The 67360-nt window shown below is 44.4% G+C and overlaps 6 protein-coding genes and 2 long non-coding RNA genes across 11 annotated transcripts in view; 4 read left to right on the plus strand and 4 right to left on the minus strand.

Annotated features, from left to right (window-relative positions):
* Window positions 1-774: 774 nt before the first annotated feature.
* Window positions 775-3241, minus strand: LOC105353788. The gene is made up of 4 exons (XR_908518.2): window positions 3184-3241; window positions 2655-2734; window positions 1838-2119; window positions 775-1755 (listed from the first exon to the last, which is right to left on the minus strand). It is a non-coding gene; the product is annotated as an uncharacterized LOC105353788 (long non-coding RNA).
* A 12425-nt stretch (window positions 3242-15666) lies between these two features.
* On the minus strand, window positions 15667-25432 carry LOC110014864. The gene is made up of 2 exons (XR_002289866.2): window positions 22525-25432; window positions 15667-18791 (listed from the first exon to the last, which is right to left on the minus strand). It is a non-coding gene; the product is annotated as an uncharacterized LOC110014864 (long non-coding RNA).
* On the plus strand, window positions 17797-19228 carry LOC105353787. Its single transcript, XM_011473480.2, has 4 exons — window positions 17797-17907; window positions 18168-18524; window positions 18599-18726; window positions 18798-19228. Exons 1-4 carry the CDS (start codon window positions 17838-17840, stop codon window positions 18936-18938), a joined length of 696 nt encoding a protein of 231 aa, XP_011471782.1. The 5' UTR covers window positions 17797-17837; the 3' UTR covers window positions 18939-19228.
* Window positions 21385-32305, plus strand: fdxr (ferredoxin reductase). Of its 2 annotated transcripts, none has more exons than XM_004086802.4 (12): window positions 21385-21805; window positions 22296-22396; window positions 25511-25606; window positions 27625-27747; window positions 27834-27947; window positions 28037-28138; window positions 28844-28951; window positions 29058-29142; window positions 29664-29863; window positions 29948-30119; window positions 31090-31263; window positions 31786-32305. In XM_004086802.4, exons 1-12 carry the CDS (start codon window positions 21724-21726, stop codon window positions 31914-31916), a joined length of 1488 nt encoding a protein of 495 aa, XP_004086850.1. In that variant the 5' UTR covers window positions 21385-21723; the 3' UTR covers window positions 31917-32305. The 2 variants fall into 2 exon arrangements, with proteins under 2 accessions (XP_004086850.1, XP_011471781.1); XM_011473479.3 differs by lacking the exon at window positions 21385-21805 and adding an exon at window positions 21882-22004.
* A 9582-nt stretch (window positions 32306-41887) lies between these two features.
* Window positions 41888-47348, plus strand: get4 (golgi to ER traffic protein 4). Of its 2 annotated transcripts, none has more exon segments than NM_001104911.1 (9): window positions 41888-42044; window positions 42985-43063; window positions 43224-43305; window positions 43383-43532; window positions 44580-44718; window positions 45086-45226; window positions 45310-45385; window positions 45469-45541; window positions 46563-46665. In NM_001104911.1, coding segments are annotated over 9 exon segments (972 nt in total). In that variant the 5' UTR covers window positions 41888-41904; the 3' UTR covers window positions 46655-46665.
* Window position 47349: 1 nt separating this feature from the next.
* Window positions 47350-55142, minus strand: vps35l (VPS35 endosomal protein sorting factor like). The gene is made up of 30 exons (XM_004086801.4): window positions 55072-55142; window positions 54532-54631; window positions 54275-54460; window positions 54086-54205; window positions 53990-54014; window positions 53565-53644; window positions 53361-53489; window positions 53198-53282; window positions 53066-53122; window positions 52902-52998; window positions 52732-52779; window positions 52566-52659; window positions 51804-52004; window positions 51665-51711; window positions 51333-51444; window positions 51127-51243; window positions 51003-51056; window positions 50849-50929; window positions 50715-50777; window positions 50565-50650; window positions 50419-50499; window positions 50275-50338; window positions 50101-50199; window positions 49950-50027; window positions 49761-49875; window positions 49511-49650; window positions 49269-49434; window positions 49001-49119; window positions 47832-47981; window positions 47350-47568 (listed from the first exon to the last, which is right to left on the minus strand). The coding sequence occupies exons 1-30, from the start codon at window positions 55086-55088 to the stop codon at window positions 47470-47472; spliced, it is 2910 nt and encodes a 969-aa protein (XP_004086849.1). The 5' UTR covers window positions 55089-55142; the 3' UTR covers window positions 47350-47469.
* Window positions 55143-55489: 347 nt separating this feature from the next.
* Window positions 55490-60909, plus strand: LOC101163962 (palmitoyltransferase ZDHHC16B). 2 transcript variants are annotated; one of them, XM_023949837.1, is made up of 10 exons: window positions 55490-55683; window positions 57170-57465; window positions 57539-57733; window positions 58766-58854; window positions 58928-58956; window positions 59030-59163; window positions 59304-59389; window positions 59470-59593; window positions 59723-59793; window positions 59883-60909. In XM_023949837.1, exons 2-10 carry the CDS (start codon window positions 57211-57213, stop codon window positions 59986-59988), a joined length of 1089 nt encoding a protein of 362 aa, XP_023805605.1. In that variant the 5' UTR covers window positions 55490-55683; window positions 57170-57210; the 3' UTR covers window positions 59989-60909. The 2 variants fall into 2 exon arrangements, with proteins under 2 accessions (XP_023805605.1, XP_023805604.1); XM_023949836.1 differs by lacking the exon at window positions 55490-55683 and having other exon boundaries at window positions 56321-57465.
* Window positions 60910-61721: 812 nt separating this feature from the next.
* Window positions 61722-67360, minus strand: part of mms19 (MMS19 homolog, cytosolic iron-sulfur assembly component) — an 11939-nt gene continuing 6300 nt past the window's right edge. Inside the window, exons 14-31 of the mRNA XM_011473477.3 lie at window positions 67019-67173; window positions 66654-66732; window positions 66457-66582; window positions 66304-66385; window positions 66132-66229; window positions 65921-66064; window positions 65408-65557; window positions 65248-65341; window positions 64977-65178; window positions 64771-64897; window positions 64593-64696; window positions 64443-64499; window positions 64185-64371; window positions 64017-64099; window positions 63783-63947; window positions 62606-62665; window positions 62438-62538; window positions 61722-61957 (exon numbers count right to left, since the gene is read on the minus strand). Of these exons, the coding sequence (XP_011471779.1) occupies window positions 61927-61957; window positions 62438-62538; window positions 62606-62665; window positions 63783-63947; window positions 64017-64099; window positions 64185-64371; window positions 64443-64499; window positions 64593-64696; window positions 64771-64897; window positions 64977-65178; window positions 65248-65341; window positions 65408-65557; window positions 65921-66064; window positions 66132-66229; window positions 66304-66385; window positions 66457-66582; window positions 66654-66732; window positions 67019-67173 (2045 nt within the window). The 3' untranslated portion in view covers window positions 61722-61926. The remainder of the gene's footprint in view (window positions 61958-62437; window positions 62539-62605; window positions 62666-63782; window positions 63948-64016; window positions 64100-64184; window positions 64372-64442; window positions 64500-64592; window positions 64697-64770; window positions 64898-64976; window positions 65179-65247; window positions 65342-65407; window positions 65558-65920; window positions 66065-66131; window positions 66230-66303; window positions 66386-66456; window positions 66583-66653; window positions 66733-67018; window positions 67174-67360) is intronic.

The following is a 67360-nucleotide window of genomic DNA, read 5'->3' on the forward strand; positions in this document are numbered from 1 at the left end:
GACACCCTGTAGGTTAACAGCATCGGTGGCGGTCGTTGTTAACCCGGGCCTCGACCGATCCGGTATGTCTAAAGTGTTGTGGATGATTCGCATGGTTATTTTGGCAATTTTTACGCCGGATGCCCTTCCTGACGCAACCCTCTCTATTTATCCGGGCTTGGGACCGGCACAGAAGTTACTGGCTTGCAACCCCTGTGGCTAGATTCCCCTGTGGCTAGATTTATTGTGAACATCTTGTGTATATATCGTAAATGTCTTTTGGGGTTAAGTATATAAAATTTCACTTTCTGCACCATGGCCATTATCTTTGTCTTTGTGTGTTGTTTGGGCCTTCACCTCCCTCCCTGAGACGAACCATAGATCATCTGACACTAGCCTAAACTCAAATATCTCAAAGATCCCAATAAGCATCTGCATTGGGCTATATGTTAAACAAACTTTTGGAGGGCAGCAATGAGGAACTTCCAGTTTACTCTGTCAAATGCTTTTTCAGCATCCAATGAGAGTATGGTCATTTCCTGGTTTATAATAGTGGCAAAGTTTACTATGTTAACAAGTCTGCGGACATTGTCACTGGAGTGACTAACTTCGATTAATCCAGTTTAATCAAGGATGAATTATGTGAGGATAGATTTTTTTCTATTCTCTGTGCTAGTGCTTTGCAAATCATTTTTACATCTGCATTGATTAAAGAAATGGGGCGATAGCTTGAAGGACTTGTGGGATCTTTGTCTGGGTTGAGAAGAAGGATTATGTAGGATTATGTAGGCTGGATTCATGTTATCCACCAATCTTTTCTTGGCCTGACATGTTTTTATTAGAAAACCAGCGGCTGATATACAGAAAACCTTACATGATGTACATAAAAAGATATAACATCAACAAAACATAATACGATTTTTTTGTTTATAAGATTTGAGGTATCAAATCAACGTTTTCAAATAGATTTGCTCATTTTAACTATTTTAAAAAGTCCCTGCAGCTACTGAGATTCACCACTAGAGGGCAGTGAAACCCACTTAATGTCGCCACAAAGCTTGGCCTGCAAATACAAAATTCACTATAAAAACTTTTGAGAATAAAATCTACAGATGGATTAATTTAAAGGGGCGTCACAAAAACACGAATGTACTACACAAAACAGAACCAACCTTATCATAATCAGAATGAAAGAAACCCCTAAATGATATGATCACAGCGTGCTTTTATCATTTGACATTTCAAAAACTGAATTTATACAAATGAGTCACAAAATATATAAAAATAAAAACAAAAAGTTTACTGAAACACTTTTCTTCTTGAATCCATAAATAAAGCTTTGCTCTTTTTGTCTGTGTAGAAAGAATCCTGGAACCATAAAAAATAAAACTTCCAGCAGATGCCGTTTCTTCAGCATCTTCTCCTCGTGTTCTGCAGGAATCTGTCCTGACTTTGGGGACAACCCAACCTGACCTGCCGGGATTTGTCCAACATGTCTGTATGATGCCTTGAGCCCCACTCGTGCATCGGGGCTCCTTCATCTCTTTTTTTTCTTTCAGCTGTCAGGAAACTGTCAGACCGGTTCCATTTCCAGGACTCTCTGATGTTGCTTTGATTTATTTCGATACAAACCAAATCCAACCACTGCAATAATGACTGCAGAGACAGCAGCGAGTGAGATGGGAATCACTTTTTCCCTCACTGATCGCACGGTAGTTGATGCAGTTGTTTGATGGTTTTTTTCGGGGGCTCTGATTGACGGCTCAACTCCAAATTCTACCAAAAAACAAAAAGTTTTACTGAAATGATCTTACATGAGGATTGTAACTCACACTAAATTAAATTGAAATCAACTCACCAGGTTTGATCTTCAGGCTGATACTGACAGAATCCGTGCCGCAATTAGCTCTAATGCTAACGCTGATGTTCTTCTCCTCGATGACATTAAACATTTGTAGTGAGGCAGAGGTTTTGTTTTTTTCACATTTGTTCTTCTCACAGAGGTTTTCTGTTGTGTGGATCCACTTAACTGAAATGTTTTCATACTGGCAATCAGCTTGTTTCCATTCAATGTCACAACTAAGAGTCAGATCCTCTTCATATGTAACTTCCACTGTTCGGGTACAGTTTAGTGACACACCTGTGTGATAAAATAGAAAGAAAAGATGTGGTCACTTCGTGTTTTTTTTGCTAAATAATTGTCACACTTCTTCTTTCTCTCTCGGCTTCTCCCATCAGGGGTCGCCACAGCGAACAAGTCGCATGGTAAACTTGGCAATGTTTTACGCTGGATGCCCTTCCTGACGCAACCTTCACAAAGCAACCGGGCCTGGGACCGGCACAGAGGTAGAGAAGGGGAAAATATTTGTCAGACTTACTTAGAGTATTTTCTTAAATGTGGTCATTTATTTCACATCTTAGAGGTGAGTTTGGAATTCTGCAGAGCAACCAACACATATAAGAACTTGTTTGTTCCATCAGCCATAACACTGCTGAACAAACTGTAAATGGTTTAGAGCAACTGTCTCTGGTTGTTATTTTTGTGGGTGTTGTCTTATTGTGCATGTTTATTCTGTTGTTTTTCTTTATCTTGTAGCTTTGGGCTCCTCGGCCCAGGACAAATTTCCCACAGGGGACAATAAAGTATACATTGATTGATTATTGACTGAACACACCATCATCTGCTGAGAGTCCACGCAGAAGCACAAACATCAGCGTCAAATGTCTGAAGAAGAAGGACATCCTGAAGGTTCAGCTGGAATTCAAACAAAAAAAGAAATTTTTAGTGTTTGCAGGTTTGTGTCTCTGCCTGGTTTCACAAAAATCTCATCTCGTTTTGTATCAAACTGTCATTAAACAAATGAGAGAATAAAAAACAGAGTTAAAAACATTTTTCTCTTTTTAAGCGTAGTCAAATGTTGCAATTATGATTAGTAGACGTGTCACAGCAGGCTGTCAAACCAGTGAAGCTGTGAAAAACACCTGCAGGTTTACGCTTCTGCAACAAATACAGTCTAAAGAAAAGCCAAAAATGTTCAAAATCTTGAAACAAACATTCCTTTCAAACTTATTCCTTTATAATTTTTGGAAAAAAGACTCCATAAAGGTTCTAGTTCAATAACTATTCAGAGCTAGTTTTGAATATAAATAAAAACTTTGAGTCAAATTGAAAATTAAAGAACATCTTTTTGCAAAGTTACTCACTTGATGGAGAAGTTGTGTCTGAGGAGGTCGGGAAATGATTATCAGAAATACAACAGCAGGATGTGCTGATATGAGTAAAAAAAGGGGGTGGAGTCTGATGATCAAACTTCCATTTGCAGAGAAAGTGAAAGTTTTTAGAAACCTGTGGGAAAAGCTGGTCTGCAGGAACAAGGGCACCGACAAAAGCCGGCATTTGTTCACCCCCTGAATAAGGTTGAATTTTTCCTTGATTGAAGTGGACTTGAATTGAAGTAGAAAGTTCATGTTTTACAATAATAGAATGCAGAACTTTTAATCATTAAACAGTTAATCAGGTCACATAAAAGATTCCCGGAAGCTTTAAATTATGAACAAACAATGAAAAAGCCTCTTAAGACAAAAAGAAAACAATTTTTAACCATTACTAAACTCTGATCAACAGATAGTCTTGTAACCTTCATCAGGGATTAAATGAAAAATGGAAACCTCTGCAGTCTGCTTTTACTTTGGCGGTCTATGGAAAGTATTTGCAGCTCAACAGCATTGTGCAACTTTAACGTCTTTGGATGATTTCCAAGATCAGAAAAAAACAAAAACTAAGATGAACTTTTCAGCTAACTGTACAAGAGGACTCACTGTTTTTTCGAAATCCCCAAAAACAGTCAAAGATTAACTGTTTTTGGAGAAAAATCCAGTCAAACTACGACTGGATTTCTATTGCTGCTGGATCTGAGAGCAGACTTTGATACCATAAACTTCACGCTGGCAAGCAGGAAGTGTCTATGAGGTACTTTCCACAGTTCGGATTCATTGTTAATCCTCTAGCACCCAGGTAGGGGCGGAGGGTTTACCGGTACGGGTGGGTTTTTGGGTTGTCCGGGTCATAGAGAGCAGCAGCCACATCTTAAGGGGTGTCTTGCAGTCCCTTTGAGTATTCGTAAGGATATTGAAAGTTTCACACACACTAATGACGTGTCGTACAGCGTCCTTACACCACATTCTAGTCGTGAGTAAGGTGTGAGTAATTCAATTCAATTCAATTCAATTTTATTTGTATAGCCCAAAATCACAACAACAGTCGTCTCGATGGACTTCGAAGTAAAACATGAACTCAAAAGGATCATGAATACAAAGAGTTCAATAGGAAAATACTAAAATGAACTAACAAACTGACTAAGCTATACTGGCATCCCTGCCCTTAGACCCCCCTTTGCGGTAAGGAAAAACTCCTAAAAAACCGGATTCTGGAAAAAACGAAGAAACCTCAGGGGTTTCCACATGAAGGAGGGATCCTCCCCCAGGACGGACAGGCAATTTACCAGAACTCTTAGAGAAGAATTAACTTATCTAACCCTACAACTACATATATAAAAGTCCAGCAGACCAGCTTCATCCAGCCGTGGTTGGGGGGACAGTCGGGGGCGAGAGTCGAGCCGGAGACAGGAACCACAGCCAGGTGTAGGAGCAGAGCTGAGGTACTCGGTCAGGAACTGGAGCACGGATGAGCCAACTGGAGTCTGGAAGCACTCCCACTCCCCAGGAGGGGAGAGGAAAAGAGGGACAATACATGAATCGCACTGTACCAAACAGAGGCATGGAGAACTAAATGATGAATAATGATCAAGAATAGAGGAGAGGAAGGGTAGAAGTAGATGAGGAAAGAGGACAGAACCCCAGAGCACCATAGTTACCCCAGCTTCAACTTCTAGCAGCCTTTTAAAAGAAATAGTTATTAAGTTTAATTTAAACAAATTAACATTAAGTTAAATAATCTCTAAATACTAACTAGTCTGACAATAAGCCTGTCCAAAGAGGAATGTTTTCAGTCTAGCTTTGAATGTAGAAACTGAGTCGACCTCTCTTACATGAGCTGGGAGTTTATTCCATAAAACAGGGGCTTGGTGGCTAAACGCTCTACCTCCAACCGTACTTTTACTAATTCTAGGAACAACAAGCAGTCCTGCGTTTTGCGAGCGAAGTGTTCTCATTGGATGGTAAGGGACTATGAGGTCCTTAATATAGGACGGGGCCATTCCATGTAAGGCCTTATAGGTTAACAGGAGGATCTTGAACTTGATTTTAGAATCCACTGGGATCCAGTGAAGTGAAACTAACACAGGAGTGATGTGATCTCTTCTGCTAGTTCCTGCTACAATCTAGCTGCTGCGTTCTGAACAAGCTGGAGACTTCTTAAGGAACTCTTAGGACACGCTGCTAACAAGGAGTTACAGTAATCCAGCCTCGACGTAACAAATGCATGGATGAGTTTTTCAGCATCACTCTTAGAAAGTATATTTCTGATCTTAGCAATATTCCGCAGGTGAAAAAAGGCAGTTCTACATGCCTGAGATATGTGAGCCTTAAATGATAAATCCTGGTCAAATAAAACCCCAAGGTTTCTAACTGTGGAATTGGGGGCTATACTTATGCCATCCAGGGAGACTATCTGAGCAGACAGAGCATCTCTGAGGTTTTTAGGACCAAGTATAATGACCTCAGTTTTTTCTGGGTTCAAGAGGAGGTAATTAATTGTCATCCAGGTCTTGATGTCACTGATGCAGGCGTTCAGTTTCTCTATCTGGTCATTCTGGTCAGGCTTCATGGATAAATACAACTGCGTATCGTCGGCATAACAATGAAAATTAATGCTGTGTTTCCTGATTATGTTTCCTAGGGGTAGCATATAAAGCGTAAACAGGATCAGTCCCAAGACTGAGCCCTGTGGGACTCCATAGTTGACTCGAGTGCACTGAGAGGAATGGCCATTTACATTAACGAACTGATACCTATCGGACAGATAGGATTTAAACCACTGGAGAGCAGATCCTCTGATCCCTATGTCCTGCTCTAATCTATGGAGTAAAATACCGTGGTCGATAGTGTCAAAGGCTGCACTGAGGTCCAACAGGACCAGAATAGAAAGTAGTCCCTTTTCTGAGGCCAAATAACAAGTCATTAGAGACTCTAACTAGTGCAGTTTCCTTACTGTGGTGGGGTCTAAACCCCGACTGAAAGTCTTCAAAGTGGCTGTTGTCCTGTAGGTGGCGCTAAAGCTGCTTAACTACACCTCTTTCTACGATTTTAGAAATAAAGGGGAGGTTTGATATTGGTCAATAGTTGGCCAACATGCTAGGATCCAAACTGGGTTTTTTCAGAAGAGGTTTAACAACTGCATATTTAAAAGACTGTGGCACGTAACCCGTTTCCAGAGAGGCATTTATCATTGTTAATATGGGATCATTAATTAGGGGAAAAGTTTCTTTAAAAAGTCTAGTGGGAATTGGGTCTAACAGACACGTTGAGGATTTGGAGGACGTAATAACTGATGTTATTTCCGCTTGATCCACAGCAGTGAAGCAGTCCAATGTTACAGAGGTTTCTAAGGATGCCTCCACTTCCACCGCTTCAGCCTGCTCTGGGCTGATAGTAGGAATAACTTGATTTAACTTATGTCTAATATTTGATATTTTACTATCGAAAAATGTAAGAAAATCATCAGAGCTGAGAGAAACAGGAACATGTGGTTCTACTGAGCTCTGACTGCGAGTTAATTTAGCAATAGTGCTAAAAAGAAATCTTGGATTGTTTCCATTCTCTGATATTAAGGTTGAATAGTACTGGCTTCTAGCTCTACGCAGAGCTTTTTTATAATTTAATAGGCTATGTTTCCAGATATCCAGAGACTGCTCTGAACCGGAGCGGCGCCATTCTCTTTCCAACTTACGGGTTTCTTGTTTAAGAGAACGAGTTTCAGCGTTAAACCACGGTGCTACTCGGTTTTGTCTGACGAACTTAGGTTTCAAGGGGGCAACAACATCGAGTGTACTCCTGAGGGCTTGTGAGGCATCATTAACAAAGTGGTCATTTATACTAGGACTGATAATATGGGAGCTGGTCTCAGAGTATTTTCTCAGAATATCACTAAGTACTGGCTGAACTGTGTGTTTAAACTCAGACACAGAACGGTCAGTTAAGGTTCTTCTAAGTTGTTTCTTATTCACTGGGGCAGAAGGATGTTCCAGTGTAAACTGGAAGGTAATCAGAAAGTGATCAGAAATGATGGGGTTAAGAGGAAGGACACTCAGCTGGCTGATCTCTATCCCATGGGTTAGAACAAGGTCCAGGGTGTGCTTATGACAGTGAGTGGGTTCATTCACACTTTGGGTGAAACCAACATCATCTAATAAAGCTGCAAAATCCTTTCCTAGACAGTCACTGGGGTCATCAACATGAATATTAAAATCCCCTAATATTATAGTTTGATCAGAATCTAAGACAATAGTCGATAGGAAGTCGGAAAACTCAGTTAAAAATTCTGAATATGGGCCGGGGAGGCGATAAATAATTATGAGTAAAACAGGTTTTCGAGTTTTCCTGTTTGGGGGACTTAAAGACAATATGATGCTTTCAAATGAATTATAAGCATTTTTAACTTTAGGGCTGAGAAGTAAGCTAGACTGTGATATTACTGCCAAACCACCTCCTTTCCCTGAAATCCTGGATTTCTGATAGTTAGCATAAGTGTGTGTGTGTGGGGGGGGGGTTGCTTCATTCAATCTAACATAGTCATCCTGATGGAGCCAAGTTTCTGTTAAGGCTAAAAGACTAAGGTTTTTATCAGTAATTAACTCGTTGACTAAGAGGGACTTGGAGGAAATGGATCTAATGTTTAATAAACCGTATTTAATTACATCATAATTCTGCTTGTGAGAACTGCTGTCTGTCACTTTAAGGTTTCTATGACGCGCTCCTTTCATTTGTCTTTCAGCACATAAGCTAAAGCTAGGACCTGCTTAACTTTCCCTGCATGGGTTTTGCACCGGCACTAACCCTAAGGGAGGCTCAGAGGAGCGTTTTACACTGCTGCTCTGCGCCCGGGTCTCGTCTCTGGATTGTCAGGTTAACAGACTAAGGCTAGCAGAAATGTTTCTAGAAAGAAGAGCGGCACCGTCCCGGGTGGGATGGACGCCGTCTCTCCGCATGAGACCGGGCTTCCCCCAAAACGCGCTCCAGTTATCCACAAAACCAACGCCGTTTTCTGGGCACCATCTAGAAAGCCAGCGGTTAAATGATGAAAAGCGGCTGTACATTTCATCACTGACTAAGTTCGGCAGGGGACCAGAGAAAATTACAGTGTCGGACATCGTCTTAGCCAGTTTACACACCGAAGTTACGTTTAACTTAACCACCTCTGACTGTCTCCGTCGGGCATCATTACCGCCTGCGTGAATCACGACTCGACGGAACCTGGACTTACTCTGAGCTAACATCCTAAGGTTCCCCTCGATGTCACCAACTCTGGCCCCCGGATAACACCTGACTGTAGCCGCTGGGAGCTCCACGTTTCTAACTTCAGAAGAGCCTATAACCAGAGTTGAGTGTTCTGCGGGTGTGTCGCTGAGGGGGGAGAACCTATTATTAACGTGGAGTCTCGGGTGCTCTAAGTCTTTGCGTTTAGCACTATGTTTCCTCCCAACCGGTGCAAACCCCTGTGTGTTTCCCGGCTGTTGGGAAGGCGCTGGGGTGCTAACTAAGTTAGCCCTGGTAGCGCGGCCCGCGCTACGAGTAACGACCTGGCTAGCCGGCTTAGCTTCCACTGTGCGGAGCCGCGCTTCTAACTGCTCCAGCCTAGCCTCCAAGTCTAACACAAGACTACACTTAACACACCTACCGCTATCTTCACTAAAGGAGGCAGGATCCTCACTAAACATATGGCACATGGGGCAGGAGAGAGGGGGAAAGGCGGAAGGAGTGGTGGCCATGCTAGGTTCTAAGCTAAGGCTAGCGGTGTTTAGGTAAAGAGAAGTGGTCTATTTAGCAAAATGAGAAAGTGAACAGCAAGCGGTTTAACAGTGGTGAATTCGCTAATAAAAGGTACTAGATGTGAATATTAACCCAGATAACCCTTAGAGTAAGCAATAGTAGTCAGGCTAATGCCAAACAAGAGAGCAGCAGTCAAACACGACAAACACTGGAAAACGCTCACCCGGAAATGACTTCACAGGAAGCAGCCCTGATACTGGCTCCTTACCGACCGCACACCACTACGTAAGCGGCCATAGGACGTCCACACAAACTACACAATGATTGTCTAATTTCCTTATTTCTAACACTCAGGCTGCAGCAGGTAGCGCACATGGATCACATGAACATAACTAATGGGGTCCCTGCACAGTCTGCAGGATTTGGGATCCATACGACATGCCTGGGTCTCACCTACCTCCCTCTTACTTACCCTTATGTGTTGCTTTAGTGTCCACTGTCGCCTGCAGCACGCATGTGGAAACATTTACAATAACATTTTGTCTCTACAGGCTCACAGAGCGCTCTAAGACCTTGGTATTTCATGCGGGTCACCTGCGTGCCCCATACAGGTTTGACCATTTTTCGCCCACAGCCTGTTTCCACCCGTAAGGGCAGTTGGGACTAAAGCTTTAGACAGAAGTTCTGCTGATTCTGAGACTTTGTTGGCTTCTTTTTAGGGTCCATTCGTAGAACATTTTTTTGTGTATTTCCTGTGGGTCACACCATCCACACTTAGGTCAGTTTTCATGCAAGTAGAATGTAAAATGATATGCAGATGACGCTGTTACCTAAATAATAAATACCTACACACAAATATAGCACACGTAAATACTTTTAAATACTTATACAGCAAACTTATATAGTCCTAAGTGCTTCACAGTCCCATCCACCCACATATCACCCAGTGAGGGCCCTTGGGCAAGACCCTTAACGCTACTGCCTCCCGAGCACGATTCGGCTGCAGCTCACCCCTCCCCCAGGGCATGAGTCAAATGCGGAGAACAAATTTTCCATTGTGGGATAAATACAGTACAATAAAATAAAAAAATAAATACATTTTCTCACTGATGGCAGCTCACACAGATATTTCAGGAACAACAAGCCCAAGCATGCCCCATTTTCCACTGTGGACCGGTTTTCCCTATGAAATTGTTAGTGTGCGTGCCATCAGATATTAGAATCTGACAAACATATTTTTTCTTTCTTACTGATTGAGAAAGTGGATGACTTGTTTGTACATCACCCTACATGACCAACATGTTTCACAAGCACGAGCAGCGCCTTGCCTGCACTTTGCTGATTAGCCACAATGTATTTAAGAAACACTGTTTATGGGGTTCTGTTATTTAAAAGGTTATTCACATTTGGTATAGAAGCAAAAATCCCTCCAGACCAACGTAAACATGAAATTAGCTAAATGTCTGCTGTTTGGTGGAATCTGCAAGTGAATCACATGTCCACATAAATGAGACATTATAGGAACCATTGACTGTATGTGAGAACTGGACTGAGGAACCCCTCCCCCCTGGCATACCAAACAAAAAGTACCTGACGACGTTTGGCTCCAACATGCCGGCTTTTGTCTCGCAAAAAGCTGAATGGACTTCATTTGGTTGGAACCGGAATCAAACCATTTTTTATGGATGATGTCCCACTCAGTCCAGTCGTCAGATACAGTCAATGGGTCATACGTGTGACAGAGACTCCATGATGGATGGAACCGTCTCAAGGAAGGGTCTGTAATAATTAGAATTGATGGTAACGCATGAATCAAGCATGCTATGTTATCACTCAGAGGTTTACTTTATGGACCAATATGGCAACAATGGAAATGTTTATTTGCATTAAAGTGGAATCTAACACCTCTTTTGGGGATGGAACAGACCGGCGGAGGGAGTGTTATGATATGGCTTTGATCTGGCTGTAAACTGGTGGTTATTGTATCAGATCAGCCATCCCATGCACGAGTGAAAACAGCTGTTTGCTGCTAAAATGTTTTGTCTAAAGAGGCTTTGTGGGAAAAGCACAATCTCTGATTGCATCTGTCAATCAAAAAGACGAGATTCCATCAACTGCCCAACAGGCTTAGTGACAAAGCAGGATCTACCACTGAATGCTTTGACTATTAATATAAAAGCAGAATTTCCCTCACAGCTAAGCCACACCTCTCCGGAATCGTGATATTTGTAGTAAAACGGGGTCTGAGCAGCACAGAAGACACACTTATGAAAACAGCCTGGCTTCATGTGCTGTGCAGCAGCGTTCACAGAAACACCAGAAATCCTCACTTTGACCTTCAGGCGATGTTATGCAATGCTGTCAGTAAAACCTAAAAGAATTAATTTACCAACTGTACTGCACACATCAGCCATTTGACACAGGTTCAAGGAGGTTCTTGTAGCATGTGGTGTTCACACTGGACTGTTGCTACCTGATACCAGCATGTACCTACAGAAGGAGGAGGCTTGACACCAAATGTCAAAGTGGAGCAAATCTGGTGAATCTTTCTCCAGGCCTTTTCCTTACAGCTCTGTTCCGATAAATGAAAGACTTTGTGTCATTGGATTCCAGCCGGGCACAGACTGCAGTTATTCATTTCTACTCCATGATCAATTTTCAAACAGTTGACACTTCCAGGAATGCAAAAGGACACCAGTCATACGTCACTACCAAGTCCCTGATTGGTCAAAGTTCAGCCTGGTTTAACTTTCAACATGTGTTCAATGGCTGTTTTGTATGTAGAGACTGAAAATGGACTTAAAAATGTGTGTAGCGATGCGTGAACATGAGAGTTTTGAACGATAAAGCCTGAAACGCGCATTTCAGTGCATTTAAATAGATTTTCATTGGAAGATTCAGTGGACGCTCAACGCGCACTACAGAGCAGCATCATACACACCTGCACTCCCCTTAAGATGCAGCCACTCCTCTCTACAACTCTCCACTGACACGGACAACTCAAAAACCAGCAGGACCCGTACGGGACGCCCCCCATGGGGTCTGTAAGTAGCTTCATCCTGCAGAAACCCACCAAACTATCCTTAGTCTTTTGACAGATCACCCATTTGAACAATTTGACTGCAGACGTTGTCAGAAAAAGATCATTTTACTTTCATTTCCTGAAATTTTCATGCCGTCCAGATGGATTTAAATGAAAATGTTTTCAGTCAGTTTGTTTAAATTGAACATTGTTTCCTTACAAATAGCTGATTCAAACACACAAACAGCTGATTCAGATAATGTCAGAAACAGATTATTCACAGCTCTCAGGACCAACTGAGGTCATGCAGATGAGAAAAAAACACGCTAACAAAACCAAACCTCAGACACTTTTATTTCCTCTTCTCATCTCTTCTTCTCAGTTTCTGAGGATGATGTCATGTCTACATGTGATTCTGCTTCTCAGGTTTCAGCTCCTCACCAGATATCAGAACCAGAATATTTGCAGTTCAAGCATAGAAAAAATCAAACATTTTCTATTCTTTAGACATTCATCGAGCTCACAGACAGAGAGGAAGTTACCTGGAAACATATAAAAAGGCACAAGTTTTTGTGAAACAAGTCTGATGGAGGTAAGACGACCAAAAATAATACAACAGTCAAAAAACCTGACGGTGCAGGATCCAAACCCAAATGGGTGAATTCCAGCATCTTTACACATGTCTTACTGACAGCTGCATCACCTTTGTTGCATTTTGAGAAGTGGATTAAAAAAATCACTTTCCTGATTCTTGCAACGTATTAAAAATCTGTGCCTCATCATCTTCATCATCATCACACACTGCTGTGATGTTTCGATGTCACTCTGACTTGGAACTCTGGTTACAATTCAAATCATCTTTGTAGGAAAATGGGAACATTTCCTCTTTCACAGGACCGCTTCTTTGTTGTGGGCTCACTTTCGGTCATATGTTAACCAAAATGCTCACAAGGTCATGAATTCATGTCCTTTTTTTCCTTCCAAATTCTGCAGGACAAGCAGAAGCAGTCATGCTGTGTGACATTTCATTAGTTTTTATGAACCACATCATGTCCAAAAATGGGGAAAAAAATCAAAAACAGTTTTTCCAAAACTGCTTCCTGTTTCTTTTAACAAACTTTCTTTAAGCAAGAGAACTTTGTGTCGAGTCCGGTCCGTTCAGTGAAAAATGTGCAGATATTCTTAAGAAATATGTCGTCAGCCGTCAGTAAATCCAATAATAATACTGGGGCAGACTGACAGAGGCGTGGCAGCCAGTTCACGCCCACCCCACCCCGAGAACCGGGACAGTCATGCACATTCACACAGGAGTGGAGCCACACTGGAGGCGGGGAGGGGGGGATCGAACCGCCGACTCTTGTTGGAGCTACACGTCATCAGTAAGCAGTGATTGATCCAAGTCCTACGTTTCTACAGTAACCACTCTCTCCGATCTGGAGTGAGCTTGTTGGGGGGGCCACACACTTACCACTTGAAAGCGGGTCGCACGGAATCTGTCGAATCAGGCTCCACCTACTTTTGTGGAGGCATCTGATTGGTCGGTTTATAACTGCAATAACTTGAACTGAAGACAAAAATATGTTGGAAGAAAGAGGATTATCAAGAAGATGTTAAAAGAAATGCATCAACGTCAGAATGTTTAATCTGACCAATAGCTGTTTATGTCTCTATAGAAGTCTATGGGATTCTTTCTTTTTTTTATTGAACATTTGCAGAGTACAATACAAAAAAAGACATTTATAAGAATTCAACACAGTTCTGCATTTTTTTAAACTGGTGTTCAATAATAACCAAATAAAGCGATCACAGAAGAAAGGTCTGTGGGATTCTGGCTTGTTGGAGCCACTTCCTGTTTTGAAAGCCAGGGGGAGGAGTCACTCAGTCCAGTTCTTAGATGCAGTCAATAGACGAGATGCAGTATCCCCTAGTGGTAAAGGGGTGTCATTGCAGCCAAACCTTTGACTAAACCTACAAAGATTGTGTAGATGTTCAGTATATTAAAATGAAATGTTTGAGTTCTTGATACATAATTTGATACATGGCAGGTGGAGTGCCACTGAGTAAATTGGTTCCCCCTGTGCGCACCAGCTGCTCACCTGGGGGCCCATAGAGGTGGCTTCCCTCTGGTAGTAGAAACATCAGCGTCAGCCTGCTGCTTCCAGGTTGGACTGGCTGAGCCGGCCTCAGGCTGCTCAGCACACTGGTTGTTTTTAGCAGAGTGTAGCCTCAAACGCTCCCCAGCGCTGTGATAGATTTGCTGATTGCAGCCTCAGACTGTTTTTTGGCCCTAATGTGAGCCAGGCGTCTGTGTTTATGCCGCTCGAGTGACACCTTTTGGTCGGCTGCACACGCGTCGCTCTTTGTTTCTGTTTCTGGCGCCCCTGTGTTCTTCTGTAGCGCCATAGTTTCTGTCTGTCCGTCTCCACTTGTGGACGTGACGGAGCAAACTGGACGTTGGGAACCACCTGTCTGCTGCATCTCTGACTCAGACTAATTGGAAACAGAAATTTCACCTATAACTTAGGACGGAAGGACATCAGCCGCTCCCGGTGTATGATGTGGGCGTGGCCAGCGGCCATCAGGCGTCTGTGAGCCTGGGGTCGTGCGCACTGGAACTGTGGGAGGGTTGGGTGACCAGTTATGTTTGGTCTTAGGATTTGGGTGTCTGTGTCTTTTAACAATGGTATTTTGATTATATATTCATAATAATTAAGATTTCTATTTTGTTCAAATACCTTTCTCAGCTTCTGGTGTCAGACAGTGCAGCGCTGATTTAGGTTTCTTAGATTTCTAGTAGCTCCACTCAGCAATATTTAGACTTTTGCTGCTTGTTTTTTCCCATCTTTTCTTTAAACTCCCTGCCAGTGTTTGCCTGTCAGCTCAAACACTACTGACCTCTGATGGAGGGACGTTTATTTGCATTAAAGTTTCTGCGTCAGCTGCTCATTTTTTTGCCTTTAAAAGAAAAAACTAAGTTAAATTTATGCTGGTAGCTGCTTGTTTGCACCCTAAAATTGTGTTGAGACTCAACCAGCTTGGTCCAATGACAAAATAAAGACATTGTTTGAGTGCATACACAAAACACAAAAAACATGCATGTTTTTGTGTTTTGTGTTAGAACCTGAAACAGAAACCAGAGCTTTGTTCCTCAAAGTTTTCTGCTCTGTCATCAGGACATTTTACAGTTTGAAGAAAGTCCCTTTACTTTAAAAATAGTATAAATTTAGGCCACCACAGTTTTTGGACAATTTACAGGCAGTTTTTATGTTACTGAGCTTTGTCATTGCTGTTGTTCTCCAGCTGCTGCATGACCGAACAGTTACAATAACTAAGTGTACGAAGCTTTGGAATGACTGGGATATCTGCATGAATTGAGCTGAAAACGTGTTTTGATGTTTATCTGAGTCCAAGTGATAGAAAAACATTGTCTGCTAATGTTACTATCGCACAATTATGATGTGTTTTTATGTGTTTATTGATTTTAACAAGTTAAATACAAAGAGCCGGGTTGAAAAAAGTAAGGGAACCTTATAATAATATAATAATAATAAATTTTATATGTATAGCGCTTTAAATGGCACACAAAGACGCTTTACAACACATGAGCAAAAACAGTTAATAAGAACAGAGCTAATACAATAAAATATTAATAAAAACATAGAAGACAGATTAAAGATTAAAAGCTATTTTAAAAAGATGAGTTTTAAGTGATTTTTTAAAAACTGGGAGGTCAGTGCAGTCTCTGAGATGTTGGGGCAGAGTGTTCCATAGGGTTGGAGCAGCAATGGAGAAGGCTCTGTCTCCCCTTCAGGCTCAACCTTCAGGCTCAGAACTGCTTGACTGCTTTTGGAACCAAACGTTGATCTGAACACTGAAAGAAGCTCGACCAAGGTCCTGACCTCAGCTGACCTCAACCAAAGTTCTGACCCTGGTTGACATCTCATCTTGCTGACACCTCAGTTAAGTGAAAATCTCTTTTGCTCGTCCAATAAGGCCAAGGATTTGGAACAAATCCACCTGAAAACCGCAGCCCTGCAGGAAACGTCAAACAGGAAGGAATGTCTGCTTTGATTTATTGGTAGACGGTCAAAGAATAGAAACTGAGCAAGCAGGAGTTTGGGGGAACAGGCCAAACAGGTAGAAGGGAAACCACAAGAAGAGACATTGACGAGCACAGATAGGATTGATTATCCATTATGTAAATATCCTGAAAGTGGACGACAGACTGCAGCAAATGGAGCCACACAGTCGAGCTACGTCCACTCCAGCCTCTGCTACGTGTAAACGACCACTTCCAATGAAAAGTCTTAGCAAACACACGTATGTGCACGCTTTGAGCGTCCACATTCAAAACTCTCGCATTCACACGCCATATGTAAGTTTATACGACTGTTTTTGGACTCTATGTACAAAAATGCGGCCATTGAACGCATGTTCTCTCTTCCAACTGTAGGTGGCGAACATGAGCTGGCAAACAGTGGAGAAGCCCCTCCCTGTTTATTCAGTGTGAACACTGTAGGTTTCATGCATGTTCAGGAATGCGTGTTTCGTCCCCGGTGTGAAACAAAGATAAATGAACAGCAGAGTGAAGAAACGTAGCTGGTCCTGCAAGTTCTCTGACTCATATCCTGATAAGAAATCCTTCATCTTCTCACTTCAATTCACAACAACCTCCTCATCTTGTTGTGGTGTGGAAAATGTTAGAACTGGCATGTTTTTGTTTCTCTTACAGAAAAAGATCCCAAAACATAAATTGTTCTGATGCAGGATGTGTGGTCAGAATGAGACTGGAGGCTTCAAGTCCTTATCTCTCTTCTTGTCAGTGAAGACAGCTGAACTTCCAGGATGCTCTGCTGTTTGCGCTCCGTCACAGAATCTTATCAGATTCAGTTTTTTCCTTCCTGCACAGACATTTCAAATGTGTTTTGAAAACGCAACTGTATGTGTTTGTCCATTCAGCAGCGCCACTGCTCTGCAGCCGAGCAGCGAAGTCTTTCCTCCAGCATCACATGGACGAAGAAGGAGGGACGGCATCAAACTAAGATCTGATGCAGATTCCTGTCAAAGGAAATCTATAGACTGTTGTTTTGCTCTCTGTGGCGTTTCCAGCTTCAGCACGGGTTCAGGAGGGTTTGTGACTCATCTTCCAGAGGTTAAACACTGATGCCTCACAGGTTCCGGTCCGAACTCATCAATAAGATGTGAAAGTCAGGTTCTTCCTCTTCATAATGGCTCCTCGTGTCTTTATTGACCGTCTTTGTGCTGCGGTTGCAACACCTGAGCTCAGTTTCATAGCAGGACGAGTGAATTCTTCTAGAAAAACAGTCTAGAGATGTTTAAATGTGAAAAGAGATGCTTTCAGAAAACTATAATGTGACTTTAAAACACAGATCAGGTTAAACGTACACAAAAAAAAGGTTTTCCAGGTGATAATACAGAAACAAGTTAGAAGAAGAAAACAACACAGAGCAGAATGAGACAATGAGACGAAACCAGCAAACAGCAGCTCTGACATTTTTAAAGAGAAAGTTGTATCACAATCGGATTCAAGTCCAAACTTAGAAGCATTTTTTGTTTTTTCCCCACAAAAGATGCATAAATGAATATTTGTTGAATCTTTAAAATGCATTTTTTGTTTTTGCAAGCATTGAAAGTGTTTTGTTTTTCTGGAGATTGTGACTGTCTTGCAGGGTTGAATGTTGGAACATTGCTCACATGAGCAGTAAACTGTTTGACGTCTTTGATAGTTTAGGAGAAACACTCTCACCCACACACAGCTGATGAAGAGACGCTCACACTTCCTTTCTGCAGCGCATTTGAAGCTCTCGGGTCTCGGGCGGGGCGCCTCATCCGTGTCCTGCAGCTCGCCTGCTGCAGACCCAGCTGCAGGATGAAGGCCCACTGGTGGAGCTGCCTGTTCGGACTTCTGTGGGTGAACGCTGAGGGGGCGCGCTGGACAGGTGAGTGAGCTTACCTGAGGGAGAAGCCCTAAAGATGCACAGAAGACTCTTCAAGCCTGTGTCATCATCTTTTCCTGTTTGCTTCGGCTTCCTGCTGTTTGCGAGCAGAAACTGACAGAAAAGGTGCATGCAGAAATGCAGGCTTAGCAGAGAAAAAAATGATTTCAGAGCAGAAACTAACTTTATTCATCAAAAAAAGTATTTCCTGTAAAATCTTGACCTTCAAAATCTGTGCTGAGGTTAAAGTCTGTCCCTCACAGCCTCTCAGCGCCCGGCATCCACGCTGCGGGTGGAGATCAACTCGTCCCTGGAGATCTCCTGCTCCACATCCCTGCCAAACACGCTGGGCTTGACCCTCTACAGGTCTTTCAAGGCCAGCACAAAAATTGTGTACCTGTCCTTGGATAAAAGTGGAATCCTCAAGCAAACTCCTGACACAGACTTCATAGACAGGGTCCGTGTGACCCGTGAGCGTTCAGATTCGGAGTACGAGGTAACACTGCAGCTGTCTAAGCTGAAGGAGGACGACACCGACTTGTACTACTGCACATGGACGTACCTGGACGTCCACAGCGTCAAACATCTGAAAAGCAACGGCACCGTCGTCATCGTCGGAGGTGAAGCAGAATCCATCGGTGTCTGTGGAGCTCTGATCCGATGTTTTCTGACGTCTCTTCCATGTCTGCCTCAGAGAAAAGGCCTGAGGCCCGATGCCAGATCCTGACGCTGGACCTGGTCTTGGTTTGTGGGGGAATCACGGCCTTCGTCCTCATCCTGTGCTTCTCTGCGGTGTCTTTCTGGAGGGGCAGACGAGGACAGGTAACGCTGATCCAGGTGTTGTCCCGGCTGCTTTTTGTGTCAGTGCTGAAGTTGAGTTTCTGTTTCTGCAGATCAAAAGAAGCTTTAGACCCACGGCGCCCCCCAGGCTAGAGAGACCCCACAGACACAGATCATGCAGCTGCAACTCACACCCCCCCCAGATCGAATCTTATTTAGTCACATCTTTACAGTCCGCTTACTTTAACAGGTGATCTGCACCAGCAGCTCAACCTGACTTTTTTTGTGCTTTGCTTCCTATTTTGTTGTATCTACAGAAAAAGTGTGAGCCACCACATCCTGGCCGAGGCGCCGCTCGCCGAAGCGCCGCTCGCCCTGACTTGAAAAGCGAAGATGCACAGCCAGCATTATTTCTGTTCTGCACAGCCACTTTTCTTCTGAAGTGAAAAGATGTTTTTTTTTTTTCTTTCTCCGCTTTGATTTGTAAAGATATTTGAAGTTTTCTTCTGCAACTGTTTCAAAACATTAAATCTGCAAAAACCGTCAGGTTCCTCACAGATTCTTCAACCACTTTTAGACATAAGGAGAACAACTGGACCCAATTAAATTAAAAACAAGCTCAGCGGCTCGCATGAAGCTTTCAAAGCAGGAAAATCCGTTTAGAATTGGATCAAACTTTTGCTTTATGGGAAGAAAAACAGAGAGCCTTGCACCCAAAAAATACAGTAAAACAAGGCGGGACAACTGAAAAAACTGTCCTCCTCAAAACAAGTTCCAACTGTTTTTTGACTGAAAGAGCAGATTTTCAACCAGTATGGGAAGAAAAAACTTTTTGTTCCAGCGCTCGTCAAAATTTCACTCACAGGCCACAACTAACGTTTTGTTGACCTTTGACCTCATGAAGAAGCCGCCATCTTCAATTAAAAATATACGTGGCAGTGTCTGAATTCCCACCCTAACCCCTAACTACTAAAAAAACTATCTAGTCCAGCACTATGTGGTGACCTGGATTTTAAAAGCAATTCGAACACCATGCTCACTACTTTTAAAAAATTTGAATTGTGAATATGACGTTACAGATTTCAAAAAGCAAAAAATCACATTGGTATGAGCATTTTGCAATGACCATTTATAAATCCATTATGCATTGAAGATAAATATGTTTATGTTTTAATAAAAAAATACACTTAAATACATTTTCTTTGGAAAAATTGTTCAAATGCAATGCATTGTGGTCTATATTTGCCGATCTAGTGAGCATCGATGCACGCTGGCCTTTTGCAGAGACTTCTGGGGAAATTTCTAGAGCACTGGGTTTTGGAATTGTACATTGTGACAGCACTACAAAATGATCAACGCACTATGTAGGGAGGGAGTAGTGAAGAAGCTTATAAAGGGGCGTTTCTCTGTTGTTCACAGATTTTTTTATCAGAATATTGTGACAAATTCATAACAAAACTTTGAATGAAACAATATAACATACGTAATGAACATATTAAGAATGTAGTTTACAAAAAACCTCCGTTGTCAAGGAAATCTGAAAGTTTACTTTTGTCAATTCTTATAAAACTTACATAGACCTGATCATCACCCCCAGAGGACCAAATGGAGATAAACCTTCAGAAAAGCCGGGATTTTGAAAAAAAAAGTGTTATTTTTTTTTAATCCATCAATTTGACACAAGCAGCTGTGTGGCTGGGATAAAGGGGGAGAATAAGGCAGACATTACAAGCACTCAGCCAGTGGGGGTAAGGGGGGGAAGTGGTCATATAATTCGACTTGCAGCTTTATTAATTATCAAAATTATTTTATTTAACTTTTATTTATCCAGGCAAGAAAGATGAAGAAGAATTTCTTTATTTTCCAAGAGTGGTCGGGCCAAAGGCTGAATAGAAAATAAAAATAGGTTACAGGAAACAAAGAAAAAACATCAGCAATAGGACAACTAAATGTAAAATCATAAAAAAATCTTTAAGCATTCTTCTTTAAAATGATTATTATTGACTCCAATAAGGAGGAGAGTTTTACAAATCAACCAGTGAATTTTTCATTGAGTGAATAATGACGTTTATAAAGCATAAAGTTTTGTTCTAAATCGAATAGCAGAGAAGGAGATCAGTTCCTTCAACAAATGCTTTAGATGCTGATCTGTAAATGACATCAACATCATCAAACATGGATGGACATTTGGACCAAAGGCAGATGAATGAAAGCGGCCCATTCCATAAAGAAAATCTATTTTTGACTTAACCTTCCACTGCTAATACTTGATGTTTTCTCAGATTCCAAGATGTTTGTACTGATCTGATCTAAACACGTCCCGTCAAGACAGGAAATGCAAACTATTTGATCCTTTCAAAGATTTCAAACTTTGTTTTCAGACATTCAGAATGTTTGAGCAGGTTTGAAGATGTTTTAACTTCCAGACCATTTGATGTTTATCATGTAATTTGAAGAAATTTCAGTCAAAACTGGGCAAAATTAAAGTAACCACACCTGTCCATTTATGTAGTAACTATTTTTGTTTTATTGGGGCTTCTGAATGCACTGAGATGATTTAATACGTTATCTGTAGAAGTTGAGGGAGTAGCATTCATTGACCCTGATTTCCATTTAGTGGATTTTACTTTGCTTATTCAAAGAAGAATGATTACATTTCTGCGTCACTGGCGCGTGTTTGTACCGGAACGGAAACCTGGGGGGACCTTTAGCGTTCGGCTTCGAGTTTTATCCGGAAAGTTGTTACTGTGGCACAATGTGAAACATCTTAATCGGTTTGTATTTATTTCACAGCCGAAATAAAGTGTACATTACATAAATAAATACAAAAAGTAGTGAAGTGAATCCCCGTCGCCTTCTAAAAGGCGTTGGCGGCAGCCACCGGAGGATTAACGGCTTCCGCCTTGGCTTTTGATCCCGGCTCCGTCCAAGCTGGCCGCAGGAGAAGCGACGTCATGAGGACCTGGGTGCCAAACACCCAGCCGGCATTGAAGCTTTAGCGAGCCGCTGAGTCCTCGTCCTGCCCGCCCGTGAGGAACCATGAGCACCTGCAAACGGCTGCTGTCCGACGTGAAGCTGTGGAGCTTCAGGAGGAGCCGGTGGACGAGCCGAACACACGAAGGTGAGCACCGGAAGCAGTGGCCACCTGCGGCGGGAAAACCCCCTCCGAAGTCAGCGGGGAATTCATTCTCTTTTAGTTCTTATGGGGTTTATTCTATATAGTTTGTAATTCTGTTATGTTTATCTTAATCTTCGCACTAATGTCGATTCTCCCTACAATTCGGCTGATAAAGTTTGGTAGTAGATGCTGTTTTTTAAAGGTAAAACCCTTCATCAATTGTGCAAACTTTGTCCTCCTTGGCGCTGCTGGGAAGTCGAATTAAGGGATGCAGTCATTATGGTGTCCTTACAAATTGTAGATTTTTATTTAAATGACAAATGTAGCGCTTTTCTGAAATGCCTTTTTGAGTTTGGTGTTAGTTTTCCAGAGTTAATTGGAACTGAAGCATGATGCTAGTGAGCTAACTTCACCATGACCTTTGACCCTGACATTTAAATTTTGTAGTCCTTATTTCATGGCTGTAGTCTCTGCTTCATCTCTGTCCTTTCAGGCATAGTTGTGCGTGGAAAGGCCCTTCTGTCTACCTGTCCAAAGGTGTGTGTTGTTGGAGGCGGTCCAGCAGGTTTCTACACGGCACAGCACCTCATTAAGGTGTGTAGCTGCTAGTCTAACCTACAGATTAGCAAATAATGACATTATTCTTCTATTTATGGAGCTGTAATGCGGAGCAAAGTTCATGTAAAGTGTGACTGAAGGCTCGGGGGAAGCTTTCTACTCACACGAGCTCCGAGGGTGACACTTTTTTCAGCTGGGACTTTGAAACAGTCGGGGTTCTCCAGGGAGTTTCCACATCCATAAATCCACATTTCATCCAGCTGTTGCTCCTGGCTTTTTTCAACAACCTCTCAGAAATACAAAAGTATGACAGAAACAACAACGGTGATCACACAAAACACACATTTGTGGGGATTTCCTGTTAATCCAGCCTTATTGGAACGACCCGTCTCTAAATAAACAGTTGATTCATCACTTTTTTTTTTTAAAGAGACAGCTTTATTTATAGAGAGAGTTGGATTTGTGCAATTCTAAGTGGAACATGTCTGTGTTTTTGTATGGGAAGAATGTGGCGTCAGGGCCGTGCTGCTGTCGGTTCGATGCCGGTGACCTTCAGGTTATCATCAGTTGACCTCTGTGGTCACTTTGTTGTGTTACTTTTCTAGTCTTGACACGGAGGTCTGCTTGACGTGTGTGTGTTTTTTTTGTTGTATTGACTTTGCTGTGCCTCAGTTTGTCTCTGCAGTCTTCCCTCCTTTTGAGGTGTTTTGATTTCTTGATCCCACCCTGTTTTTTTATTAAATCAATCATCAACGTTTTTATCTTCAGAAGATGGTGGACTCAGAAATAACGTCTCAAATTGCTCATATTAATTAGATTTTAACTACGTGAAATTGATGGCATCATACCAGCCGTTTCAAAAAAAAAAGTAGTAAGAGTGGCGTCCGAAGTGCTTTTAAAGTACCAGGGCTCTAAATATAGTATATAGTTTTTTAGTAGTTGGGGGTTAGGGTGGGATTTCGGTCAGGTTTCATCGAGCTGTTGCCCTTCAGAAAACACGTCCTGACGTCGACCTCTGCTACAGAAATCCACCAGAATCTCCTCATTCCAGCCGTTACATGAGAAAACGAAAGCTGCCTATTTTTAACACTCAGACCTGAAAATCCAGATGATTAACAATGAAAACTGTAAAGAAAACCGAGGATCACGTCTTCGGTTTTTGTGTTTGTAGTTTGGTTTCAGATCGGCTGCTTCCATTTCTGCACCACAGTTTGGAAGTTGATTTTTTTCAGCCCTTTTGTTTTGGTGGTTAAGGGAAATTGTAAGGGAAGATTTATTGAATGGGTCCGACTCAAATCAAGTTTAAAAACTTGTCTTTTACAAAGGATGTAGATTACATCAACAAAATAGTTGCAAAAAAATCATGACAGGCTAATCTATCTTCAAACTCCAGTTTTTATGTTGGCCCTATTTAAATATGATGAATAATGCAGTTTCCCTTAACTTTTCCCTTAACCTGAAAGCAAAAAAAATGCTTTCTAACCTTAAAAGTGGCAAATAAAAACAATATATAAATAAATATAACAACAAAACCTTCATTAAATATAAATTCTGCGCAATTTCAACGTGTATAAAACTTTATTAGTAGCGTCATCTTAACATTAGAATCGCTGGCTTCAGTCTGATTAAATGCATCTTTCTAGTGTAGACTCTTGCATTTTACTTTTATTTTGAAGTCTAATGCTCTCCCTGTCGGAAGACGCTTGTTTTTGTTCACTTTGCTAACTTTGGGGGTGTCGGTTCAGCGCTGATGTTGGCTGACGGAGCAGCTTCTGGATGACTGAAGCCAGACAGATGTGGAGGAGACCATCCAGCAGTTTTTCAAAATAAAACACCCTTCAGGATCATAAAATAAGACACTTTGGTGTCACAGTTTCCTGTGTCAGATCTTTGCTTTTTTATCTGACGGCTGTGGTTTTCGTCTCACTGCAGTCGACGGGTGTTTTCTATCATTTTATTATTGATTCACTTTCATAAAGCAGAACTAATAACCCTTTTATACGAGTACAAAGCGTAGAAAAACAGTGGAAATTGTTGAACTTTCGACTGTTGGAAACATTTTAAAGGCGCGGCAGGACTGGGCCTGTCCCACTTTGTCGTCTTTATGTTCTACATTTGTGGGTTTGAATGCAGGACATGAAAGTGTGCGAGGGCCCCCCCCCACCGGACGTCAAGGCGCTCGCTGGCGCTCTGAGTTTGACAAGAGTTTCTGCTTTTATTGTTCTATAATAAAAAAAAAAAAAGAAAACGTCTCATATAACCTCAAATCTTTTCCTGCTTTTTTTTAATTTTTGGTTCCCTTTAGACCAAAACTACATAAACTCTGAGAACGGCTCCTTTCTCTCTCATGCATCCACGAACAAACAGTGAAACTCTGTTTTAGATGAAAGTTTTCCTCTTTGCTTTAAAGTGGTTTCCTGTCTTCCAGTCTGTGACTCTTCAGAACTTTAGTTGAGTCAGAAACCTTCGTCTTCCCACAAAAAACAGCAGTTTTTCTGTCACAAACTACCTAAAAGGGAACTTCTTGGGCCTTTGTTGCCTTTTTTTGGTAAAGGGTGTAAAGCTTTTAACATTTTAGCTTCTTTTGTCTCTGGATTTACCAGAACAAAGCCCAAAAAGAGTTCATCAGAGATCTTTGAACTGTTTATGAAAATGTTGAGGTTGAATGAAGAGAAAAACCAGCCGGACTGGACCTACTATTGTCCATCATTGGACCGTCACATCTCTGTCAGGGAGAAGATCCCCGCTTTGGCCTGAAGGAGCCATAGACGCACTGCAGTTGTTCCTTCACTCAGACTGACCGCAGAGGAACCAGAACCTCAACCGCTCTTTCAGGACAGGAGAGCTAACGGATGGCAACAGAAAAAGAACGGACGGGTTGTTCTTCTGCGACTCTAAAAACATGAGCTATGATCAAGTCCTGCAGACAACATTCAAAGCTCCTTAAAAAGCTCAGGAGACACTTTGGAGGGTTGATCTTCTGAACATGATACCAGCAAAGAACTGGACCTTCAGTGTCTCAGGCTGCAAACTTAAGTCTGGTCCACAAGCGATTGTTTTTTTTTGGGGGGGGGGGGTCTTTGAGCCTCTGCTCTGCAGGATGAGAAGATCAACCCGCTTGTTGTTAAAGTAAATCTGTTCTCCCTTCAGGCTCGTCAGGACGTCCAGGTGGACGTTTACGAGCGGCTGCCCGTCCCGTTCGGCTTGGTCCGGTTCGGCGTGGCGCCTGATCATCCGGAGGTGAAGGTGTGTGAAACACAACCGCCAACTGCAGAAACACAACCGCGGACTACAGAAACACAACCGCCGACTCGTGAGAAAAGGATTCCAACTTTATGATCTGTTCTGTCAATATGAATAAAGAACGTCAGTCAAATAGTCACAGAAATGAGAATATTTAACATAATAACTTTTCTAATGTCAACTATCATTTTAAGAAGCGTTCTAGCACTACCAGTGGTCAATACTGTATTTTATTATGTATGTCAAGAGTTTTGATAACATTTTTCATCAGTGGAAGACCAGGAAAAGAAATTAAGAAAAAAAGGTCATGCTAAATTTTATAGATATATAAACAAAACAGAAACATAATGGATTTAAAAGGAAATCTGGTGTTTTTCAAAGACAATTTTAAAATATACCAGATTTTCCAGTAATTTCGTTTTTGAACAATAATAAACAGTAATCATGAAAAACAAAGACAAATCTTGGAAAACAAAACAAAAAATGTATAAAAAAATATAAAAAAGATGTTCAAAAAAACACAAAAAAAATTATCTTAATAATAAATGAAGAAACTTGGGGGGGGGGGTTTAAAATCAAATGGGGGAGGGAGGAGATGGGGAAACACATGTGGCTTTCTGTTATAGTAAGAGTTAACATATTTTTAATTAAATAGCATTTATGGTATATCTGTATTAACAGCAACAAGAGTTTGTGGTGTGGTTTCGATTATTCATGTGGAGTTGTGGATTATTCATGTTTTGGTGTAATTTGTTGACGGTCCCTGCCAGTTTCTGCGGCAGTAGGCGGAGTTTATTTCTCTGAGAACTGCGGTTGTGATTCATTTTCTGCATCAATACGAACAAAAATGTAATGTTTTATGCTGGACACGGACATGCAGAGCTTTAGGCCGAATCTAAATGTCTTCAGCTTGTAGGACATTATCTCCATGTCTTCAAAGATCTCAAAAAATTATTTAAAAAAATAATAATAAAAAATAGGAGGGTATTAAAATGTGTGCTACTATGATAAATCTATAAAAAATATTCAGCTGATAAAACAAATGAATCCACAATTGTGTTTTAAGTAAAAATTAAAAGAAAAGACTTGGGTGAATTCTGGTGGTTCTGCTAGCTGACCCGTGACAAAAGGAAGGCGTGTCTTAGAAAAACAAGTAAACTAGCAAAACATTAAAGCACCAAAGCAGCACCAGCAGCTTCTAAAAGATCTTTGTTTGACAGATGAAATATGTGATAAAGCTTCCAAAGAAAAAGACGTCAGACGTAACGCAGCTTTTCCAAGAGCCTCAGGGGTTTCCACACTTTGTCAATGCGAGTTGCTGTAACAGGAGTGCCATTGAGCAATAGTTCATGTTGGTTCAGACTCTCAGATAAAAGACATCAAAGCAAAACGAGCCACTTCTGCGGTATTCCTGTCATTTACCGGCCGTCAGTGACGCCGCGTTTCCTAATAAAAGGATTGTCCAAAGTCCGGTCAAAATGCAGATCAGTCTCTCAAGATCACATGTGGAAATCAACCTGTCGAAGAATCGGATTCTTTAAAAATATTGTTATCCGATTGGTTTTAGAATGTGGAGTTCAATTTTTAAAATAAATTGTAGCGTTTTTCTGAAGATGGAGCTCATTTATGATGAAAATTAGGATTAACATTTCTGAGTGTTTCTTTTTTCAAACCAGGAGCATATAACAAAAATGCGGTTGTAAAAAGATCATATTTGTGACGTTAAAAAATACGCTGGGCGGGGCTACAAGCTCCATGCTCCGCCCCTTTCTGGTCATCCACTGTCAGACAAATGGATCCATGAACGTCTTTGTTCTCCTGGTCTGAGCTGGAATCTGACTGCAGATCTGAATGTTGTCTGGAATTGCATCCCTTTTTAATCTAATGTCCCATAAATGTTGAGATCCTTCAGCCTTATTTTCAAATGTTTCTATGGTTTATTATTATGGGATGTTCTGGTCATGGTTTCAACTTATTATTTAAGTGATTTCCCCCCCGTTAATCTCTTTTTTTCTCCTCAGAATGTCATCAATACTTTCACGCAAACAGCCAAACATTCACGCTGCAGTTTCTATGGCAACGTCAACGTGGGGAAGGACGTGAGCGTCGCTGAACTGCTGCGGTCCTACCACGCCGTCGTCCTCGTAAGCTGATGAGAAAAACGCCGCGGCGTCTCGGCTGACGCTACCGCTCGTCTCTTTAACGGACGTTCTTGTTCGCCGTCCGGCAGAGCTACGGTGCAGAGGGGAACCGGAGCGTGGGGGTGCCGGGGGAACACCTGTCGGGGGTGTACTCCGCCAAAGACTTCGTGGGCTGGTACAACGGGCTGCCCAGCTGCAGAGAGGTACGCCGTTGCCCGTCTCATCGTAATCCCAGCAGCATCGTTCAGATTAGAAATCCCACCGTAGAGTTCTGGCTTTGCTGCTTTTACAGCTGGATCCGGATCTGAGCTGCGACACCGCGGTGGTTCTGGGACAAGGCAACGTGGCTCTGGACGTGGCCAGAATCCTCCTGTCTCCCCTCGACATTCTGAAGGTGAGCGACACCTGAGACGAGGAAACGTCCTGCTGGAACTCAGACGTTTTTACTCACCTAATGAAAACAACCGCTATGCTCTTACCCTCATGCAGGCATTCTGGGTAATCTGGTGGCATCTGTCTAGAACTTTTTACCGTGGGGTACCCCACGGCTCCAATTTGGGGCCATTTTTTTCTTTTTGAAATATGCTAATAGAAGTGCTGCTGAATACAGGTTTTTGGTTTTAAACCCTAAAACATTCTAGGATTTGATTCTTTATATTTTAATGTATTAGAAGTAAACGCTGCACTGACAATTGCAACACCAAAAGCCTTTTAAAAACACAAATCCTTAATTCTGAGCTGTTTTTGCCTCTTTAAGTCTTTTGCAATTCCATAGAAAACAGAATTCATCATTTTCAGTTTGACAATTCAACATCAACACACAAAGTCTGGATATTTTATTCTGAATCTGTTTTTTTTCTTCAACATTTCTAGTCCAAAAACTGTTTTAATCCATTTTGAAGAATCAAAGTTAAATCTGAGACTGAAACAGACAAATCCTTTAACAAGCAGGAGGCTGTGGTTGAAACCGGGTTCTGCTGTACGTTCAGTTGTTGGTTCTTATGTTTGTGTTTAAAGATGAAATGAGCTTTTCTAAAAAACCATCAGCAGAGCTTTGGTCAAAACTTCTCAATATGGTTTTATTTTGTGGTCCCTGCAGAAAACGGACATCACTCAGCCGGCTCTGGATGCTCTGGCAGCCAGTCGGGTGCGCAGCGTTTGGATCGTGGGCAGGAGGGGGCCCATGCAGGTGGCGTGCACCATAAAGGTGCGTCAGACCGGACAAAACGCACAGAGATTTTAGGATTAAACAGACATTTCTGGGGGGGTAAAGAGGCTCTTATTTTGGTAAATCTTCTTCCGTCTTCCTGCAGGAGCTCAGAGAAATGGTGACTCTTCCGGGCACCAGGCCTGAGATGACGCCGAGCGACTTTGAAGGAGTCAAAGACGCCCTCAAAGGTCAGAGGTCAGGCTTCCCTCGGCCTGCTGCTCCTTCACGTTTCTGGGGCTGACCAGGCGCCGCCGTTTGGCCTCGTTGCTCATGATTGTTGATGAGATGATGAAGTTGTCTTGAAATGGAGGTGATTGACAGGAGGAAGGAAGTGGCGTTTTGTGGTTAACAGCTGACGTACAGAAGGCCTTGTAGGTCAGAGGGGGAAGGCTGAGAGGAAAACGCTCGCCGCTCTGCATCGCTGCTGCTGACGTGCAGAAACTGAGCGTTTTCTGAAGGCCAGCAGGGAAAGACAAACCCCCACGGGACACGCAGATGCTGCTCAGCGTGTCAGGGTTGAGGTTGAGGTGAGGTCAAGGCCGAGCGATAACGGCGTGCGTGGAGGACGGGTGTAGATGGCGGTTCACCGTCTTTGCCAGGTTTCTAGTGTGTCTCCGCAGAGCACAGAGAGCGTTCCAGGGAGCTCAGAAAGCTGAGCTGGCTAACGGTTTTTTGGCGCTCCGGTCTGAATGAATCTCTCTGGTGTCAGATCTGCCCCGCCCCCGGAAGCGCCTGACGGAGCTGATGGTGAAGACCGCCCTGGAGCGTCCCGGAGAGAAGGAGCAGGAGAGGTGGAACAGCGCCTCACGGGTCTGGGGTTTCCGGTTCTTCCGGAGCCCGGTTGAAGTTCTGCCCGACGCCGAAGGCAAGAAAGTGGCCGCCGTTCGTCTGGCGGTCAACAGGCTGGAGGTAAACAAAGCTTTTTGATGATTCCTGGTTTGGTTGGAGGTTGAAGCTTCATCATCATGGCTGCTGCTCCTCTTCCTCCTCTAGGGTTCAGGAGAAGGAGCTCAGGCAGTCCGCTCTGGAGACGTGGAGGACGTTCCGTGTGGTCTGGTCATCAGCAGCATTGGCTATAAGAGCCTTCCCATCGACGCCGCCGTGCCGTTCGATTCCCGCAGAGCCATCGTTCCAAACTCCATGGGTCGCGTGCAGCAGGTTTTAGGTACCAACTGCTCCAAGTTTTCAGGGTTTTCTTCTAAAGTCAACTGTTTTTACTCTAACAAAAACAATGACAGGGCTGCACGGTGGTGCAGTGGTTAGCGCTCTTGCCTCACAGCAAGAAGGCCCCCGGTTCAAGTCCCGGCTGGGGGACATGAAAAACACAACATCAATGGGGGACCTTTCTGTGTGGAGTTTGCATGTTCTCCCCGTGCATGCGTGGGTTTTCTCCGGGATCTCCGGCTTCCTCCCACCATCCAAAAACATGCTTCATAGGTTGATTGGCAACTCTAAATTGTCCATAGGTGTGAGTGTGAGAGTGAATGGATGTGTGATTGAGGATATTTTACCCTGCGACAGACTGGCGACCAGTCCAGGGCATCCCTTGCCTACGCCCAAGTGGCCGGGATAGGCTCCGGCAACCCCGTGACCCCGAAAGGGAATAAAACGGTTAAGAAGATGAATGAATGAATGAATGAATGAATGATGAAAAAAAACAATGACATGTATTTTAGCCTGAACCTGAATCTGAATTTCTACTAGAATCTCAATCTACGTTCTAAGATCAAAAGAAATCCTAATTAAGTTAAGCAAATAAGTGAAAAAATGATGAAAATGAAAGATCCAGTTATTTTGGTATAAAAAGAATTTCTATCTTATTACTACAGAAAAATAAACAGACAAATCATTTTTAGGAAAGAAAAAGTATGGGACCTAAAGTATATCCCTGTGGTACTCCAAAATATATATAGCTGAGAAGCACCGAACAAATTCTGTTAAAAACTAATAATACTAATAAATATTTAACTTTAGAAATTCTGTGTATGTTTTGGAAATACATTGAAGGAAATCTAAAACTATTTCTTCAGTTCTGTAAAATGTGATATTTTTAGATTCTGTATTTAATTGAAAACAAAAAAACTTTATTCAAAAAGAACAGAAAATGTGCTCTGAAGGCTGTTTTCCATCTGCAGGTCTGTACTGTAGCGGTTGGTTGAAAACGGGCCCCACCGGCGTGATCGCCACCACCATGAACAACAGCTTCGACACGGCGCGGTCGCTCATGGAGGACATGGACTCGGGGAAGCTGGACGTGTCTGCAGAGAAGCCGGGCTCGCTGAGGATCCGCGCTCTGCTGGAGGAGAAAGGTACCACCCCCCCACCCCTCTGGCGCTGGTTCTCCATCTCACGTGATGATCTGAGATACCTCGCAGGAGCGCCACGACCCGGAGCGCCACGACCAGCATGCTGCTGCGTCGTGGACCAGCCTCCTCAGTCATATGAAATAAAGAAATAAGAAAGATCGACTGAAATGACATCAGAATAAAAACAATAAAACCACGCAGCCTCTGAATGACACACTTATAGATGACAAAAGTAAAAGTGAGTATCATCTGCATAGCATTGGACATGTCGTTTACTAAAGACTGGGCCCGAGCACGGAGCCCTGAGGTACACCGTAATAAAAAGCTTTTTCTACTTTCTCATATTAAGGTCTGACGTCACAGACCCACTCCAGTGAAAAAGGTGTTTTTGTTGCATGTTCCTGTGGCATCATTAAAATGAAAAGAAGAACGCTTTGTAAAGATGATCGGAGTGGAACTTTAAAACGTTTCCATGGAAACTGCAAAGTCTACAGAATCCAACCCGAGTGTCGTTTGTGTCTCCAGGAGTGGAGCCGGTGGTGTTTTCGGACTGGGAGAAGATTGACAGCTTGGAAGTGAGGAGGGGGGAAGCTTGTGGAAAACCGCGGGAGAAACTGCTGAGCGTGGAGGAAATGCTGGCTGTGGCCCGATCCTGAACCTCCAGAGGACAGCAAAGAATGATGGGATGGTGGTCCACAGCCTCAAAGGAAAAGATCAGCACTTTTTTAGAAACGTCACTCAGTGGAAATATCGTAGATTATTCTATTTTTAATCTCTGGGGATAAAAGTTTAGGGAAAGGTTGGGCAGCTTTCCTGTAAATTGACTGAAATACCTTCAGTTCCTGACATTTTTGCAGCTTTTACATCATTTGAATGAAAGAAATATTAACAATCAGCATAAATCTTTGCTGCTTCTGCATAGAACAACAGAGAATTAGAACTGCTGCTGCACTACAACTGTAACTGTACTTGATCTGTGTGTTGAACTCTGCGTTTTTTACATCTACAATTCAGAATTATTAATAAAATATGTATCTTTGCTGAAGAACTTCATCCTCACTTTGTAAGGAAAGCGTGAAGCTGCAGAATCCGAGGACCGTCAGCATCCATCAGCTGTTCTGGTTCAGGAGTTTGAAGTTCGTCTGTTCCGGATTGAAACTGAAGCCTGTAATCTTCATCACAGCAGCCTGTAGTCTACCTCTGCATGTCCAGACTGGTGTTTCCAGTGAATTCGCTGGCAGAGGATTCTGGGTTTCTCACACCTTTCCATGTAAATACAACTCTGTAGAAAAGAGGATCGTCACCTCTTTTACTTCTGGATAAATATTCTGTACGTCATCTTGAACGTGGTTTCTGGTCGCATTTCAGAAAGAGGGTCAAACATGGTGGTGGTAGTATGATGGTATGAGGCTGCTAGCAGCTCCTGGACTTGGATAATTTGTTATAACAGAAGCATAAATACTGACGTCCATTAGAAAATCTTGAAAGAAATTTTTTCTTTTCTATTAATTTATGAACTTAAGATGAAGAAAAATAATAAATCAACATAAAATTGGGTTCGGGGGGGGGGGGGGGGGGGGGTGAGCATGGCCACATCCTGGACCCAAAGGTGTTTTTAACTGTTTTTTCTACATTTCTCCAAAGAGGATCAGAATTCCACCTTTTCAGGTAGAATGTGTTTTATGTCAATCGATGAACCTGAGATTTTGGTCACTTTTGTAGATTTAACTGGTGAAATATTAAAATTATACCATAAAGGATTTGACTTCAGGCTAAAAGACGTTTTTTTAAGATGAGTGGATTATTTCTCAGCTCTGAAGTCACCTTTCCCCGACATCATTCTCATGAGAAGGTAGTAAATACCGATCATAGCTTTGAAGCATGAATGAAAGTCCCTTCCTGACACAATGGCCTTAAAAAAACAACTGAATCTTTGCTCTAAAATTCCTGCAACATTTCTGCTTTTCTTTACAGTGCTTTACAAAAATAAACATATAGTTATTTGCTGGGGATCTTCATTTCCTGTGAACAGAGATGCTCACTAATCCCTCATGTCTTAAAGTTTACAGTTAAAATGAATGAGATTTGTCTCAAATCTTCTTTTTTTAGCCTGTCTGCTAAAAAACGTGCTTAAAAAAATGGATATATTTTTGGATCTGACAACGTGTCCTGGAGCCAAAAAAAAACCTGACAAACATTCTACAAAAAAGGTGTGTCTGCTGAGGTCGACTTTCAAGTCATGTCTCTAGTTTCTGCATGTCAGACATGTCAAGTCAGTGCCTGGGAGTTTCACATCGTCACATTTATAGGTTTGAAGAGAAATAAGTTCCTCTGGGAACAGAAACTGCAAAAATTCCAAGCCTGACTTGTTCTTTTACTGAGCTGGAGCTTGACTTCCTGATAATCTTGCATTTAGTGTTCAAACTACAATCTGAAGTTTTGTTTTATGAATAGAAGTGTGTCGTCTGCGAAACGTTGGATATGTCTGTGTGTGAAAAATGCTCAAACCTGTTCGGGGTCGTGCATGTGGCCTGTGCCAAATATCAAGGAGGTCGACCGTTCAGTGAACCAGTAGAGAGAAAAAGTTCATCTATGGCCGTGCTGCAGGCTACAGGTCATATGAACACGTATACAACACGTATGTGAGACGCAGACGTGTCGTACAGATTTTTCATTTTTTTGTACAAGGAGCCCGTAAGTGCACGTGATACCGTATCACGTGCACACCCTGTGCATGCAGCATTTGTGCACGGTCAGTAAAGAGTCACCTTACGAACAACTAGAGTGCAACAGCATCACCTGTACGTCATATGTGCGAGTAACTTCCATTATCCTTAAAAATAGTTCCAAATGCTCCTACCACACGTAATGGTACGTTCCATTTTCATGATGTACCTTGAGATGGTCAAGATGGTCGTATGAGCCTCAAGGGACCTGCAGACACACCATGCTCCTCTACGACCTTCCACGGACCGGACCACCCAAAAGAACGGGTCAAGCCCCCATACAGGTTTCCACAGTTCCATTCATTTCATTCGCACACAGAAACACATCTCACTTTTTCTAATTGTTTTGTTGGTTGTTTAAAAATACCATCATCTCTTTCCCTTTGTTTAAACAGTTTCTGAAAAGTACGAGGAAATACCATATCAAAGCTTTATAGAGTAGTTTTACTGTGTACAAATGAACTAAATGAAAAATGTGAATCATTTGGAATTAAGAAATATGTTTGGTCACAGTTTCCAGCATTTTGAGTAGCTCTTGCACGTTTATGAAGGCTGAAGAGAGGATGAAGCACCAATTTGTAGTTGTCTTCATACGCTAAGTGCCTCAAGCATGAGATAAAACGTGCCGCGTCGGACAAAAAGCAACGCTTTTGTAAAGAAAAACCTCAGAGAAATCTGGGGGAAGAATTCCACTTAAACCTGAATAAACAGCCAGCAGGTGCACAGGTAGACAAACCACAGGTGTTGAAGGAATGCCTGAAAGTGATGGACAGAGTGACAGGTCGATAAATAAAAAATTAGGTTGCCCTTCCTGAAAAGCAAACAATGCCCTGGAAGATTGTAGTTACACCAGTTCAGCCTGAGGCTCTGCTCAGACGAGCTCAGGACAATTTCGAAACTCAACTTTTTCCATGAAGGAGAAACCAAAAGTTATTTGGTTTAAATAAAGAGTCGAGTTGTAGGGAGAGAAAAAATGTCAGCAAGCATCTCTGACTTTCTGGTCCAGGACAGGACAGGAGAAACAAAAATGAAAGTGCTTTAAGAAAACCAGATTACACGACCAACACTTTCCACTCCAGCTTAGATTCAGCTTTTAAAGTATAAGGAATTTCCTGTAAACTTCATGCATGAGAAAGGGTAAAAACCATAGATATTAAGAAAATTATAGTGATTTGTGAAATATGTCACTGAATCTCTACATTCAGTTGCCATGCAGGAAACTAGTACTAGTTTATTTTGAAAGAGACAAACATCTCTTTGCAAGTTGACCTCAGTAGGCCTTCGGTCCTTTAAAGTCAGTCATATTTTTTAGTTTAAAGAGTGTCACATTTAAAAAAGCAGTTTAAAATCTCCAATCATATAATGAGAATCAGGATTTTTTTGTTACAAGGTTCAGTGTTTGGATCAAATATTTTTCATGTTTCTTTGAATTCTTCGTGGATGTTTAATGACTGTTTTTGCTCTCTGAACACTATAACTTAACAGGGATGGAGAAGCGGTGGTAATATTGAGGCATCACTACCACCTAGAGGCAGAAGAATGTAACTGCAAGAGGTTTTTTCTTCCAAAGAGCCTTTCATTCACCCATTCCCCCTGACTGTTTTACATATTTAGGCTTTTTTGTCTTAATTATTAATATGTGTCTAAGAAGGAGAGGAAATGTCAAGTTTTTACTTAATAATATTCACAATCTAAGTTCAAAGCGGCGGATAAGAAAATGCTGATGACCCAGCATTCTAGCAGCATTTAAACGCATCATTTACACACAAAACCTGGAAACATGGAAATAGTTAAAGGCATTAGACAGAGCCTTTAAATGTCAAAGCAGAAATACAGAAATACTAAAAAAAAGAAGAGGAAAGATTGGCATCCACAACATCCAAAAGAACTTCCTGTTCTCCATCAGGTCCCAGAGGTCCACAGAGGAGGGGAGAAGTCATGACAGAAACAGACCATGAAAGAAAACCAAAAAAGTTCAGGAAGTGCAGCTTTACAATCAGCATTCAGGCTTGAACTTGATGTCACAGTGAGGAAAGTCCAGCTTGGATGCAGAACTTGGCGTCCAGAGGAGATCGGTGGAATTTCCAAACGTGCAGACTGAGCTTTGGCCCAAACACTTCAGCGCTCAGTCCTCAAAGTGGACTTATCAGAAAACTTTTTTATTGGTGGAGAATAAAAGGAGCTGCTCCCACTTCTGACCTTGAACCCCATTGATGATAGAGAGAAGACTGGAACCAGGTGAGCTCACCTTTGACCTGCACCAACACGAGGAGACAGCAGGTTCTGACTGCTTCCTCCTCACAAACCATCCACTTCCTTTTTGGGTCACGGAGTTGCTGGAGCCTAACCTGGCTACCAATGGGCAAAGGCGGGTCCACCGACCGGTCCCCAGCCTGCTGCAGGGCCACACAATCACTCCTAGGGACGATTTAGAGTAACCAATCAACCTCTGAAACATGTTTTTGGACTGTGATAGGAAGTGCAGAGACGCGGGGAGAACGTCCAAACTGCACACAGAAAGGTCCCAGCTGGGATTTGAACCAGGGACTTCTCACTGCGAGGGGTGAAGTCTGACCCTCCACCCTTTAGAAAAATATAACACTGATATGTATTTATGATGTTATTGTTACTATTTTGGTATATACAAACAAATTGTTGGTTTGTTTTTGGCATAATTAAATACAAACATGATGATAAAATAGACTTTTTCTTTTTTAAATGAAATAGTTTGTAACTTTTTACAGAGGGTTACATGACTTCCTTTCAAAATAAGACAACACACCCTGTAGTAAATGTAGTTGTAGGTGGTGAAATAGTAATGATAATTAATAAAAAAATGTATTCTAGCGATTGTGGTGCTTCTCAACCTGAAATTCGTAAATCTAACTAACTCAGATAAATCACAGTTAATGACTGTCTTTTTTGGACCATAAATTGCATTTACGATCCTTCACTTAAAAAGAAGAAATCCACCTTATTTTCCGGCGTACCTCAAGTATGTTCTGTTTACTGACATCAAATACATTTTCTCTGGAACATGACACTCAAAAATCTGTCCAAATGTTTTAGTACGACTTTGGTAAACGACAAATCTGCGTCCATTGATGGATTATTGTGGCATCATGGCCTCGTGGAGGGAAACTGTTTTCCACTTCATCTGCCTTGTCGTCAGAAAGATTCGGTACTGTTAAACATTAAAAACACGTTTTTTCTTTAACCACTTGTGGCTCCGGAGCCTAAGCTTGGATACCCCGGGTCTGACAAGTCGATTACTTAAAAGCCACTTTGTTTTTTTTCCCCCTCTTCTAATTGTAAAATTTGCATCCATTCATTTTCTAAAGTCACTTAATCCCTTTATGGGTCACAGGGTTGCTGGAGCCTATCCCAGGCACTGTTGGGTAAAGGTGGAACGGTTCATTGCTGCATTTCAGGGTCGCATTGACCAAACACCCGGTGGTAAACTCTTTATTCAAGTCCAAGTGAAGTTACAAGTCCCCGTCCACTAGTCCATGCCAAGTTTTTGGTCAGCAGTTTAGGTTTCAAGTCACACATTTGAGTCTTGAACCTGGTTTCACAGGTTCAAGTCTGGTCTAGTCAAAAGTCCAACCTCTAGTGTTTTATCATAAGTTTAAGCCGTACCCAAAGGTTTGGGTCAGAAATGTGAGTCTTTGGTCTGGATTTCTGAGGTCGTTCAGGTCAAATCCTTCATGCTTGAGTTTATTAAAAATTCTATTAAAAATATTCTTCTGTGGGTTTTTTTCTGTTCAAGGTGAGGCTAAATTAGGTGGAGTCCTGATTAAATGGTACGTTGCTGATCAGCTTCCATGGATTGATCTCATTCCTTTCATTCGGTCACCGCCGACACCAGGAAAAAACATCGTACCATCACATTTCTGTTTAGCTGAATCTCCCCCCTCAATGAGCAGACTAGGATTATGGCGGTAAAATCCGACCCATTTTATCTGTGAGCGTCTGTGTGAAAGTTCATGCCTATCAGAGAGTGGAGTTAATGAACAACCAATAAAACAGGTTGATACAGACCAACAACAGCTGTTATGTAACTGAATCCAACAGGATTTCTGTGTGGGTGTTGGAGTGTGAGGATGAGGAGGAGGATGCTTGTTTCCTGTCTAACAGGTTTACACATGAATGAGGTCGTATCTGGTTGTAATTATAAAATTGTTTTCTTTATTTAAGCTCCATGAAAAAAACGCAGGTTGAAAAACCGATGAAAAGTACCTTCATCAGAAAACTCCAAAGACTAGAGATAACTAGCTGGTTGAGTGACCATAAACATTTATTTATTATCCTGACTGTGGAGGAAAAACTCAGAATATAAAGATAAGACATCTATTGCAGCATTTCTCTGGGAAACTGTGTTCTACTTCCTTCTTTTTTGTGTTAGATAGATAGATAGATAGATAGATAGATAGATAGATAGATAGATAGATAGATAGATAGATAGATAGATAGATAGATAGATAGATAGATAGATAGATAGATAGATAGATAGATAGATAGATAGATAGATAGATAGATAGATAGATAGATAGATAGATAGATAGATAGATAGATAGATAGATAGATAGATAGATGACTTTATTAATCCCACAATGGGGAAATTTCATTTATCTGTGGCAGCAACACGACATTCAGAAATAATCTATATAATATAACATCAATAAAGGACATCACAAATTACATTTATATTAGATAATTAAAAATATTACTAAAATTATTATGAAAAATTATTATCAAAAATGAGATTCTTATTAAATAAAGAAATAAATATTAAATAAATACAGCTGCAAAAGTGTAAAAAACATGCGGTCTGCAAAACATGTAAACTGTAAAAAAAAACATTACAAATTTTTTCAAAATACAGAAATAACTAATGAAGTTCACACCAAGAACAAAAACAAACAACTGTTCAGGAACAAAAAACAATTTAAAATTGAAAAACAACAACTACAACAAAAGTAAATGAATCAATGACTAAACAGAAAAACACCCCTGGGACCGTGGAGTGTCACTTTGACACGGTGTTGTACAGTCTGATGGCTGTGGGGAGTTAAAGTCCCTCTTTTTGTTGTCTTTTCAGAATAAAATGACCAAAGCCCCCCTTTTTTCCCCACTTCATAAAACAGCTCAGATTTTTATTTGTTGTCATTTCTGAATTTTTGTCAGACGACTTTAAGTTAGTAAACTTCCTTTTCTGTAAGACTTTTTGTTTGAAAATCTCAAACTTCCTGTCTTCTAAGCCAGCATGGGACATTTGTGAAAGGTTGGATATTTATATTTTTAAAGTTTCTTCAAGTGTTCAAGTCTTTGTGTTCTTTAATTCTTGTATTGATTTCATTGGTTTAAATCAATGTTTTTGTGCTTGAAGAGTCACATTCTGAGTTAAGGAATCCGAGGATTTCAGAAAAAACAGACCTGGGGTCAAACTTCTGCTTTTCCCCCTCAGGGGGGCAGTTTTCATTTCATGTGTGAGTGAAGGATTTCATTATCAGGAGGACAATTACTATTTATGAACAACAAAACAAGCGTAAATACTGTAAGCCTGAAGACAAATGAATTTTCAACATCAGCCTGAAACAACCTTTTTTTAAAGTGTTTGTTCTTGATTTTCTAATTCAGCTTCATGCAAAGCTAACTGGGTGCAATGGCGCCACCTGCAGGAGGAACCTGGTTTAGCCTGATATGGACGCTGCAAGAGAAGCTGCAAACCAAGCTGTGGGAGAAAAAACACCGGAGTAATAAAAAGATAAGATAAAATAAAAAGTTTTTGTGTTGAGCCACTCATTCTGGTTCCTAACGTTCATTTTCATAATCATAAATTAAAGGAGACATGTAAGAGATCAGTGTTCAGTCACTCCACTATCTACAGTTGGGGTTTTATTTTATTTTACTTTAACTGGACAGATTATCAGTTCACACAAATGCTGACAATAGAGCTTGAGTTTTCTCCACGATAGACCTGCTGATCTCCTGTGCACAGATTTAAACCCACGCTTCCTCCAAAACAAGAAAATAAAACAACACAGACTTCAACAGCATTTTTGAAACCATGCAGGGTTTTATTTTGTAACTAACAGGGCTGCATGGTGGTGTAGTGGTTAGCACTCTCACCTCATGGTGAGAAAGTTCTGGTTCAAACCCAGCTGAGACCTTTCTGTGTGGAGTTTGCATGTTCTCCTCACTTGTGTTTGGGTTTTCTTCAACTTCCTGTCCAAAAACGCCATTCATAGCTTAATGGTAATTCTACTTTGCAAATGTGGTTGTACAGCCCTGAAGAACTGTCAAGATCAGGGGTGGGCAATTCCAGGCCTCGAGGGCCGGTGTGTCTGCATGATTTCCAGATAGTCTTGCCCTACTCATGGCTGATTACCTGGTTCAGGTGTGTCCAGCCAATAATCTTGCTGTACTCATGGCTGATTACCTGGTTCAGGTGTGTCCAGCCAATCAGAACATGCCAGAGCAGGGTATGCTGGAAAACATGCAGGAATGCGGCCCTCAGTGCCCACCTCTGGTCAAGATGTTGATGGGATAGGCTCCAGCAACTCCAAGGGGGATTAAGTAGGTTCGGAAGCTGGATGGATGGGTGGATGTCTCCCTCTAGTGGACACTTGAAGAACTTCAACATTTCAAAAACTGTTGGGTCTCAATTTTAAGAAGAAAAACGTGGTATCCATACAAAGCATCAAAAGAGAGAGCATGAACAGAGTCAAAAAAAAAATCAGATGAGCAGCAGCAGATGAGACATACAACTGTGACTACAGAGCACTTTTGACTGAATCACAACATAATCAAAAGGACAGAAATTTCAGTGAATCATCAGTTATTTAGATTATATTCTTCAAATAAATTCCAAGTTTTTATGACCTTCAAATTCTTTGAATTTTTGAGATGTTGAGCCCCAAAATGTATTTTTGAATTTCACAAATGAAAAGAGGTAAAGACAGTTTCATGTGGGTATATTTACATTTATGTAGATCGGATTTGAATAAATTAAAAATTGAGTTAAAAAACTTTGTCCTTTTCTGTTTCTTTGGAGTATTATTTGGATTTTTAATGAGATTACCAAACATTTAGGCATTGCTGACTGCAGATTTACAATTTAATGCACGAATTTACATATAGCTTTGACATTAAGTTAAGGACATATTCATCCTAATACTTTGCAATGTTTACATATCTTTAAAAAATACATAATCACATGAAAAGATCCCTCCACTTTCAACTCTGCCTTTGGAATTCATCAGTGAACAATGATCTGATTTACAAACTGTAATTCTCTTGTTTCCATATGAAGTATTCTAAATTTGCAGTTTCATATTTTGAGTTTCTTTGTGTATTAAGTTTTATTATGAACATAAATTATAGTGCAGATGCACCAGAGATTAATTGAGGTTCCCTTCTCATTGTAAAGTCAAATTTTAAACGTTTTACTGCTACATGGAGGTCTTATAAAGACGAAATGATTTGGTTTTTAGTGTTTTTGAAGTAACCATTCACATTATTATTGAATAAAAGTAAAGGGGAAAAAAGGATTAGATGAATTATGGGGACAAATAAATTATTTCGATGCATTTAAAAGTTTTTTGTTTATATAGTGTGTGGCAACATATTTTAATTCTTAAGGATAGAGTTTAAACTGGAACTTTGTTTTGGATGTGAAACTTAGCAAATGTCAGTTTTAAGAGAAAAACACTCTTTTTTCGCTGTCTTCGATAAAATTTTGATTTGAAATATATTTCTTTAAACGTGTTAAATGATTGTAAGCAAATATGAAATTATATAACAAGAAACACAGAAATAATTAAAAATACTCTAACTTCGCATATCGCTACGGCAAGCAACGAGGGGCAGATTACCCCGCCTTCTGTGGAGCGGCTGCTGCGGAGAAGGATCGACCATGTCGGATCCGGAGTCTCTGAGGTGCTCCAGCGTTAGAAACCGCGGAGGCGTCCAGAGGGTGGAAGGAAAGCTGCGAGCCAGCGTGGAAAGAGGAGATTACTATGAAGCGCATCAAATGTACAGAACTTTATTTTTTAGGTGAGACTTTTCTTTTTAAAACGGCAGTTGTAATTTAGATTCGAGGCCTGTCGGTTCCAGATCATTCGGCTGTCAACCCTGCTTTCAGGAATGCTTATGATTGGTTACGCCACACCAGGGCCCCGCCTTTCTCTGTAGTTCCCCGTATGTGATTGGTCGACGGTCCTGTCAGTCTAACTGTTAGCTAGCGAGGTTCCGAACAGCGCCGCTAGTATTTAGCTCATGACAGAAGATTTTTTGACTAATTTAAGGCAAAAACGCAGTTTAATTTGATTATCTTTTGAGAAATATTAATTGTTTTAAAATTACATTTAAAGCAGCAGCTGCTTTGTTGTAGCAGGATGGTAATTATTTATAAAAGGTTTGCTAAAGCTAGCCAGCTGTGTTAGCATGTTGCTGTAGCACATTTCGTGCTTCTTCACCGGGTTAAAAAAATAAAGCTGTGGTTATTATTTTCGGGTTTGGAACTGTTCCTGTTTGTATCGTCTATTCTATTTAATTTTTTAAAATTGTTTTTAAATGTAAAGTATTAGTGGGGCTGGTTCCGCTTCCCCTGGTAAACAGCCGGCTGTCAATCAGTTTGTCTCAGATTGTGATCTTGAAAGTTTTTGAGTCCTTGGGAAAGACACGCAGCCAGAGTGTCCTGATCTTTATAACTGTAAGTTCGGTTGGATAAAAGTGTTTCCTCAATGTCATCTCTGATAAATTTGTAACTAAAGGCTCTTAAATGCGATTATAAGTTCCCCAGTTTGGTTGTTTATGGTTTATCTTAATTGTAAACAAGCTAACCTTCCTCCTATGTTGCTGTGAAGTTTCATAACTTCTCTGTCCTGCTGATTCTCTTCACTCTGAGCTGACAGGAAGGTTAAAAAAGGTCGCTATACATTCAAACTAAAACCAAACCAACCCTTCATATGTCGTCCCTTCCCTCTCTGATCAGGTACATGTCTCAGGCTAAACATGCTGAGGCGCGGGAGCTGATGTACCGCGGCGCTCTGCTCTTCTTCAGCCACAACCAGGTAAACCGCATTCACTTCTGCCCCGCTTTACATTTCTATTATCTCAGGGAACGCCAGTTCACAGGTTGGTGGGTAACGAACACCCCGCTTACAAAGACATTTGTGTCACTGACAGTTTTATTTTGATACTAAAATCTAGTTTGTGGCGTTTTCTTCTTAGCAAAACAGTGCAGCAGATCTGTCCATGTTGGTGCTGGAGGTTTTGGAGAAGTCAGACGCAAAAGTTGAGGACGAAATATTAGGTAGGTAGAGACCAAAACCGGACCACATAATCAACAAAGAACTCTTGATTTTGACTGTGGATCTTGTGTTGGACCAGAACATTTAGCTAAGCTGTTCAGCCTGATGGACCAGAACTCTCCGGAGAGAGCGGCGTTTGTGTCCAGGGCCTTGAAGTGGTCCACTGGAGGCTCCAGCAAGTTGGGCCATCCCAAGCTGCACCAGCTGCTGGCTCTCACCTTATGGAAAGGTAAGCTGTGGTTCTGTGGTTGTTTGTGAAGAAACTTCACCTGACGGAGCTTTGACACGTCGGAGCTCAGCTGGATTTGTGGAAACGAGTCCGAAAACCTCAGGGGTGGAACCGTTTCTGAGAAAGTCGTGCTGCGACTCATCAGGAAGGCCTGGGGCGACGCCGACTGTTCTCAGTTTGTTTCCACCCGACAGAGCAAAAGGTTCAAAACGAAAAGCTTGTAACAACATCTGTGTTTGTGGAAATACTTAATAGTCTCAGTTGAAGGTTGTTATGATAATCATTGTATAAAGTTTCAGGTGAAGATTTTCACATAATCATTTATAAACCCCTCTGGGTCCAGACGGGCCTCACAGTCAGCCTCAGAACTGGACTCACCTGGAGGGTTCTGTCACATTTCTGATGCCCCCCCCCCCCCCCCACAGGGCATTTCTGCCATTTAACAGTTATTACTGAAATGTAAAAAGAACTCAAAAACATAGTTTATTTTCAGTGGGAGACGGCCCCCCCACTAAGGTCCTTTAAAGACCCGCTCTGACGAAAAGGGTGTTGGAGGACGTGTATGAAGGAAATGGGACCTAAAATTGCCTTTCTGAGTCTTTCTTTATCCAGATCAGTGTGAATCAGGAGCAGGCATAAAGATGCTGTTTGAAACAGATTGTATTTGTGATGTACCTTAATACCCAGGGCGGGGCCACAAACTGCCTTCTCAGCTTAAACAGAGAGCTCTCAGCAAGGAGAAGGGAAAGGGGGGTGGGGTTGCTCTGTACCGACAGTCCTGACCACAACTCAGAGGTGAATTTCTGACGCTCTGCAGAAATTATGTCCTAGAAAACGACACTGGGTTTTGGATTTAGGCTAAAAACGGCGTCGTCATGGTGACAGTCCCTCTGGAAACGCTTTGAAAATGGATCCAAAGAGGATCAGAGCTGGACTTGAACTGGCTTCAGTCTGAGGATCGTATCTGTAAATGATCTGAGGGCTTCTTCACATGAAAGCTCAAGCATTCGTCAGCTTCTGGATCATGGACTCCTCCTGACTTTTCAGAACAAAACTACAGCGAGTCCCGTTATCACTTCCTGCATTCGTCTGACGGGGAGGGCTGTGCTCAGATGCTGGTGGAGTACTCGGCGTCCCGGGGATACCGCAACGAGGTGGACTTGTTTGTGGCGCAGGCCGTCCTACAGTGAGTGAACGCAGACGGATCCATTTGAATGAAACATTCTCACTTGATCTTCTGGAATCAACTGCAGACTTTTGATTGGAGGATTATGCTCCTTTATACATTTACATTGGAAGACTTCATGCGAAATAAAGAAAAAAACAAAATATTTTCTTTATTATCAGCTGATAGTTTAAAAAAAACAAATTCTCTTTCAGTTCTGCTAATTTTGCTCCAAAGGATCTGGATGTGAACGTCACACAATAAATCCTGATTTAACGGAGTATTTGAACGCATCACGCTGACGGCGTTTGTCAGGAAATGCTTGTGAACGTTCAGATCTGCCTTTGTTCTTTATTCTGAGCCCCTCTTCCCTTTTCTTCGTCTGCAGGTTCCTCTGCTTAAAGAACAAGAGCAGCGCGTCTGTGGTGTTCAGCACGTACACAGAGAAACACCCGTCGATACAGAAGGGCCCCCCCTTCGTCCAGCCTCTCCTAAACTTTATCTGGTTCCTGCTGCTGGCGGTGGACGGGTGAGGACCGCCTCCACGCTCATCTTCTAGAAGGTTCTGTTGCAAACCAGACAAACCAGAAGCTGCTGTTTCTTTTCTTTCAGGGGTAAATTAACCGTTTTCACAGTGTTATGTGAACAGTATCAGCCGTCTCTGAAGAGGGATCCCATGTATAACGAGGTGGGGGCTTTCACAGAAGCATCACACTTTATCGTGTTCATTTTTCTGATCTGTCAAAACACCTTTTTCTTTCTGCTCCTCAGTATCTGGACAGAATAGGACAGCTTTTCTTTGGCGTTCCACCCAAACAGTCGCCATCGTACGGCGGCCTTTTAGGTGAGCTGACCTTTTTTTAAACGTTTCCTTAGGATTGAGGTTCCTGCCTGAAGAATACTTCCAGAAAAAAATGGAAATAAAACACCTTTGTTCTCTCCTCATAACAAATCGAACAGCACTTGGTGCTAAATTTAGGTTGTCGTGGAAACGGTTTCCCGTGCTCGCTAGAGTGTCTTTGGTCCAAAATAAGACCCCCCCTCCCCCCCCCAATCACTGCCTCTTCCTCATATACCAAAAACTCAGCAACATCGGATCAAAGTTGAAGAGGAGAGAAGAACCTTCTCCTTTAGATTTAAAGCAGATCTTTAAAGGAACTGGAGCTGAAACCCAGTTTTGGATAATGACGTTTATTTAGCATCCATGTGAGTAGAAGGACCGACACAACCTCCCAGAAGAACCTGGTGGAGAACCGGATCAGAATCAGAACCGGTCTGAGAACACGAGGCTCTGAAAATTCAAATCTCTTGAAATGAATCTTTCAAATAAGTGATGCCGCTAAAACCAGTTTGAGTGACATCAGAAGGCTCTCTGGACCACATGGAGGTTCTGGAGATCCTTCATGTACAGAAAAAACAGAATGGCGGGTATGGGTTACCATCGTGTCACCAGAGTGTCAGTCTTTATTTAAAAGGCAAACGCTGGCCTGGGTTCACCGGGTAAACCTGGTTGAAACTTGGCAACACTCTCTCAATGGCTGCGTGGTTTTCTCGGTCACGACCATTTTCAGTGTGTAGCTACCCGTGAACGCCAGATTCAGGTTTATGTTAATGACATGTGTATACAGACTTTTTCATTAGAAGTGGCAGCTTGAACGCGCGTTGCCGCGGGCGATGGACAGGGTTTCCCCTTAAATCTGACGCTGAAGCATAAAAAGGTTTAGAGGAAGTGACCTCAAGAAGAAAGATGCTCAGCTGTCCAGGTCACTTAGAAGGTCCGGTTGATGCTTGAAGGTGAAACAAAGGTTTGTGTTTGTGGACGGCGCTCAGAGTCCTTCCTCATCACGATGTGTTGAATCCTGCAGGAAATCTGCTGAACAGCCTGATGGGTTCTGGTGAGGATGATGATGGCGTCGAAGAGGCCCAGGAGGACAGCAGCCCCATAGAACTGGACTGACCCAACAGCCGGACGGAGGGCTCAAAGGAAGAAAAAAAAAACAGACTGCCCCCTCCTTCACCTTCACAGCGGGGTCAGGGCGGAGTGCCGTCTCGGGTTTTTACTGGCGTGCTGTTCAAAAGCTCCCATCATCCCCTGCGTCCCGTCAGCGCCGCCTGAACCGAACTGAACCCTGTCCAGCTGAGACACTTCATTTCCCATCATTCTTAGTTCGGGATCTCCAAGCAGGTGTGGCATTCTGAAACTGTTTGAGCGTGATGGCGCCACCCGGTGGTTTTTTTTTCTTTTCTCTTTACAGCAGCTTTTCTTGGTTAGGACTCGTTTCTGTATAACTTATTCCTAGAGAAGGAAAGGCAGCTCTGTAGTTTAAGGGCGCATTTGATTGACAGCGGGGCTCCAAGGGTCAGAAAAGCCTGAACGTCCGCAGGTCTCCCGGCGCGGCGTTCTCTCATGTTCCACGGCCAACGTTACCCCTTTCAGGCCAAACCAGACGATTGTGAAATAAATAAACGATTGACTCATCCGATTTTACTTCATTTGAATGTTTCAGTCCAGTTTACCCCTCCAAGCAGAGCCCCCCCCCCACTGAAACTGATGCTAGTTTTTGGAAAAATGTGCGAAACGCTGCTGACGTCTGAGGAGCGTTTTAGTCTTTTCAACAGTACACTAACGAAATAAAGATCAACTGAGAGGAGTTTGGGTGTCAATCCGCTTGGCCTCTTTTTTATTTTAACGTGAAAACCGCTCCAGGAGACCCCCCACCCCCCCACCCCACGCTTCTTCTTCTCTAGCTTCTTTATTGACACGGGTCCGCTTCAGGTCCGGGTCTGCAGGGTGAGCCTCTGGACTGCCTCGGCCAGGTGAGCCATGTCGGGCCGCTGCGCCTGATGCTTGACGTGCTCCAGGGTCCGAACCTGAGGAGACAAAGGCCACTTCAGGAGGAGGAGCTTCCACTCCGCAGAAAGAGGTCGCAACAACAAACACACAAAAATGCCTCTTCTTTATCGCCTCGTGTCTTTGAGTTGGACCGTCCCAACTGGACTTAAAATGTTCTTCCTTGAAACGTTTTAGGGAAGAACATTTTAAGTCCAGTTGGTCCGATTCACCTGGATGAAGAAGAACGTCTTCCTCATATAGAAAACCTGCATGTGTCGTTCTGGGCGGGCGGTCCACTCACAGACAGGCGGGTGTCGCACAGGCCCTGCTTGTGGCTGAGGTTCCACAGGTTGACGGCGAGCTGACTCAGCTTGTTGTTCCGCAGATCCCCGTGAGCGAGCAGGACGGCGAACAGGGAGAAGGCCAGGGCGCTCTGCCGGCGAGCGCTTTGCTGTGGGCGGATCACCCAAAAAAAAAAAAAAAACGAAGTCAGTTTCCCGTTTTCAGACAGCCTCCTCGCGTCCATCAGCCGGCGCCGCCATCCTGGGCTAAACGACCAGATTGTTTTTCGCTATTCTTTCTTTCTGCACCTTTGAGCAACAATTTAGCCACGCCTCATAATCAAAAATTGCAAAAATTTGGACACACCCAGTTCACGTTTGTTCAAGCGATCCTCAAACTTTCACACACAAAGTTTTGTTGACCTTTGACCTCAGGAAAAGGCTACATAATTAAGAAAATATAATCATCTTTAGTACCAGCTACAGATTTCGATCTGTTGCCTCCAAACTCCAGGAAAGTCAAAGGAAGCTCCTTTGGTATTGAACAGCGTTCGAAAATGGCGTTTCCTCCACTCCTCGCATATTTTTTACCGGGAAATTTTTACCGGGAAATTTTTTACCGGGAAAATGAGTTGATACACGACTCATTGGCTCAAGCTGAACGAAACGATGCATCCTTCAATACGACCATATTAGGGATGTGGGCGTGGTTAATATAATGCCTTGGTTGCTACAGAAATGCAGAAATTTACATTTGCCGACTCTTCTGAAATTCACGTCGACCTGTTCGTCGCACCCAGGCGACCAAAAAATGAAATGGTTGCTATGGAGATGAAGCCAACAGAGAAGCCACCATTTTGAGTAAATTGTATTTTATCAGTTTGTCAGGCTAGGGAGCGGGTCATAGAACACAGCTTGCTTATTTGTTTTTATTTTATTTATCCAGGCAAGACAGATCATTTTCAACTCTGGCGCTTAACGAATGGCATAAAGGGGTTGATTGACTGTTTGAGTCAGAAAAGCAACAAGGAAAATGGACCAAACTAAGACGGACTGGAGTCAAACGTTGAGTTTATTTTTAAAATCCCAACGTTTGCGGAATCTCCAGCATCAAACTAAGACTCTGAGGGAATTAAATGATAAACACTCGTGATCAAACCCAAGAGGTGGCATTTCGGCGTGGACTGACCTCATCACGCGCCAGCGCCTTCAGATGGTCCAAAATCTGTCCGATCAGAGTCTCGGACAGCTTGTTGATCTCTGAAAGAAACTTTGGGTCTCCTCCGTACAGCGTCTCATTTGAATCCACTGAGGGGGGAGGAGGGAGTCACGTTAGGGAGGAGTCGCACAGTACGTGGGTCACAGGGTGTGATTTTGGAGAAAACTCCAGCAGATCCTGATAAATGGACCCATGCCTGCCATTTCAGACTTAAATGCTCTTATTTTGAAAGGCTCACCTTTGGGGATGGAGTACAGGAACGCTTCCTGACTCATGGCGGCCAGCAGGGGGAGGGCGCCGATGTAAACCCGCACCTTGGCGTCGCTGTTCTCCTCCCAGGTGTAGTCCTGCACCATGTTGAGGAGACCTCGCACCAGGTAGAGCACGCCGTGCTCCGGGTGGTCCTGGAGACCCAAACGAGGAGATGACTCATGACTGTGGAGGGGGGAGGGGCCAGGGTTTAGCCGGAGGATGCGTTACCGGGACAACCAGCAGCGTGGCCAAGAAGTTGTTGATGAAGTCGAGCAGAAAGCCTTCAGAGGAGCGAAGCTTCCCCTCAACGCTGATGGAGTGAGGAACCTCTGGAAGGAGACTGACCGCCGCCTTCAGGAACGCGTCGGCTGGAGAAGAGGAAACGGACGAGACGGAAAATGAGACCAAAGACATGGAAGGAAAATGAAAAGATGAGACTGAAGAAACGGCCGGATGAGGAAGGCCAGGAGACGCTCACATTGAGACAGACACTGGTTGGCCAGGGCGACCTGACCGGACAGCAGGTAGAGGTGAAGGCGCGTGAAGATGCTGCCGAGCGACGGGATGGTGATGAAGCTGTAGGCGGCGCACGCCTGCAGAACAGACACCGTCAGTCACTTCCTGGATGTACACTAAAGAAAGGCGGCGGCGCCGGAGTTCTGCTCACTCTGACGAAGGCGGCGGTTTTGCGGGAGTGACTCCCCTGCATCACCCTCCTGGTCTCCATGGCCAGCGTGTTCACCGTCTGACAAACAGAAGCACAGCACACATGGAGACCCCAGCCCGAAGACCCCCAACACCACCTGAGAGACACTGACGTGGACCAGCTGAACCAGAACCGGCTCCAGGTTGCAGAAGGCGGCTCTGGCCTCCACGCAGAAGCTCAGCTGCTGCTCAAAGTCCCGCCCGAAGGACACCTGGGCAGAGAGAAGGTCACGGAACCGTCAGACCTCGGCGTCACGGATGCGGCCGAGACGTTTCCACGGTCTCACCGTCCGCAGGAAGCCGACGATCAGCAGAGCCAGAGATCGTTTCTCGTCCTCCAGAGTCAGAGCGCTGGAGAACAAAGAAGAGCAGCTGACACATGCGAGGAGCTCAAACCCCCTGAACGGCCTCGACCGAACCAAACCACTGACTTGACGGAGTCGTGCATGGTCTTGCAGATGTGCAGCATGGCGTTGAGGATGACGGGGTCTCTGGTGAGCTCCAGCTGATGCCTGCAGACAATCTCAGCATCATTCTGCTCCGAGGCCAGAGGAGCCGGAAAAACTCAGACTCTTACTTGATGAAGACCTCCATGATGGACTTGCAGACCTCCACCCTCACACTGTCCTTCTGGAACATGTCGAGGAACGGCAGGAAGCGCTCCTGAGGAGGACGGAGACAATGAGGAGTTGCTCCGGCGCCCGCGCTTCGCTCCGGCTTCACTCACCATGGAGAAGAGGACGGAGAAGTCGTGGAAGTAGGTGAGGATCCTGCCGATCACCGACTGCAGCTGCAAAGCACAAACCGTCACTGAGGAGCACGCCGAAGGAGGATGCGCGGAAACCGCCGCCGAGAGCGTACCTGAGCGTAGGCGTCCTCGAAGGCTCGGTCGGGCGTCAGGTGTTTGATGATGTCAGCCAGGACCGTGTTCACCTCGCGCTTCTGAAAGGGACAGAGGTCCAGAAGAACCGGCGTTTGATTCAGCTTCTACAGACCAAAGTCCTCCTGAACTCACGGTGAAGTGCCTGCAGGTGAACTCCACCCAGACCTCCGCACAGCCGATGTAATCCTGAGGAGCACAAACCCGGTTAGTGCTCCTGATCCCGGAAGATCGGCCCGAGCAGCGATGGCAGCAGAACCTGAGGACTGCGGACTTTGGTGATGACCTTCCAGGCTTCGTTCAGTATGGTCAGCCTCTCCGACTCGGGCGGATCAGCACAGGCCAGACTGCGACCCAGAGACCCGAACAGCAGGTGCTGCGAAGGAGACCGCCGTCATCCAAAGAGGGGGCGGGGTCTTATTTTCTCAGGAAGACTGGGAGAAAGGCGAGTTTGTGACCTCTGACCTTTGGAAATCCGGATTCGTCGCAGTCTTTGATCATGCCGATGAAGTCTGTGGCTCTGGCTGCGACGAACTCCGGCCTGAACGCCCTCATGATGGAGTTCAGGAGCAAAGCACTGTGGGAAAGACGAGCAGCCACTTCCTGTGAGTGCATGAACCCGCTGCAATAAAAGCTCTAGTAAAAATAATCATAAAATGGGAGAAAGTGAATCCAGAGAACCACAGCTGGATTTTACATTCATGTTAGAATTTCACAGTAAAGTAGAAGTAACTGATCTCCATTTTCAAGTTAAAATCTTTTTTTTTTTCTCCCCATGGCTCTGTGAGGACGCATACTTGTTCGCCATCGTCTTGCACCTGTCCATCATCTCCGTCAGCAGAACCTGAAAGCGTAAAGGTGAGACGGTCCTGAAGGCCGGGCTCAGCTTTTGCCTAAAGCTACTCCCCCGTGGGGGAGGGTGAGGGGGGTGAGGACCTCTGGAGCCCTGTAGGCGATGCACTGCAGGATCCAGTTGATGGCGGGCGAGTACAGGGTCAGGTACTCGGGCACCTCCACCCTCTGGACCACCAGCTGGTTCTGGACGCTCTCGCCGCCGATCTGCCTGAAGGCGGAGAGCAGGTCGAAGAAGTTCCTGTTCAGGCTGTCCTTCAGGTGCGGCGCCACCTCCACGCCCACCTGGACGCCGGAGGAAAAAAAAAGGTGTCAGCAGGAGGAACCTGGAGGTTTCAGGTTCATTTCATCCAATTTGAATGTACCCTCCACAATAAAAGCACAGCTGAAACAAGACGACAGCAGGAAGTCGTCACAGGTAAAAGGGAAACAAATGTTTCGGTACATTTAAACCTAACATTTAAGACCAGTTTTTCAACTTTTATACATTTAGCTTAGTGTGAACAGAGATTAAATGCTTCCAATTTGCTAAAATGCTTGTTCCAAACAAATCTGATGCTTTCTTCCCCCCATAATATAAAATTCTTTTCTAGAAAAGGTCATCTGGGTTTTGTTTACTTAAATATTTTCCACTTTAATTATACATGAGATAAAAAAGTGCTTTATAGAACAATAAAAAACACAAAAGTTGATCAAACCATAACAAACACGGAACAAGCTTTAATTTTGAAATGTCCTATTTGTTTGAATTCCCCACTAATAGAACAAAATATTGTTATTGACAGCATTTGCTGAAAAGCCTTACTTCCTGTCTCAGTTGAATTAACAAAATAAAAGGCCGCTGACCCTGCAGAGGTAGGCTCTGGCGTACGCCGCCACCAGCGGGTCTCCGATGCCTCTGATCATGGCCGTCAGACGGGGCAGGGTCTCCTGAATGCCTCTGTGAGGACAGGAAGGACGTCAGACCCGGAACCCCCAGAACCCCAAACCTGGACCGAACCAACCGACTCACGTCCGGCTGAGGAAGCGGTTGCACTTCAGGATGGCGGCCTCTACGTATCTGAGCGCAGAGGTCAAAGAAGTCGCTTCCATCTTCGGAAAGCTCAACTTTGAGTCCAGACCACAAAGGAAAGACGGAGAGGGGACCCTGGGGGTCTCCAAGTCATGATCTGCAGAGGATACAGTCGGGGCAGCAGCTCTCGGATGGAGGCGATCTTGAAGAACCAGTTCAGACAGGTCTCCTTCGCCGTGTCGTTCACGTCTTCCACCGTGAAGGATTCTGGGACGGCAGAATCGCGTTAATGAAAGTCTGGACCGTTTTCCTGATCGTGTTCAGGTTTCCTCACCTGGGAGGGGTCTCGGGTCGGAACACATGGACCAGATTCTGTCGTAAACCAGACGACCTGGAGGAGGAGAACGCGCTTAAGGAGAGTTCTAACAGCAAGTGAAGGGAAGAAGAAACGTTTTGTCCCGCCCACCGAACGTGTCCAGGATGTCCGTGATGAGGACGAACTTGCTGGGGTAGAACTGGATCACGGCGGTGTCGGACAGCAGCTTGGAGCACTGGAGCGGGGGGGCAGACACGGAGGGCTGAGGTTCTGAACCAAAGGGGGAACTGGGTCTGCGTCGCCGCTGCTTTACCTGGATGACGATCTTCAGGGCTTTGACCTTCTGGTCGGAGGCCCAGGCCTCCTTCAGGGACTGGTTCAGCTCCTCGATGCGGTTGGCGTAATCCTGCTGGGAGAGGTTCAGCAGCTCCTTCTGAGAGCCCTGAAAACATAAAAACCACACAGGTCGGAGCGTCCCACAAAGCAGCAAGAAGTCTGCGAGGTCAAGGCAGCCCACCTCCTCCAGGTCGTCCAGCTCCTCCAGGCGGGTGCGGACTTTCTCCGACACGGCCGAGGAGCCCGGGCCGAGGGCTTTCCCTGAAGAAAACCTCCATAAATGTCAACTTGAACCACAGAAATCCACATTTCATTGGTTTAATCTGAAGATCTGAGCGCGGAACCGCGCTCAGATCTTCAGATTAAACCAATGAAATGTGGATTTCTGCCAGACATTTGATACAAATCAGAGGTGAGGAGATCTAGAAATGTCATATTCTATTCTACTCTGCTCTAAAACATAAATTTGATGTTTTTTCCATCGTGGTTTCTGTTTTTTAAAGAGTTTAGAAGGTCCTCGTTGAAAGACAAGCAGAACTTTTGAAGGAATCCGTAGGTTTGTAGAAAGTTCTGGCCGTTCTCCGATGTTTGTTGGTAGATTCTTACCTTTTTCTGAGCCCATGCAAAGGTTCTGTGGAGACAGGAAGTAAGTGCTGATTCAACGATTCAACTTCCTGTCTGCTGTTCGTTTTAAGGACTCACGATGGAGAGCTTCTCAGTGGTGGTGAACCGGGCCAGGATCTCGCCTCGCTTCATGGCCCACGGCTCGAAATCCGGCCCCACCGCCTCTTCCTCCTTCTCCCTCCTCCTCCTCCCGAGGTCCTGCAGACATTGTCAGGTTTCAGTCTCGGACGGAGAGCTTTCCGAGCGCCGCTCGGGGGCCGGACCCACCCCCGTAGAGCTGCTGTGGGGAACGGCGGGGGGCTGGCCGGCCGACGTGGCGGCGAACATCGAAAGGGGGTCGGTCCCGTCCAGCATGGAGCTGAGAGGGTCTGGAGGTGCAGAGGAGGACGAGGAGGAAGAGGAGGACGAGGTGCTGCCTTTGCGGGTTCCACGCCGGGTCTTTGAGTCGGTCACCTGCAGCAGAGAGGAGAAGCTGAGCGGACGCTCTCGGATCCATGAGGTTGGAGTTCGTGCTTCTCTGATACCATGATGGGCTTCAGGGGGTGGTAGTCCCCAAACTCGATGGGAGCCCCCTCTGGACGGCACCCCTGCCGCTCCGCCTCATAGTTGCGTCCTCGGGAACGCCTGAATGCAGAGCGGAGAAGCCTTGTTCAGAGGATTTGGACAAACATTTCTGCTTTATGAGCTTAGCTGCAGCTGTGAGATCATGGACAACTTAGAATGTGCTGGAAAATGTTTCCTCTCTAAAAAAACAAACAAAAAAAAGTATTTTGACAATATTGTCACGTGACTGTCATTCTAACTCAGAAAACCCCAACGTGAGGAACTCATAAATGCATAAACACGTACGATAAACCCAGATTATGTGATCTAAAATATGCATTTAGAAAAAATATGCTAATAAACTCCATTAAATGCATTTCCATGTGATATGTAGCCTCAGTTAAACGCAACAGTGCATCGCGTAAATACGTTAGGAAACTTTGCACAATCCGAATTATTAAGTATTAAAACAGTTCCGATATTTTTATGGAAGTTTTGACGACAAGAAGGCAGTTTCTTACCACTGCACAGCAGCCATTTTGGGAGTCACATGACAACTCTCCACTTCCTGGTTTGTCCCAAAACAATTTAAAAGCCTTTTCGACCGGAAGTAGGTTAAAAAATGTGTGTGTGTGTGTGTGTGTGTGGGTGTGTGTGTGTGTGTGTGGGGGGGGGGGGGGGGTAACAATTAGAGCTATGAATATCCAATAATTTTAAATCTTTTTATTAATTCATTTTGTTTTTTAACGACGGGACAAATACCTAAACTGCATTTCCCAGGTTACACCGCGTGCCAATTTGATGTGGTGTAATTGCTCAGATGATGATGTGTCACTTTGGGATAATTTTACGAACACGTAACCTTTATAATTGATTATCATATACAACTTTTTTTTGTCCTCTAATATGAATATAATATATATTTATTTTAATATAATAATTTTAAAAAATAAGCTAAATAGGAAAGGAACGTGCAGGTTTTTGTTCACTGAGACATCTTTAAAATATACGATCTCTGCGCTTGACCCCGGTGTGTATTTGTCACGGTTGAGGCGGTTCGACGTAAACTCTTTTACTCGCCGTCTACCGTGACCATGACCTGACGTCAGCTCCTCATCTTGTCTTGAAAGCAGGTAAATTCACATTAATCTGAGTTAGTTTTAGTTTATCGTATTCCAGGTTTAAAGCCGATTGATGTTGAAGCAGCTAGCATGTATGTAGCTAGCTAGTATGAGAGCACGAGCGCCGGCAAGAACCGCTCAAAGATGACATGATGTTATGAGCTGTAAACATAAATCTTTTTCTTTTTTTATTCACTTTCAATAATTACATATGTGTGTTTGTTTTCCTTTAAAATGTTTACGTGCACGCGGGCTGAAATAACAGAATTAAAATGTGTATTATTATTATAATCTCACTTCTGGTTCTGAGGTGTAAGGACACATTGAGGTTGTGACTCTTAGAAAGAGTCAGGTGTGAAAATAAGTCTGGGAACTGTGGACAAAGCAGAAAGACCTGATCTGTCATCTTCAGATCCTGCCTGTTTTTCAGGAGCTTCAACAAAACCTCCAGTTTGCTTCACAGATAATCCCTTCTAGTGATTTTCTTTACTTCCTGACACGACCTTACTAAAGTGCTAAATACCCAAATAAAAGCAGGTTTGGGCAAATTTTTAGCAGATAATTTCACCATTGAAAAATACATTTTTTTAACTCTTATCTTGTTTTAAGGTCTTTAGGTTTCATCATCTAATAGTTATTTTTATTTCGTTTCCAACAACAAAAGAGATAATTAAACAAGGACATGTCTTAAAAATTTGCTAAACTGACTGTGTATTATTTTTTCATTCAAACAAAGATGGTGACATTTTGAATAATAATAATAATAATGTCAATTATCAGGAGAAAGGCAAAACAAGTTTTTTTTAAACTGTAAAAAAAAATCTCCACACCACTAGGGGGCAGCAGAGTTCCTTCGTTTCGAGACTCCTGTGTCCACAGTTTGCAACATCTTCCTCAGAAGATTTTATGCAGATATCTGTTCAGAAGTTCCATCCAGGTGAGATGCTGTGGAGTTTGATTAATTGATGAAGCTCATTTGCATAAAGATGCAGCAGATAAGCAGCTTCTCATTAAGCTTAGCAGATGGCAGGTGCCCCCCCCCATCGAACCTGAACGCTCTTATCACCGTAACCAACACGGGCTTGGATGAAATGATGCTGATGCTGAGGATCAGGTGGCCACTTCATTTCCCTCTTACCGGATTACCGCTCCGCTCGCCGCCTCCCCTCCTCATTTCTTGGAGCTTTTTTTGGCCCCGCGGACCTGGATTTGCTGTAAATTATTAAGGGGGTAGTTTGGAGGGCTGCTGGGCTCCTCATCACCTGATATCTCCTGATGGCATCAGCTGTGAGGGGCAGATGCCCGGGGCGGATGCTGCGCTCCAAAGGCCTCGCCTCCCTCTAGGAAAGGAGCTCCCGTTGAGGCTTCTTCCAGTCCCGGCTGGAGGAGATGGAGAACTCCTGGTTCCTCAGACTCCGTCACGAGGAGCTGCTGTTCCTCGCCGCCTGCGTGTCTAACTGCTGGTGTGTGTGTCTGTGCGTGTGTGTGTGTCTGGAAGGCCGGGTGTTCAGGAGAGGGGGTGGCGGCGGCGGCGTGCGGATGGGCTGCAGCTGGAGGTGGCAGCTCTCCCGGGCGATGCGGCTGTCCCTGCGCTGGTGCCGGCCGCAGAGGGGCGCCCGGGCCGGCGGGGGCAAGGCGGGGGTGGGGGGCAGGCTGTGGGAGCTGTGGACCTACACCAGGCTGCTGCTGCGCTCGCTGTACTTCAACAGCCTCGCCGACTCCGACACGCTGCTGGACTGTGCTTTCGAGCCCATCTACTGGATCGTGGACAACGTGACCCGCTGGTTCGGAGTGGTATGTCCCCCCCCCCCCCCCCCCCTTCATCCCCGTGCACGTTGTCCATCCTCACCCGCCGCTCCTCCCCCAGGTGTTTGTCTGCCTCGTGGTCCTGCTGACGACCTCCGTGGTGGTCATCGTCTACATCTTCGTCCTCCCCACCGTCTTCAGGACTTACTCCGCCTTCTGGACCGTCTGGCACTTTGGCTGCGGTCACTGGCTGCTCGTCATGCTGGCCTTCCACTACTACAAGGCCACCGTCACCCCCCCAGGACACCCACCCAAGGTACCGGACTGAGACGTCCCCCCACGGTCACGGCTGTTTGTGCTGATGTTCCTCTTTTCTTTCTTGAAGAATCAAAAACAGGAATTTGTAGCTTCCAGAGGTTTTAACGTGTTTACTTTGTTATTTAAAAAAGACGTTTTTCTCCTAAAATGATCAAACTACAAACATCTATCTTGTCTTTTCTTTTGTTTTAAAGTCTTGCTTTTGAATGAATGTTCAAGAAACAGCAGCTAATCTTATTTTCTGTCAGGTTTGAGGACAAAAATAAGCTCAATGTTTTCAGCTGCAACAGAAAAACACTTAGAAAAATAATTTTATTTTTATAAATCTCCATAGCAACCATTTCATTTTTCGGTCACCTGATGTTGGCAAACAGATCGATGTCGTTTTTAGAACGATCGGCAAAAGTAAATTTTTGGATTTCTTTGGCAACGGAGGTTTTTTGGTTAACTCCGCCCACATTCCTGATGCGTTCATAATGACTGTTGAATTGTTTTGTTAAAGTTTCCCCAATATTCCTATTAAAAAATCTTTGACCAACAGGGAAACGCCACTTTTGCGAGCTCCATATAACATGGACAAACTTTTAATTCCAACATTTTTTACAAGTAGCTTCCCAACGATATACAAGTTTTTTTTTTTATTTATTTAAGATAGCAGCCTCTTCCCAAGGTCAAAGGTCAGCAAAACTTTGGTTGTAAATGTGAAGTTTTCTCTTCCCGTTTTGTGAGAAATTGCGAAAACTGCCAAATTTCAGACTACCAACCTGTAGGTCCTGTGGCCATCCCATAATATTTTCTTATTTTTTTGAGCCCCGTAACAGATTTGGTTTCATTCCTTTTCTTGGCTGTTTCTCCTGCTGTGATGTCATCATACTTTTGGGGGGAGGGTGGTTTACTATACCCAGAATTCATTTCTGCCGGGTCCTAGGTGTGTGCTGACGTCAGATGCTATTTTAACCGTAAACTGACCTTAAATCAGGCGAAGCACATGACTTCATGACCTCAGGTCGTTCTTTCGTCTGCGTTCCAGAACCAGCAGGGCCTTCCCTCCGTCTCCATCTGTAAGAAATGCATCGTCCCCAAACCTGCACGGACGCACCACTGCAGCATCTGCAACACGTAAGCCCGCTCAGCCCGGCCGGGTCGGCGCGTTCCTTCGCCGTCACCCATGTCTGCTGTTCTTGTGTTCCAGCTGCGTTTTGAAGATGGACCATCACTGCCGTATCCTTTAGAACGCAGACGGAGGTCGCCTCTCCGCCTCTGTCGCTCCTTCCTTAACCGGCTCCGCCCCCAGCCTGGCTGAACAACTGCGTGGGCCACTTCAACCACCGCTACTTCTTCTCCTTCTGCCTCTACATGACGCTGGGCTGCGTCTACTGCAGCGTCAGCAGCAGGAACCTGTTTCTGGAGGCCTACAGCGCCGTGGAGGTAAGGCCGCCGACCTCTGCTGACCTCTGCGGGGCTTTGCTGCAGCTCAGGTGGCAAACGAGAAACCGCAGACATGAAAGCCATCCTCTGCTCTCCAAAGTAAATAACTCAAGTTCCCATGATGCCTCTGTCTGCCTCAGTCCTACTATCAGACGGCGCCGCCAGAGTACAGCTTCAGGGAAAGCTCCGCTCACAAGTGCATCATCTTCCTCTGGGTTCTGACCAGGTGAGCATCACTGACGACGCAGAAAAACCCTCCGACTGTAGCTCTGTGCGAGCCGCCGTTTACCCGCAATCCTCCTGCAGCTCAGTGGCGGTAGCTCTGGGGGGGCTGACGCTGTGGCACGCCACGCTCATCAGCAGAGGGGAGACCAGCGTGGAGCGGCACATCAACCGGAAGGAGACCAAGCGACTGCGGCAACAAGGAAAGGTGAGGTTTCGGTCCTCGGGAAGGGCGGAGCTCCAGTGGTCGCCGTGGAAACGCTGAACCTCGTCTGGATTCAGCTGAAGGAGAGGCAGATGCAGTTCGGGGGAACCTTCATGTTTGTTTTCCGCTCAGGTGTTCAGGAATCCATATCACCACGGCAGAATCGACAACTGGAAGCTGCTGCTGGGCGTGGAAACGCCGAGGTGAGTTCAGCCGGGGTCACCGCAGACCCTTCAGCTGCTTCCGCCACCAAGCGGGATCCGCCTGACCCCGACTCTGCCGCTCTCCTCAGTCACTGGCTCACGCGGGTCCTCCTGCCCTCCAGCCACCCTCCCCGGGGAGACGGGATGGCGTGGGAGTGCGTCTACGGCAGGAGGGAGGAGCTCCTCGCCGTCTGAGCTGCGTCCGCAGAGACTTCGATGCTGCGGGCCGGCATCCGCCCACAAGCGTCTGCTTCCCCATCTGTCTTTTAATGTACGGTAAACGTGAGAGGTCGGCTCCATCCAGGAATTCACACATTAGCAGTGAAACACTTCAGATTACAGATTAAGATAGCTAGGGATGGAGGAGGTTCTTCAAAGAAAACGCAGGTGAATCGATAAGATACCTGACTTCTTCAGTTCTCTTGTTATCAGACACGGTTGTGTTTGTGTCACATACATGACATGTTTCGACGTCCGTCGAAACATGTCATGTATGTGACACAAACACAACCGTGTCTGATAATAGAAGAACCTATGAAAAAGTCACAACAGGACATTTAGAAACCGCTTTCTGATGAAAACAAACGTCAACTACATAGAAAAATCCCTCATTTCTTCATTGATCTCAACCAGAATAAGGTGCATAAAAACAAAGTTTGGGTATTTTTGTGCCGTAAACAACGTCCATCTATTTTGGTAAATAAAGAGCATGAATCTGATCTTTAGGGTATAAAAGTTTCTTATGGGACCGTATTTAAAATAGTGATATTGAAGGACGTGTCCACCTGCTGGCAGTGAAGGGAACTGCAGTGTTTGTTTACATGCTGAGGCCACATGGTGCCGTTTGATGGTTTTGACCTGTTCTTGGTGCCAAAGAGGGACATTTATTTCTAAACCTTTCATCTCTGGAGTTTGGTTTAAAAAAATGTTGGGGAGGGTGTCTAATTGAGTCATTTTTCTAGTTTCATGGCTAACTCTGATTAATAGAACCGGTAAAATAAAATAAAACCTGGTACTGTGAAAAAAAAAAATCATTTGTGGTTGCCATAGCAACAGATGTGACGAATCAGAGCTGCGCTCTTTTCCTTTTTTGGATTAAACTGTTTCTTCTAAATCTGCTTTTGTCTCCATTTTCTGATTGAAAAAACAAAACAAAAACATTCTTTCAGTTTGAACTCAGAGGATAATTTTTTTAATATCTTCAAACGTTAAACACCCGGGCTCAAAAACTGCTCAAGTGACCCCACTTTGACCTCAGGAGGTCAGAAGTCTGAGCAGAAAACGAGGCCAACATCGGCTTCCAACGCGATCGACATCCGTCACAAAAATGCTTCAAGATGCTGAGATGTCCGCCGGGTCCCTGAACGCAACACTCAATACACTCAGACTGCAGCATCCTGACGAGCATCCCTGCAGGTCGTCCACTGAACACGTGTTCAACGCTTATGACATTCCTTCAAAATAAAACAATACTTAAGGTAAATGTTTGCATAAAGCAGGACTTTCCTCCGTTTCAGAAAACTGACTTTTACTCTTCGTAAAAGTTTTTGGTTGGTTCAAAGTTTCACAGTCAAATTTCTGCTGACGCCAAACAAAAATAATGTTCTTATTTCACATTTTTCAAAGTAAAAGTCTCATTCCAAGTACAAATGTCCAGAAAGTGAAACAAAAAAAAAAGGCAGCATATTTGTAAATAAAGTTAATTCAAAAATGCATAGGAAGTGATTCAAAGTTCAGTTTTTGTAACATCAGCCTATAGGAGTTGAAGCCACGCCCACCTTAGGCCATAAAAATACATTTGTCAAACTTTCCTATCTTTGTTCACTGTAAAAAAATTCAGTTTTAATATCTTACTTTTAACCAACTAAGTATTTTATTATTTTTACATTTCATAATAAAAGGAAAATGTTTATACAACCAAAAAAAAAAGTCTTTAAAAACCATCTTTATTCGCGTAAAAGCTTTTGTTTTTGTAAGTCAACGGTGTCACTTCCTGTCTATCAGTTTGGGGTTTTTTGTTTGTCAAAGCAGAAAATAAAAAAACAGGAAAAAATGTAGACGAGGAAGAAGACGGAGCGGCGCTGAGACTTGGTCCTGACGCTCCTTCCGGGTTGGTGCTTCGTCGGTGCAGCATCATCTTCCTCCAGGACTTCCTATGAGGAACCTTTAAGCAGAAAGACAAAGATTCAACAAAAGAAGGAACATCTGCAGGGAGCGTCATGTCCAAAAATAAAGACTTCCTTCACTTCCTCTGAAACGCACCAGCATAATTTGGATATTTTCAAAATAAAAGCAGATCCCATGTCTTATTTCTACTTTAGGTTCAGCGACAAGCTGATAAAATATTTCAGACAAAACATCTAAACAAGAACTGGGATGATAATCTGGATTAGCCTGATGGAGCTCCAGGCTGTTTTCTGGATTTTTATTGGATGTCGGTCCATGAAAAGCGGGATTTTAACAGTACATCTTCATCAGAGGAGGTTTGACATCAACATGTCAGATCAACAAAAGCAGCAGTTTACGCCTAAAGCGTTTGTCTGGAAATATCTCCCAACAGCTCTTCTTCAGAGTTTAATGTTCTGGATCAAAGGAGAATGTGGGCGTGGCTGAGCGGCAGATGTCTCCTCCTCCTCCTCCTCACCATTCTCCTCGCGCCTGGACCGCTTCTCTCCTCACCAGCCGCTTCCTGTCGTCCAGCGGTGGGGCCAGCGCTCGCAGCACCCGCGCCCGAAACGGCAACACCTGAACACAACGACGGCCGTTACACAGTTCTTTAAAGATCCGCGGAGACGCACAGGTGCGCCCGTACCTGGTGGGTCGGGAGGAGCGACAGGGCGCGGACGCATCGCAGGGAAGACATTCGCACTTCCTGCAAAAAAACAAACACAGCTCAAATGTCACCGCCACAAACCCAGAAACTCAAAAAGTGGACATACGATGATGACATCACAGCGGGAGAAACCCTCCAAAAAACAACTGGGGCTACAGAAAACATCCACTATGGAAACCCAAACAGTTTAAACTATTATGGGATGGCCACACAACATACGGGAAATGTGGGAATCTTTACAAAATGTCACCCATGCCACCAGGTTAAGTCTACAGCCATCACCAAAGTTGACCTTTGACCTCAGGAGGAGGTCGCCATCTACAATTAAAAAAAAAAAAAAGACTTTATTTAGGCTCCTCCCAGGTGACTCCTAACTCGTTGGGAAAATTGTTGATTTTAAAAGTTTTAGCGTTTGAACGGCGTTAGCGTGGCGAACTAGCAAACGTGTTGTTTCACTGTTGCTAACATAGTTTTTAAACCAGAATATTGTGAAAATGTAATCCATGAATACTTGGCTCCAGCTGAACAAAGCAATACGTCACACGACATGTGGGCGGGGTTAACATAAAACCTCTGTCGCCAAGGAAATCCAAAAATGTACTTTTGCAGATTCTTCTAGAACTGACGTAGATCTGTTCGCCCCCTTCAGACGATCAAAAAATAAAATGGTTGCTATGGAGACGAAATCAACAGAAAAGGCGCCATTTTGGAAATAGTGTTTTTTTTCTTAGATTTGTCACATGCCTCTCTGAGCGGGGCAGAAGGGTAAAGTGAGGGGCATGTAGCAGCCACTCAGCCAGTACCTTTAATATAACCTTGGTTCTTTACAGATAAACATTTGGTTGTAACCCGGACAGCAGATCCATCCACAGCTTTTATAAATCTGTGATCAATGGAAATCAGTGGAATTGATTTTTAAACCGGCAGCGTCTAGAACATTTGATCGGTTGCAGGTTTCATCTCTTTAAAGGCGCCTGACGTTTCACAGAAACTCTGAGGGTTTTCATGACAGTCCAGAAAACCGTGGTGGCTTCTGGGTAATATCTCTGGCTCCCAGCCATCGTCTTGGATTCTCATGAAGGGTCTGAACCCTAAAAGTGCTTTTTACATGAAAACCAAACCGTCTGCCGAGCAGCCGCTGCAGACGGCGACTGACCATGGCGGGGCTGCAGACGAGGGCCAGCAGGCGGCCCACCACGGCCTCCAGCTGCTGCAGGAGAACCGGGGGGGGGCTGGCGATGACGGGCTCCAGGCAGGACAGGGTGGACAGCTGCACCCCCTGATCGGGACACGTCAGCGCCTCCAGCAGCAGCGACAGTAACTGTGGGGAGGGGGCGGAGTCATTTCCTGCAATCCCTCCTCTTTGGCGGCGTTTGGGGGTAAAACTCACCGCCGGCAGCTCGGCGACCTGGACCTGCTTCGGCAGCTTGTTCACGATGTTGGACAGCGCCTTCAGGTAGTTGGGTTTCTTCTCTGCTCAGGAGGAATAAACACTTTGTTCACAAACACAAACACACACTTTCCTTTTGTTTGGGACCTGCTGGGCGGTCGGCGCCACCTTGAGGAGCGGCGTTGAATCCCTGCACCAGCTTGGCGGAGTTCTCGCTGAAGAAGCGCTGGCGGTACATGAGGCGCACGTCGGCGTGGCAGCCGCGGTTCAGGACGTCTGGGGAGTCGCTCATGAGCAGCAGGAAGGCATCCGCCGCCGGCGCTCCCAGGTCGGCGTCGTCCAGCAGAGAAAAGAGCTGCGGGGCGGCAGAGCGCAGGATGAGACGGCGCCGGGCGCGTGAAAGCCGAACGGTCGGTGGAGCCTCACCTGGTCAGTCAGGGCGGCGGACAGGGGGTGGTACCGCAGCAGCAGAGCCTTGGCAACCTGCGGACAAGAGCATCATCATCAGTCCACCTTAAACTGTTTTCTGAAGTTCAGTTCCTGCAGATCTGCTGCAGGAACACATCTAGGTCCCACCCAGACGAGCAGCGTGAAGGCCTGCATGCGCAGCGGCGAGGAGGAGTCCAGCTCGCCGCAGATCCTCCGCCTCGTCCTCTGGATCAGGCCGTCCAGGGCGTCGCCTGCAGGAGAACATGGCAGCTTTCAGGCCCCCACGCAGAGACGGACTGCAGTCAGGATTTCAGTTCCCACAAACCCTCAGGGCTTTTGTTGACCAGGCCGGCGAAGCATTTAGCCGCCGCCGTGTAGGACGGCGGGTGGCGGCAGGTGCAGCTCATCTCCTCCAGGCGTGACAGCAGCTCCTCTGTGCGTGGAACCTCCACCTGAAACGCAGGCGGCAGCGACTTCAGGACGCAGAGCCGCAGACCGTCAGTGGACGTGTGTGTGGGGGGGGGGACTCACGCCGCGGGGCAGCGAGCAGACGCAGCCCATGAGCAGACAGACCAGCTGAGAGCGCCGCCACGAGACCTCAGGCTGCTTCTGCAGACGTGGATCCTCAACCTGCAGCAGCTGGAGGTGCGACGGGAAGGAGTTCTCCGGCAGGAAGGAGACGTCGCCATCCAGGAAGAGCGAGATCGCCCTGGACGCCGTCCGTGCCGCCAGCCTGAGGAACACGCCGCATTTGACAGAGGAACTCACGAAGAAGCAGACATTCAAACCGGGAGGGACTAACGTCGGCTGGAGTCTGGAGCAGGAAGTACTGATGACAGGAACCACCGCCGACAGGAAGTCCTCCTGCACCAGCGGGCCGCCGGAGGAGCCCTCCTCTGCAGAACACACAGGTCAAAGCGGATCGGAACCCGGACCGCCGGCTATCTGATGACGCAGCTCACCCTGCAGGGCCGCCTTCAGCACCAGCGACAGCAGGCGAGGGATGATGACATCATGGAAGCAAGTTCCCGCCTCCTCGGTGTCCTGGACGCGCTCGGCGATCCTCTGCAGACTGCGGCACGCCAGCACCGCCTCCTCCAGGGAAAACCCACCTGGAAGCATCGAGCAGCACCACGCCGACGGCCGATTTCCTCTCACATTCATTTACAAAACCATTTTAAAATGTTATCTTTTGTTTGTCTTTTAGGAAGTTGGGGGTCTTTAAAGGTTCTGGATCTTTTAGCGGCTTGTATCTGTTTGTCCTCATGAACATTTTTGACCAAAGCAGCTTCCGTAGGACGTATTTTCAGACCCACAAACAGACCAAATCTCTAATTTTCTGTTTTTATGTCTTTTTTAGCTTCACTTTGGAAGAGAAGAAACTTTATTTTCAAAGAAGTTTTCTGACATTTTTAAAATTAGAAAATCAAACCACCGTAAGGATTCCAACAGGACCAAATTTCTGGGAATTGCACCTGTGAGCGCCGATTTGAGGACCTCAAGGAGGACGGGCGTGCTCGCCTGGACGACGCTGGGCTGCGTGGAAACGGCTGCCAGAGCAGACAAACACCGCCGACGCAGTGCATGATGGGAATGCTGCTGCGGAGCTTCTCTGCCATCTTGGATTGAGGGGAGAGTTGACGGATTTTAAATTGAAAACGTTTGTTCTGCGAAGGAGCTTCTCACCGGAAAACATCTCCTCCTTCAGTCTGGGGATCAGTCGGGTGACGAAGGCCGCAGGGTGCAGCTCCGCTAGGACTCCTGCACACTCCACCACAGCCACGCTGCAGGACAGGAGGCAGACGTGAAGCGGAAAGCACGCCGCACGCGGCCACAGGAAAAGGCGGGAAACGCTGACCTGACTCTGCCGTCGTCCTCCGTCAGCAGCAGGCGGGTCAGATGATCCGCCGCCAGCTGGACGTCCGACTCCAGCAGCAGACCTGAGCGGCACAGAAGACCTTCCTGATGTGGACCGATCAGCTGGAAGGTTCGAGCGCCGCTCGCCTCTTACCCGTTTGCTGAGCCAGCGAGGCCAGCAGAGCCGTGGCGGCGATCTGCAGGCTGCCGTCGCTCTCTGAGAGAGCAGAGAACGCCACGCCGCACAGATCTGCTCTGTGGGCGGAGAGCGCGCCATCGTCTGCAAACGGGAGGAGCAGAACTTTTTACTTCCCCGTCACGTGACCGACTTCTGCGGGACGGTCCACTCACCGTCCTCGGTGGAGGGGCTGCTCTTTACCGACTGGACAAGGCGCTGCAACACCTCCAGTAGCGTGCGCCTCTGGGAGCACTGCGGCGGGAAAAGAAGATCAAACCCTCACCAATGAGACCTGAAAGGACCCAGTACTACTGATAACAGTCGCCATGGCAACGTCACCAACGTAAAAAAGTTTATACTTAGACTTAATTTAGGAATATGTTTGTTTGTTTTTACTTCTGGGGCTGATAATGCAATTCTAGGCTTTGCATCCCTGTTGCCACGGCAACACAAACTAACATCCAGACGGTGTGGAGAGTGAGGGGCTTTTCTAAGCCACATCCTGGTGGTTAAGATGACGGGCTCGGACTCTTCTCACCTGCGTTTTGCCGTTGTACTGCTCCGTCAGGGAGGGCAGGACGGCGGCCGTTATGACGCGGCTCGCCCTGTAGGAGGCGCCGCAGCAGGCCTGGAGCAGCTTGGCGGCGGGCCACACCAGCTTCAGGTCCGGCTCACGGAGGTGATGCTCACAGTCTGGAGGCAGAAATTAAACTTTAGTCATAAAAGAATCGAACAAAAAAAGTTCAAATAAAACTTTATTTATAAAGGTCTGACAACACCTCAAATAAATAACTAAATAGTCCGCCACAAACGCAGATCTAACAAACAAAAAAGAGACGGTCCATGAAATCAACCAGAAATCTAAAAGTTAACAGAAACT

Source organism: Oryzias latipes, chromosome 19 (genome assembly GCF_002234675.1).
Source record: "Oryzias latipes chromosome 19, ASM223467v1".
Classification (NCBI taxonomy): Eukaryota; Metazoa; Chordata; class Actinopteri; order Beloniformes; family Adrianichthyidae; genus Oryzias; species Oryzias latipes.

Coding starts and splice junctions, on each gene's coding strand:
- LOC105353787 (XM_011473480.2), top strand. CDS start 17,838: ATGAAGGCCCACTGGTGGAGCTGCCTGTTCGGACTTCTGTGGGTGAAC. Junction 17,908..18,167: donor TGAGGGGGCGCGCTGGACAG/GTGAGTGAGCTT, acceptor TGTCCCTCACAG/CCTCTCAGCGCCCGGCATCC. Junction 18,525..18,598: donor CACCGTCGTCATCGTCGGAG/GTGAAGCAGAAT, acceptor TGTCTGCCTCAG/AGAAAAGGCCTGAGGCCCGA.
- fdxr (XM_004086802.4), top strand. CDS start 21,724: ATGAGCACCTGCAAACGGCTGCTGTCCGACGTGAAGCTGTGGAGCTTC. Junction 21,806..22,295: donor GACGAGCCGAACACACGAAG/GTGAGCACCGGA, acceptor CTGTCCTTTCAG/GCATAGTTGTGCGTGGAAAG. Junction 28,952..29,057: donor AGGTGGCGTGCACCATAAAG/GTGCGTCAGACC, acceptor GTCTTCCTGCAG/GAGCTCAGAGAAATGGTGAC.
- get4 (XM_020701988.2), top strand. CDS start 42,989: ATGTCTCAGGCTAAACATGCTGAGGCGCGGGAGCTGATGTACCGCGGC. Junction 43,533..44,579: donor GGCTCTCACCTTATGGAAAG/GTAAGCTGTGGT, acceptor CTGACTTTTCAG/AACAAAACTACAGCGAGTCC. Junction 45,386..45,468: donor GGGATCCCATGTATAACGAG/GTGGGGGCTTTC, acceptor TCTGCTCCTCAG/TATCTGGACAGAATAGGACA.
- vps35l (XM_004086801.4), bottom strand. Junction 50,778..50,848: donor TCGAGGACGCCTACGCTCAG/GTACGCTCTCGG, acceptor TGTGCTTTGCAG/CTGCAGTCGGTGATCGGCAG. Junction 49,651..49,760: donor CAACCAGTGTCTGTCTCAAT/GTGAGCGTCTCC, acceptor CCTCTTCTCCAG/CCGACGCGTTCCTGAAGGCG.
- LOC101163962 (XM_023949836.1), top strand. CDS start 57,061: ATGGAGAACTCCTGGTTCCTCAGACTCCGTCACGAGGAGCTGCTGTTC. Junction 58,855..58,927: donor CACTGCAGCATCTGCAACAC/GTAAGCCCGCTC, acceptor CTTGTGTTCCAG/CTGCGTTTTGAAGATGGACC. Junction 59,794..59,882: donor CTGGGCGTGGAAACGCCGAG/GTGAGTTCAGCC, acceptor CGCTCTCCTCAG/TCACTGGCTCACGCGGGTCC.